The sequence below is a fragment of the Mytilus edulis genome, chromosome 7 (genome assembly GCF_963676685.1).
Source record: "Mytilus edulis chromosome 7, xbMytEdul2.2, whole genome shotgun sequence".
Classification (NCBI taxonomy): domain Eukaryota; kingdom Metazoa; phylum Mollusca; class Bivalvia; order Mytilida; family Mytilidae; genus Mytilus; species Mytilus edulis.
Window position 1 is genome coordinate 15370828 of NC_092350.1, and position 72089 is coordinate 15442916.

Consider the following 72089-nt stretch of genomic DNA (forward strand, 5'->3'; position numbering starts at 1 on the left):
CTACATAAAGACAAGGATTCGACAAATAAATTATTTAAGCAGATATGTAAATTGTCTTTAAAATATTATGTTAAAAAATTGTTTCTGTTATAAGTCCCCAAGTTCGAAGTATGCAATTCCTATAATAATTTGAAACGATTGGGACATTACTGAATTAGTCTCATCATCGAACGTGTACCCACCATGAGTAATACGACGAGTGTCACAAGTGGATCAATTGGTGGTTGGTTTCGTATTTTTCATTGTTCAGTTTTCTATGTAGCGTTTTGTAAAGTTGTTTGTCTATTCGTCAGCTTTCGTTTTATGCCAGCCATGAAGTTGCTCTTGTCTCTTGCCTTTTCAATTCTAATTGCTTTATTGGTATCTACGTTCTCATTTTTGAATTTTTATCTGCATTTAAGAAACTTATTGTGTAAGTTATACGAAAAGGAAGGATCACCTAAATTGTGATCAGCTCTGTTTCCTTATGTGAGTCGGACTCTTATATTTGCTATTTTGACCAGTTCATCTTCCAGTGTTCATAACGAAATGCTCAAGTCTCGTCAACCTACCTGGATATAGACGTGGAAAAGTTGTTTTGATTCATATGACAAGGATTGTCAATTGTTTAACTGCAGAGATGACGTTATATTGTGGGAAGAAAACACAAACAACATTTTGTTTGTTTTTTATTTCATCCGATTCACTTCTAATCCATACTTTCATAGTCAACACTTGTATTATAGTCTATTACATAATATTCTTTTTTATAGAAACAGCATAAAGAGGGAAAAAAGATACCAGAGGAACAATCAAACTCAGAAATCGAAATAAACTGACAACGCAATGCCTAAAAATGAAAAAGACAAACAATAGTACACATGACACAACATAGTAGTCTATAGAATAAGCAACACGAACCCCACCAAAAACTTGGGGTGCTCCGGAAGGGTAAGCAGATCCTGCTCCACATGTGGCACCCATCGTGTTGCTAAAACTTCATGTTTTAACCGCTTGATTATTTCACTTCAATAGCCCTGAACTCGATTACATTTGAAAGAGGATAGTGGTATCAAAAACTGTTTATTTTCTTGGCTGACTATTTTGATTATTGAATAACAAATGCATTAACCATCCTTTGGCAGCATAACTACTTAGATTACTTGTGTATACCGTTGCGGACTGTGTCAGACAATAGGTTAAGCGCGAGCCAGATGAGCAAAATTTCACAATTGAACTGAAATCTACGATGAACAACAAGTTCACGTGTTTTGGTCCATTTGCAAAACCTGCGGTTGTGGATAGTTTGTCACCTTCTCTTCAGGACAAATACGCACTACTCTCAGTTTGGATTGACAAAAAGAAAGAAAGATGAAAACCTGCCATCTGTTTACTGGATACTAAACTAAACAACAACACAAAACTACTGAAGAACGAAATATAGCTGGTTTGTCAAGAGGTTTGACTAATCATCTTTTTAATGTTCCCCTATTTTTCAACAGTGAACCAGCAGTGTACATATATATAGAATCCCTAATAAACCCAAACCTCTGCCATTATTTTGCAGTAATATCAAACCCTTTTATTCTTCTAAGCTTTGCACTTCTATTCCATATGCTCAAATGTGATATCATCGTCTCATTAAACAGAGCTTGTACTAAAACACAGGAAAGGCAGCTAAAAATTGCTTGTTGGTTGGCCTAGAGAAATTTTACTACGTGAGAAACCATTCCCACAACAAATACACATACAGCACCGGGATTTTTCAAAAGTTTGATAGCTTCATGTTTGAATGGGTTGGTACTCCAGAGGCTACTGAACGATCTGTTGTTTGCACTTTCAGATATATAGATGATATTTTGTAACTGAATAACTCACATTTAATGGCCTTTTTCAGCATCGTTTAGTAGATACTTATCCCAGATTATACATGACGCCCGTGCATGTCCCTTTATACGGACATTATTGACAGGGGTGTTCACCTTACACACAAACTACTCTTACATAAATACGAAGCAGACAAATGGATCAGCACTGCGTACATATTTTGATGAACATTAAGAATTGTTTGACAAATATAACATGTCAGTATCTCAACTCACTATCGACATTTTTCACGATCTTAGATCTTACCATGCATCGTCTGAACATTGATTTTTCGATGTTACCCTATTTCCGACTGTAATAATCTAACCGAGCAGAGCAGGAGATGCTTACCCTGTCGAAACAGACGATTCGCTTCTTTTGGAGTTCATGTTATTCCATCAGTTTTAGAGTTTGTTTAATTTGCTATTTTTAATTGATTTACGCGATTTGAGCATCAATAAACTAGCTGTGGCAACACTAAGGGGACATTTATTCAAAGAACGAATGTACAATGTAAAAGGAACAATAAAAGGTCGAGACATTATCTATACAGTTTTAAGGTACTGCAAAAGTATATACGTATATGATCGATGACTGTTATAGATTTACAAACAAAAAGCAAACAATCTTCAAATTTTATTATCATAGGGTAGCAATACTCATTATTAAAGCCTTTTCATATCATTGCTTTCACAATTTAGTACAGTTACATACAATTTTATAAGTTACTTTCTTTCATGTTATATATTCTAACAATATCTTTGTGACACATTTTTGAATAATACTCTTATATTTCAAGTTTTGTTTTAAACACTTGCAGAAAAGCTATTTTCAAAAGGCAAAATTTATAAAGGATCCCATTGTTTTAGGACAGAGGTTAGATTTCAAAAATATAAATGTATGCCTCTTTTTTTTTACAATCGTATTGATGCGTTTACAATTGAATAGAGGAAATCTATTGCATCATCCACCTAAATGAATCAGATTCCTTGATTTTTTTTCCGTATTTTTTTGTTGGTGTAAAATCATTTGAATATCATTACTCCTGGTATATTCCGAATTATCATCAACACAACAGGTGCCACACATGGAGCAGGTACTTTTAATTTTTACCTTTCCAGAACACTTGCGTTCGATCCTTGATATCAGCGATGATCGTGCTGCCAAATGTTGTTTTTGTGTGAAATGTTTTTTTGTGATTTTGTTTTCTTTCGTTAATTTGTCATTTTTTGCCATTTAGTTAAACATATTATTTTGGCATCTTCGACTATTTTATTTAGTAAAACGGAAATCGACGGTTTGTCACACGAGATATAGCCAAGTAACGTGTTAAGATATATAACGTACAAATGATTTGAAACGAAACCATGACATGCTTTTTTTCTATCTGTTTTTTAACTTGACTTTATGGTTTCATCATCTGTAGGTTATATATATTCTGACAGTAAGCTACAACAACAATAATAATAGAGAAATAAAGATAAACCCTAACTATTTTTTAAAATTACACTTCCCCCGAAATAAATCTGTGTATATGATTTAAAACGTGTAGCGTTAAAACATTTAGATTCAAGTCAGCTTGCTCAAAAGTTTCATCAAAACAAAAGTATTTGTATTCAAACGTTACGAATAGTTTTGACAATACATTCTTCTATATTTGTAAGCTGTGGTACCGGTTGATGTTGAAAATTTATAAGGCAGTAGAAATAAAAAGATTTGTCAAAGGTTTACAAACAAAACTAAGGAAACAATAAGAAACGATCAAACTTTTCTGTGGGCCACTGAACCTTTCAATAAAGGATCGTTCGATGTTCTCATATGATATTTACACTGAAAAAGCGTTACTGGTTTAGTTGTTTCACTTCAATATTGATACAATAAAGTTTGATGCAATATATTTGAATTTTGTTTCTTTAATATGAACGTTTTCCCCAAGGAGATTTGGTCCACTGTTGGCGTTTGAAAGTTGGATTTTTGGTGAAATATCCTTCGTAAGACTGTTGTTGCTCGAAGTTTTCCATGGCCTTTGTAGTTGGATTTGCAGATACGGTTGTTCGTTTCTTTCCCCATCGAGCCTCCCACATCTGGTGTCGTTTAACTTCATTGTGGTCATAAACTGGTAGATCCTGCGATGAGTCCAATGAAGGTCCAAACGATGGCATGGCTATTCCACTATGACGAGAATTCCTTTTCCCATAGGCAATCCAACGGTCACGTTTCCCATAAGCTACTGACCAAGAATATTTTCCTCTCTTTTGAGTGCCAAGTTCACTTAAATGAGATGGGTATTTGTTCTGTCTGTGATCTTCATTTGTGTCTTTGTCCCGAAAATATTCATCTAATAGTTCGTACATTCGTAATTGCCCATCTTTTTGGCTGTTAATATTGCTAATTGGGACGGCGTATACACCTACAAAAGAAATGACATATTTAAAACAGGCTCAAACAAAACAGGTTTGTTATCCTTTGCGTAAGTATCTTATTAATACAAATATTTACAACAAAAAGTAAAGTATGTGTATCGCTGTTTCACTTCCTCATCAACGTATGCCGCACATTTTTAAGTAACACTTAAAAGTGCCTAATGAGACAACACCAATAAACGTAAAAAAGTTAAAACTAACTAAATTATATGATATGTCACCATTGAGTGCAAAAATGAAAAGTTTTTTTCTTTCATTTTCGGAAAAAATGTTCCGTGCCATAGTTCCATCACAGACTATTTGCAAGTCAATAATTTCACACTAAAACTGAAGGTCAATAGTTTTTTGAGAATATTAAATGGCAGTTAAAAGTTTTAAAGACTATTAACCGCAAGACATTAGTTGCAAAAACCATTAACCAAGTTATTTGACTTAAATAACTCCATTGACTCTTCGTGTTACTTGGACTTTTTAATTTCAAAGGTAGAACACTTAAATAAGCAGTTTAGTAAAGAGCTACGGAGCCTGTTAGTACTTAACGTATTGCTAGTCGAGCCGCTTTATAAATCTAGATAGCCAAAACTGAATGAATGCTTTCTGGGGGATCCAAACATATTACTAAAGACGTCCTTTAAGAGGATAGTTTAGTAACATATAGTTCAACAAAAATGTATATCTAAGACATTGCTGTTATAATTTCTGCTACAATATTGAATTGTATCCTGCAGATGGGTTTGTTTATGTGTTACATACTTGTTTTTCGTTCAGTTTTGTACATATATATGAGTTCGTTTGAATTGTATTGCATTGTCATTTCGGGCCCTTTTATAGCTGATTATGTTGTATTGGCTTTGTTTATTGTTAAAGGCCGTACGGTGACATATAGTTGTTAATTTCTGAGTCATTTTAGTCTCTTGTGAAGAGTTGTCTCATTGGCAATCGTACCACATCTTCCTTTTTATATGTAGAGCTAAAAGTTTTTTTCCGTTTGCATCCGTCTTAAAATATCGTGGTCATTTTCCGAATATGATATTAAATTCATAAATTACTTTGTAGAAGAAAACTTGAAAAAACGTCTATATGAAAATTAGTTTTAAATAGCTCTAAAACATAACTAATGTATGGTATGGGTTTCTCGTCGTCTGCGCGTGAAGATCCTGGTGTATTGTAATAAAATTATAATTAACAACATTCATTCTCAGACAACAAATCACATAAGGACGCTTGACTTTAAATAGTATAAAACTAGATACATACATCCAGAAGGAAAAAGCCTTTTTTGGTGTGTTTTGGGGTTTAGTAAAACACTTACAGGATGACTAGTGTCTGTAAGTGTAAAACTGCTCATGTAATGTTATTCCAGAATTTTTATAATGTTTTTGTAGCTTAAACATATTTTACTAAGAGAGCAAAACATAATTAATTAAATTTAAAAAAAAAATGATAATAATAGTCCTCTCGCAATTCTGTCAGGAGAAAGAGACAGATAATGCACACTTCTTAAATTCACAAAATATTTTTGAACTGTCAAATTGGTTTGAGTTTACATTAATCAGTTTTTGATTTTTTAGCTATTTATATAATACCATTAAACTTTATGTTAACTTGATATACACTTTCCGGCATTTTGTTCATAAAAGATAATTGATATAACAAAATAGAGGGTGAAAATTAATTGTTTTATTTTAAATTGTTTCAGTTCTAAACTAATAACAAATAGCTTTTGCAAGTAAAATATCTATTTTACTATCGATTTGGAATTGGATTCGAAACTCTAAGCTGAATTAGTTCACATAAATCATCCTCATTATTGTTTTTGTGTCTCCCAGGGCAGGCAATGGGACATCGCTTAGCAGAAAATACTATTATCAATCGTATCACGTGATCGCACAACATTTCCGTTATCTTAACGACAATACGTCAGATAGATTTACGGCAATCTATTACGACAGTAGATATGTATCAACGTTTCAAGGAAACAGCTTTTATTTCGATTTATCACTGTTATTATTCTTTGTTCGATACACTTTTATAGTCATGCGTCTGATAATGCAAAAAGTCAGGTATAAGATTGTTTGTCTTCAATATTGTATATACTAGTATCTGTTCATGTTATACTTCATTTTGTTCTATTTGAAAAAAAAACATGAACTATCAGATAAACTTTAGAAAACTAATTAAACTTTAAACCTTTTCCTCAATATATTAACACTTAACTCGTCTAGGAGTTCAACGACTTCATATCAGCTCTGCATAATACAGCATATATAGTATAGATTCTTATTGTTATGCTTTGAAAAAATGTTTTTTTTTGTCGTGAGTTCCAAGTTTCCAGAAACACTTTTTATGATCACAGAATCCAAGTGACATGTTCTGTATTCCTTTTTTATTACTTAATTTCATTTTATTGCCGACAAAAGGTTTACTTTTTCGACATGCCACTACTAAGAAACAAATATTTGAAATATGATTCCAATGTTTCTGAACACGTTACATGTTTCATGTTGTACAATGTAAACGTATAAACGTTATTAAGATATTAATTAATTATCTTAAAAGTTAATCCAAAATTGTTTCCATTAAAAAAAATATGGTTTAATTTACAAGACTAAAAGGGGTCTTGTGCATCCTTTGAAGGATTCTTAATCATGGAGAGATCAATTAATATTCCAGATATCAAATTTTGAATTAAGAAAAACAATACAATGCAGAAGAAATTGCTATATCTTTAAACCAACAAGGTAATTGAAAATTCTTTTTTGAATTGCACCATCGATTCAAGTTGTTGATAGTAACTATTTGTAAGTAAAGTTAAAGGTATACTGCCTTAAATACTAAACCACATGTAATCACCACTGTCGATAGTACTAAGTGAAATGAAGGTAAGTATAACACGGGATATAAGACTAGGTTTAATCCATTATTTGAGCGTTTGGATTTGCATTCTATTTACTTATTTTACCTAATAATTAGTTGGTTATATAAACGGTATTGTTTTAATCTGAACAATAATATAAAAGCGTGGGAGATAAACATGAACGGAATTACATATACATATCATTAAAAATGGTTATTAATAGGAGAGTTAAGAAGAAAAAACATCGCTTTCGGCTATCAACACAGGAATAATGACGCAGATGACGCTTCAAGATCGAATTAATAATTACAATGTAATTTGTGATTATGTAGCGATAGATTTGATTCATTGCTAAAAGCCTTTAATACATTCTACATATATGACGAATCGACGATAAAGACATATGAATAGAAAAATAGTGATAAATTAACTTTCAATAACTAATATATTTTTAATCTAAATATTATCTACACCTTAACAAAGATCAAGAAACGCGTCTCATTCTAGGACCTTTATATTTGATACGACTGAAACAGACGCAACACGATACTCTTCATTAAATTTCTGAATATATGAAGTTTTTTTTTTGTGGGTTCTAAACAGGTTCGTTAAAAAAATTCTTGAAAACGTTGTTGGTTTTTTGAAGTTTTTATGCCATTTCACGGTTTGTGTCAAATACAGCAAAATCAATATAAGATCATAAATGTTTTCCTACATGTACAATATTTCCCTAAATTTATTTATATATGTATTAAGTATACAACACGCTCAATGGTACACATGTAAATTGTTTTTGTTCAATCAAACTAGATTAACTTCACTATTTTGAATTTAATCGTTTCAAAGTATAAGACTAGCATAACAATGTTGCTTTGAAATTTTATTTTGAGTGATTTGAATTATTGTCTAATTGACGTATACCCACACTTCCGTTTATTCATATTTTTGATTTTTCTGTGTTGCTTCGGCGTCGTGAAAATTTTGAATACCCCCTTTTATACTTGCATGTGTCACTTTCATATATCATTGGGATTGTTTGTTTAAAAGTAAAGGCGTTCATATATAACTAAAAAGTATATCTCACAATTGTTTTCAATTATGAATGATATAAACCTGAATATAATTGGCTTACAACGGAATCATTTCGTTGATTAGGCTGTATAAGTCACTTATGTTACAGGATTTGTCAATTTCAGTGTCTATAATAGTCTAAAAGCTGACGGTTTAATGCTATTGCAATGATCCGAACGGTTTTCTAGAGTTTTTTTGTACACAGAACAAACTTGTGTCATTAGTTTGAAGTCTAGTCAAACAAATGAAAATGATATGGCATTTTAACACGATCAGATAGCAATAAAAGTTTTATATCCAAAAGGTCACCGCAACTATAAAAAACAATGCGAATAAAGCACGCTGCAAATTAATTGTCAATGTTTCGTTTTGTACTGTATCAAACATAATATTGTTATTGTAGAAACTAAACATAAGCTTAAAATATAGATACCAGTGTTTCAAACGGTTGTTAGATTTTGTATTTGCGCCAGACCCGAGTTTCGTCTACAAAAGACTTATCAGTGATGCTCGAACAAAGGCCAATGTAAGAACGAAGTTAAAAGGCATTGAGGACTAAACATTCCTAAATGTATTGCCAAATACAGCTAATGTAGTCTATTACTGAGGGAGAGATACACATAAGCATAATATTTGACAAGTTTGACAATAGTATATTATTTGTTCATATTCTTAAGACATACTGAATGTTAAACGGAGTGAATCAATCTTCAAATAACCTGACTTGAGAAACAAGTTTTCAAAACACATCATCATCAGTTAATAAAATTTGAACCTACAGATATATTTTTGATTTTTACAATCGTTTCATTGTATAGAATTCCTATCATTCTAATTATGATCAGTATACTTATCATATTATACAAGTCTTTTGGATTGGTAAGGAAAGAATCGGTTGATAAAGTACATCTTTAAAGAGCAAGTCATGAATAATTCAACAGAATGAGGGGGGCGTTTTAATCACACGATTCTTCAAAGTCAATTGCATCCTCGACAAGGAAACGCAACAAAAAAAAACAGAACTTTACTTGGAAGTGTACTCTTGTCTATCATTAAAATCATTAAAACAAAGTGATACATACAAATTTACCTACGTTTGACTTCTAATTTGTTACTAATTAGACATAATACAGTCTTCAAGTCTTTTAGAAGAATCATGGATACATAAAAAATTGTATTACTTTTTAATATTGACTTATATTTATGCAATAAATTCCATTTGTTTTAAACATCGCTGCACACTTGGTGCAATGGTTACTACTTAACATGCAAGATGGAGTGGTTTGCCGTGTCAACGCAATGTATTAAACCTATTTTATGCAACCAACAGCTCAAACACTGAAATACTATTTCCGGTTTCCAGACCTCACTAGATGTAATAGCACTAGTGGTTATTCTATATAAGTAGCATTTAATGAAATTTCTTAAAGCTAGCGAAGAGGGGCGAACAATCCTAGAAGGCGGTCAAACTCAATGCTGGAATGTTGCTACATAGAAATGGAAAGGAGTAGGTTCAGTAAGACCCCTTTTTGGCCCAAAAATATAGCAGTTTTACAAAATTATGAAAATGTAATCTTTTAGATATTTACTGGAAAGTAAAATGCTTCTGCTACATAAATATGGGCTGTTTTTGACAATACAATGTACATATATCGGGTACTAGCATCATTAAGTCATGCTAAATTACTGAAATCTTCACAATTTTAGCATTTTAGTTAAATTTTAGACGGTTTCCGTCTTACATGAAAGTGGCCGCATTCGTGTTCATTCATAATATTGAAATGTAAGTTGTATTTGGTGATAATACATAACATATATAAAGGTTGAGGATGAACACGGATGCGGCCACTTTCATTTTTGACAAAAACCATCTGAAAAGAGACGTTTTTTGGCATATTTGATGGTTTTTTCATATTTAAGCTTAAATTGGAGCGTTTTTAATGACTAAATCAGTTAAAATCTTTCCCAAAAACTTATTGAATCAATTGAAATAGACACTCAAGTGTTTAAAAAATGTCCAAATCTTTCGCTAGATGAACTTGAAATTTGAGGCCAAAATCGGTCCTTACCGGACCTACTCCTTTCGCAGTTAGGAAGCTTAAATCATCTCATTTGGCGTAAAGTTTTGTTTTCAACCGATCCTCATTGTCAATGTCTAGATTTATCTGATCTTTCTTACTAAGAAGTTCCTATATGAATAAAGAAGGGCAACATTCGTATACCGCTGTTCGAAACTCATAAATCGATAGAAAAAAAAACAATTCCTGGTTACAAACTAAAACTGAGGAAAATGCATTAAATATAAGAGGAGAAGAACGACACAACAGAAACACAACATTATAATGTAACACACACAGAAACGAACTAAGCATTAGACAAAATCCGAAGACAGCCTCATAATAATAAAGACACTCCAAAAATAGTGTGCTCATAAGATATCATAATCTCCAAGCCTTAAGAGATACATAAAATCTTCAATTATTCTGTATTAGCGAGACATCAATAATTAAAGAAACAAATACACCGTAAACATTACTCGACATAAAATTTAAACTGACATCCCTGTTTTGAATTGAGTGCCACTGGCATCGGGTGGACCCTATTGTAAGTCTGATATCTTCGGATGAGATTTTATTTACTTCACACAGTAATTGGTATAACGATGCAATAGCAGATTCGGAAAGTTTAACATGGCTGTAAGTTAGCAAGTCACAACGATTTCAATTCTTTATAAAGATATGGTATTAATTGGATAAATCATAAATTGAAAGTTAGAAAATCTGAACCTACTTATTTTGCTAACATTAATTCCTCGTTAGTCTAGACTAACATTTTTTTTTCATTTTTAAATGTTTGTGGTTTACGCATATTTTCACGCGAGTTACATTATCCATGAGTAACATCAGTTTATTGATATAATAGCAATAAATATAATATTGCAGATAAAAGCAAAATTATGTTTTATCCAGAAAAACAAATTTCAATACTATCAATTAAAAAAGCCCACTTTTGTTCATAGCTACATTGTATATGGAAGCAATTAATTTAATGACTTAAAATATGGAGGCATATAATAGAATGGTCATGTGGTCGCGATTGCCACTGAATACGATCAAGTATTTGTATTTTATGGTACTCTATTTTATTATCTATAATAAAGGAGGCATTAGGTGAATATCTGTGTTTGCATTGGCTTGTTGATAGAATAATAATATACAGTACACATTTCACATACTATATTCAAGCTCAGATTACTACAAGGTGTCTCAAAAGTGTCATTTAATGGAAATAGCTAAACATTTGGTAATTTTACAATCAATGGTAATTAATATACTTTATAATCGAGTCAAAGCTGCTCCGTATTGATTCACTGGTATACAAGTTTTTTTTTCTGAACAAAACTTATTATTATTGTAATGTCTGTCACTGGGCACAGTAAAACAGTTGTTTTCGCTACTTTTTGTTATCCAATAGGCATACATGTATGTGGTGGTATTTGTTAACGTTAATATTGAATATTTTAGTTCCAGCATGTATCGTTTAGTGCAAGAAGTTACAAGTGGAAAGAAGTAAAGAAAAAAAACCCACACAAAAGAACGATAGGAAACCTAATTCTTTTTTTGTTTGTTAGGCTAATGTCTTATCCTCATTGGAGAAAACAATATTTAAAAAAAAACTTTGTTGCATTATGACATTTGTCGTTTGGATTCATACTTGAATTGCAATAAATAAATGGGCTAAGAATCAAAGAACGAATTGAACCAATCTGGTTGTGCAATCTGATAAATGTTGCACTTTTCAACATTATTAATATATGACCATGGCAATATATCATAAGAAATGAACAGAACATAGGATAAAAGGGGTATATTTATATTGATGATGAAATGAAAACATTCATAAATCAGGTTAATTGTAGTTGTCATTAAATTGTATCTTGTCAAAAAACAACATAACATTCACATGTTTCCGTTTTGAACAGTTTTGATGTTTTATCAATCAAAATATGGCGCCATTTGTCCATTTTTATCTGGACAATAATACATAGAGAAGCTTACAATATGTTTATGACATCAGATTATTTTATGACCGATTTCAAAATGTTTTAAAATTGAATTGTAGTGTTTTCCCCCGTATCGTGTCATCACAAGTTTAAAGTAAATGATTTGACGAAAGCAGTTACATTCAGGAAATAATCTATGATGTCAATTCTTGATTTATAAGTTATATGTTGACAACAAATTATCCGAACAGACCACGTGATACGCGCGAAGAAGATGAATTCTTCTAAATATTACAATTACATTAAACAGTCGTTATTTAATTAAAACATATAAAAAATATATGAAAACGTTACATACGGTATGTTTTAAATGTATGTTTCCTTTCTTTTTACGGTGAGTAACGAAAAAAGGAAATCATGATAATACAACTTCCTTATTTTTTTTGTTAGAAAAAAAGTGTTTTAATCAACTTTGAGAAAAACCCGAATTAAAATGAAATATATGCTGGCTTTTTAATGTAATTTAAATCAAAATTTTCAATAATATTCCACTTACAAACAAGTTCTTATAGCATGTACATTGGGTTTACGTGTCGGGCTAAGAATGAATTAACGTGTTTCTTCAGCTTTCCAGTTTCTAGCTTTAAGCGTTCGAGATAAAAAAATAAATGTGGGAAGGCGTTACGGATCGGACACATAACATTATTAGGTGTAATTTGCATTTCGTCAAATAACACAAATAATTTGTGGTGTAGTACCTTTATTTCAATATGTAGGACTCTAAAGTGCGATGGTACTCTAAAGTGCGATGGTCACGCTAAAGTGCGATGGTCTACGCTAAAGTACGATGGTGTCTCACGCTAAAGTGCGATGGTTGTTTGTTCGCTAAAGTACGATGGTATATCACGCTAAAGTGCGATGGACCAAAAGGGTAAGATTCGAGGGATTAAAACATCGAGGTTAAAAAATAGTATTTTTGCAAAAGCTAATATGCTAACGTATAACATATGTGATATGCTTTATAATTTACCGGTAGTCTTAAATAATTGTTTCTAAATTTAGAAGACCGACCTCGTTATAATTTCTAAAAGGGTAATTTATTTGTCGCAACATATTGTATTTCATGTAAAATGATTTTGTAACAATTCGGAGCTTATTGCATATTTGGATAATTAGTGTAGATTGACGTTCACACTCATGTTACAACCTCCCATGCAGTCGTCATTGTAAATAACAAATACAAAATTCGTTCATTGTCGAAATATGCAACTTTGATTAGTATAAAATTTTAATTTGAATGCGAGAGAAAGGCAAAGTTGGCCGAGCTTTCTCCTTTTCCGTATTTTCCTACAAATTACAGAACATACTAATGTTTTAGAGCAAATAATTTATAATTCACGCATGCAAACATGTATCTCTATTTTACCGACGTTACTTTAATCAAAGTCGACAGCATTTTAACGAGGATCGCAAAGTAAACTGCCACATAAACAATGATTCAAATGTTTCCGTTTGCTTCAAATATAACTTGATCAGGATAAGTATGCGTATACTGTTTTATATTTATATAGTAAAATGGTCGACTGTAAGATGCAAGTCCCTTTTCCAGCACCATAAGAATAAACAATGTGCTTCATCCGACAAAGAACGGTTAAGTTTAAATCAATAACTAGTAAATCATGAACATTTGGTGTAAAAGTTGTTAATCAAATATTCATAATCTATCTTCCGGCATGTTCATTTTTGGTTTGTATGTACGACTGTTAACGTCATAATCCAACTACGTTTCGGACGTCTAACCTTTCGCGAACCATCGTACTTTAGCGTATGGAAGCATCGCACTTTAGCGTAGACCATCGCACTTTAGCGTGACCATCGTACTTTAGCGTCCCCATCGCACTTTAGAGTCCTACACATATAAACAGAAATTTTAAATACATTGTACATGAATCGATATACGAAGGTAACAGATTGTGAATGTTGATAGTAGCTCTGTTATTAATTTAAAATAATGAAAATAATTAATATCTTCTGAATGGAGCAAGAAGATGTACTGTCCAAATTAGTGTTTTAAAGTTGATTTTTTTCATTTGGTCATAGGTTCGACGATAAAAGATTAAAACTATTTTCCTATTGATAATTTTGAAAAAAAATTAGATCAGTATCCGTTTTAGAAAAATGTGGAAACATCTTGACAGCTTCTGATACTCATCATTACAAAAGTTTGAAAATGAGTCTTCATTTCCGTTATTCGTTATTCAACATTCAGCATTGACACATTTATTCAAAGCCAATAAACTAATATTGGGTACATTCAAATGAACACAGCGTTAATGTTTTCTCGATTATCTAAAGTACAAAATATTGAACAAGAAGTTTTTTGAGAAATATGAGATAAACAAGAGAAAATAATAGCCAATAATACTTATTAACCCAGAGAAAAATAAAATATTAATTTACAAAACTCTGTCTGAATATGAGAAAATCATGACTAACAATACAAAACCTAACCAGGAACAATAGAAACACATAAAGACGGTTAAGGTATATTTCAACATTTAAAACAATATGTGTTTTCAAATAGCCTGACTTTTGTTTGGAATGACTATTTTATATCTTTGAAAGCTTTACAGTTGCCTACACTTATCCAATGATCATCTGTGTTGTAGATGAAAATACCATTTCTTTCGACATTGTTACAATTAATAACAGATTTCTTTGAAGCCGTTCCACCTTTAACATGTCGCGGTAATGGAAAATTCTTTAAATGGTCTCTTAACTCATAGATCAAACCGATGTTTGAATATATTGTTTATGTTTTATGTACCAATAAATTGGCAAGAGCTGTAAAAATGACGACAAACATTAGTTTCGTTATTTACTGCGGGATAGTTGTCTTACGACTAGTTCGCAGTGAATTTATTTTATCACTAATGTCTTTGATCGTAATAAACTGATATTTAAATTTTCTACCCTTTAACGTGTTAATTGATATGAAATTGTTTTTGGTTTTGTATTTGTTGAAGTACAGACAAATGACGTCGTTTTGCAATAAATATAATGTTTTGGCTGGAAAGAAATATGGACATTACTTCTATTTTACATTTTGGGTCAATGGAAGTGCTCAGTAACATATTCCATAGTAATTGAAATACAATTTTTACTAGTTTACTCCCACACTTTGGCAATCCTAATGGCAATGTTAAAATAACTTCATATACGAAACAATTGTTTTCATGATATAAATATTTCGTATACGAAACAATTGTTTTCATTATATAGATATGTAATGTACCTTTACAATCTATATTAAGATCGGTCTATTCTTTTAGAATGGTAAAAAAAAGGCTTTTGAAAAAAAGACAGAAGGACGAAATTGGCTTATTTGCGTTTAACAGTTATCAAAAGCGTACGTTAGTTATTTGGTATATGCAAATTTATTTAAACGTGAAATATCAGTTCTGTTTCGACGCCAATGCAATGATTCTGTCATATTTTAAGAATGCTTTGACAGGTATATTTGTTTGTTAAAAGGTACAATTGCATGTATTTCAAATTATGTATGCATCTACAATGTGTAACGTTTCATTCATTCATTTCTAGTCATAAATGTGGAAAGAAGTATAATCAGATTTACAATAAAAAGTAAATAAAACAACTTTAAACTACAAAACCATACGGCGACCTTTAATTGCTAATACTCATGTCATTTGAACTCTGGTGGATAATTATGGCGTAACACTATATCCATTAATTTTTGTATTCACTTCAAAAAGTGCAGTTCTAATCGATTGCAGCAAATACAAGTAAACAGAACTGGAGCTATTGCTCTTCAACTTGGTATTTGTTTGACTTTATAACTATTTTGATCTTAGCGTCACTGCTGAGTCTTATATAGACGCAACGCGTGTCTGACTTATTAAATTATAACTATTTTATCCCTTTTAACTCAGTATATCATTATTTTAATCCTTATCTACAGTACTGACGAAATGCATTTGATAGTTTATTATGTTATTAGCTCTGTTACATATTAATATCACTTAATGTCAGTAAAATCATATGCACGTTCTCAAAACACAACAAAATGCTAGTTATAAGTTCAGATTTTTCATTAATAAAAAAACATTTCAAATCCTATAGTTTGTAACTAAAGATATGGAACGCGTACGTATCTATAATATTAAAAATCAATTTTATTTAAAAAAAAATGATAATATAATCCAAATATGAATAGTAATATTTAACCGTAAAAAACAAATTCAAGAAGTACGAATAAATCAAAGATTTTGTCCTCTAAAACTTGTCAAAAAGCAGCGGTACTTCCGTGCAATGTTGAATTCTAAAACTTAGATCATTATTAAAACTGTATTATTTCAGACGTTATGTAAATGAATATACCGTTTGCAAATTTCACACAGAGCTGCTTTCTCAAATTTATTTATTGGTATACGCTTTATAGAACATCTTTCCCATCGATAGCATATATACTTTTATATCCGTTTGATGTCGTTTATATCCATTGATTATGCTGTAATTTTTTGAAGATTTTATTTCATTTAAAAGTTAATAGTACAATATATTGGTAACACGATATCATTGAAGATTTTATTTCGTAGTTGTCACGGCTATTTAAAGGAGGAGGGTGAATGCAACAACATTTTCTAGTAACGAGGGGTTCAATAGAGATGAAAATATAAGCATTTATATATCAACTTTCAAAATGTAAAGTTCTCTTCAAAATGTGACCAAAATGAAACTTTGATTTTACAGTAAAATGCGACCAAGTGCTTTTTCCAGTGTTTAAGACATAAGATTTAGAACGGACGAACCAGGTTTTGATCTACATTTATTGTTTTATGAAGTGGTAAATAATTATGCAAAAGACACATTCAACAAGGGTAATGATGTTGTTATAAGTCCTAAAACCTTCCTTCAATACCACCATATTTTTTGGTGGGGTTCGTGTTATTTATTCTTTAGTTTTCTATGTTGTTTCATGAGTACTATTGTTTGTCTGTTTTTTTTCATTTTTAGCCTTGACGTTGTCAGTTTATTTTCGATTTATGAGTTTGACTGTCCCTTTGGTATCTTTCGTCCCTCTTTTAGCCAAACATTTTACTTATTGACAGAGTTACATATATGCGTAGGTTCCTTTTTGTTTAAAATATTTACTACTCTCTTGTATGTTTTTCAAACCGAACCCAAATTATGGTTCTTTACCATATAACAGATGAGTTGAGTTACACCATTATTAACATTTATTTCAAGATAATAATGAATGTACAATGTTCTACACAAGTAGAAAGTCAAATAACAAAAAAACTGAACTCCGAGGAAAATTCAAAACAGAAAGTCTTTCTCAGATGGTAAAATTAAAAGCTGAAACACATCAAACGAATGGACAACAGGGAAGTGCTATCTAGATTACAATTGATTTATATCGTTTTGACATTGAATATGTTTTAAATTTTATTTTTCTTCTATGGATGATTTGCCTTTGCAGGTATATTGGTCGCCGTCTATTTATACATGTGTCTACGTCTTTTAAACGGTCATCTTAAAATATCTCGACCACATACTTAGGATTCACGGCGACATGGATTTATTTAACAGTGCTATATCAGCATTATTTAATGACGTAATGGACTACAAAAAATCACAATGAGGTACATAGAACACAATTTAGGGCATACACGTATCTATTTCCGATATACAGTCTCTGAAGAATACCAAGCCGGATGTATTGGTAATTTAATCTTAAGACAAACACATTAAGTGTCTCAGAGTTTGAGTCGTAGGATGTCAATTTCGTATTGAAAGTTAAATTAACTTCCACACTTTATGTTTGTCTTTTTGAAGATACAGTCCATAACGTTCACAACACCTACGTCAACATCACATACGAAAATTGACTAAAGCCAGGTAACAATTTACAATTTCGACTTGTTGAAACCATTTAGTTTTGAATTGTTTAGAAAAAAAAACATTCTATCTAAGCCATGTTCCCGTTACAAAATATGCAGTATATCTATATTACAGCAAATATTTATGTTAACCTTTGCATCAATAGCATAAACATATGTCACAGCAATTCTATATGGAGACAAAATATTCGTCCATTTGTTGAATTGCAATTTGTCCATATTCGGTATATTATAATCTTGTATTTTTAAAGGACCTCTATATATAAAACATTGGTATGTTATATTAATAATAATATGCCCATAAATATAACTTACATTTTAAAAATACCAGCTCCAATACAAATTAATAAAGGGAAAGTCCACAAAACAGACGCTATTAATCAGGAAGGACAAAGAACTTAGAGTTTCAACCCACATTTTGTCTTTTTCTGTTAATATACCACTTTCAGGGTATGTCTTTCACTTGAAAAAAGTCGTCAATTAATAGCGCATTTATGACGTTTTTTACCAGATAAAAAAGATTGCCAGTAACCCTTTACCGTTTAAGTTCATCAAGCGTCTTCGTGATCGTCATTATCCAGGATAAACTAGAAAAAAAAACATTATGTTCTGTGATAATTACTCACAATTGCCGAATGACAGCAGTGCCGATTATCAATTATAAGAATTTTATTTGCCAAATAATCCTTGCGATATAGCAACCAATTGCTTAACATTGGTTGGTTGTGCAAATGCCCCTATTATTTCAATAATCGTAACTTTTTAACGGACATGTAACCATTTGATAGTTGTCTATAGTAGTTTGCCACTCTCTATAACTACTACAGTCTATAGTTGCTTTTTAACTTCACAACAGTGGTCAGTCATCAAATTGTTGAATAAAAATGAATATAAAATTATTAGGTATTTTTAATCTTTGTAGTTTGTGCTCTGCAATGCCAATTTATGGTTTCAAGTTATCGACAGGTTTTTACTTCGTTTGTTGAAGTTTTCCCCTTCCTAAAATGTAGCCTAAAGTCGATACACATCTGGTTATAAAAGGATATTATGTATAACCCACATAACAGTGACCTTTTATCAATTATCAAAATACATTATATTAATAAATAGTTTTACTAAGTACTTGAATAAATCATGGCCTATTTATAAATTACGAACAAGCTACAACATGATTGAGAATCATGATACGAGGCTTAACATTACAATGTACACTGAAGATAGCACAAACAAGTATCCAAATAGAAAAAAAAACGAGCAATCCGAAACGTCAAAATAAACAAAATAACATGAAATATCACTCAATTTATAATGATAGGACTTTAATAAAATAATAACAAATAATTACTTCAAATATACTTATCAGAATCATCATTGTTGTAGGACTTAAAATGTAAATGATGTTAGTTACTTAAATAAGACATACATCTTATCTTAAATTATGTAGTTTTGTTCAGAACTTGTAAAAACACAAATATCAAACATACCGAACACCGCGGACCATTCTAAACGGATAGTCCCTAAGCAAATGGAAAAATTAAAAGCCTCACCAATCAAACGAATTGATAACAAATATTATATTCCTAACTTAGATCATTCATTTTCCTGTGTAGAAAATTGTGGATTAAACATGAAAATAATAGTATTGCCTATATTCCCTGTTCATGCTGTTTGAAGCGTCATTTCAGATATTCGTTTCTAAATATTTCGTCAGTCAGTCCCTTTAAATATCCAAATCCATATATCATGTTCTATAGAATGATTGTGATGGTTGTCTGAATATAGTTTGCAACACTAGTGGTATGGTGCCATGCTGTTGTGACAATATTTACAGAAATGCATCTCTAAGCAATAATTATTATGTACCATTGTAACATTTTACATTAGAAATAGACTATTGGCGTCTTTATATTTCTATTTGGCATGATTTCTTCAGCTCATCTTTAAAAAATCTTTCAAACAGGGAGATGAAGACCCTCGGATTATCTAAACTAATGTGTCTCCTTCTTAAACATATAAATACTATTGCCTGCCTTGACGAGTTGGTAAATCAGGCAATGTCGACCTTAGATTGATTTGGCCATCTTTTATGGGTTTTTCCAATAAAGTTCTTTGACTGATCCGGTACTTTATTTCCTAGGTTTTTAAATATTCGGCTTGGGTGTTCGTGATGAAGGTAAGTCAGGAATAGTGCTTCGAACGAATTATTTTACGAGTTGTTTTAATACTTTGGTACAATCCCTGGGTCGAAGCTATATATATATAGACTGACGCCATTAATGACCTAAAGATAAAAGACGGATAGAAAACTGTATTCTACAAAGCATTTCATAACATGACTAAGCAATATAGTTGATGAAATCAAGTATGTAAATCGTTTTCTGTAATTTCGTTAATTTGCAAATTAAGTCATATCAATACAGGAAAAGTGCAAAATTTATTTTAAATGTATTACAATTAACATAAGTGTTGTTCACTAATTATGTAAGGCTTGAACAATAAATCGATTCAAAATACAACTTAAGATGAATTCTAAGGTAGAATGTGGTACTATTTGAATTACTTGAAGGCAAAAAACAAAGAAACAAAAAGATGTGGTGTAAAAATCAATTGCGTGTTTATATACCATTGATTGATCGATTGTTGGTGTTTAATGCCACTTCAATTAATATTTGCTATATTGTGACAATCAATATTTATAGGCCGAGAGCTGGATGCACGGAGAAAACAACGACTTTCAGCATGATCACAAATAGTTTTAGTCCATAAGCATTGCAGAAGTAAAGCATCTGCCATTTGCCAGATTTGCCCTCACAACTGCAGTAATGCTAGTTAAGCGACACACTCCTTTTCATAAAACATCTTCATATTAAGCTTGACTTGAAATGTGTTTTTGTGATCAGTTTCTATGGCATTAATCTGTTGATAATTCTGGCCAGTTTCAATAAGGAATTGAAGGAACACAAACTCATATCCGATATAATAAGATATGTTTTAGGACAGTTACCATTTTAGGCGACAATAAACTAAGCATGGTAAAATATCAGGTTTATCTTGTTTTATATTTTAGTGTTAGAAATATGACAGTTGTTATCCATTCGTTTGATGTGTTTTAGCGTTTGATTTTGCCATTGGCTTTCCGTTTAGAATTTTCATAGGAGTTCGGTGTTTTTTATTTAACTTTTTGCTGATTACAATCACTTCAACTGTACTAGCTTGATTTTTTTATTAAAATATAAATTAGGAATACATTTTGTCTTCAAACATTGCTCTTATGACGCACCTTGTTTATGGTGGTCAACATATTTGTTACAAAACAATCAATACTGATAAATATGGAGTAAACATGGACATTGTTATGCTATTGAAAGAGTAATGCTTGTGACCATACAATTTTCGTTTGTCATCACGTTACCATTATTGCAATCTTCCTATCTATATCGTCGGCAGTCTCACACTAGCAAACTGAGTTTGATTTGATTGGGTTATTTTGACCTGAACAGCTCCCTTTCTGTCTTTCAATTAATCCTAATATTTAACTGCAGCGGTCAATTTAAAAGTGTTTAAATAAGTCGCTTGCAGTCAGTTGAGATCTGTTCATTATATATTCAAACTGTTCTATATTTATTATTTACCTGTACACAAAAACATCATATTGCATTGTGATCATTAACATCAACTGTAAACATAAGTTTTGTTTTCATGACGAAACTAAAGATGACTTTAGCCTAACTGAGCACAACATTCGGAAGTGGTCGTTTTCATTAATCCTAATAACATTCTCGATTTGAGTTTCCAGATGTTTTGATTCAATGTCTATTAAGATGTCCGTCGGATGTGCTATATCATGATCTTTAAATATTTGATTAATAAAATAGAGAAAGGAAATGGGGAATGTGTCAAAGCGACAACAGCCCGACCATAGAACAGACAACAGCCGAATGGGTCTTCAATGCAGCGAGAATTCCCGCACCCGTAGTTGTCCTTCAGCTGGCCCCTAAATATATGTATACCAGTACAGTGATAATGGACGTCATACTAAACTCCGAATTATACACAAGAAACCAAAATTAAAAATGACACAAGGCTAACAAAGGCCAGAGGCTCCTGACTTGGGACAGGCGCAAAATTGCGGTCGGGTTAAACATGTTAATGAGATCTCAACCCTCCCCCTATACCTCTAGCCAATGTAGAAAAGTAAACGCATAATAATACGCACATTAAAATTCAGTTCAAGAGAAGTTCGAGTCCGAAAAAAACATGTCTTTTATCATAAATAACAACATACTACTAGCAATTAACTGACATGCCAGCTCCAGACCTCAATTAAACTGATTGAAAGATTATGTCTTCATCATATGAATATCAGGCACAATCCCTTCCGTTAGGGGTTTAGTATCATACTATCATAAAATATATAAGAAGAACATAACCCGTGTCATGCCAATAACTGTTTTTTTTTTAAATAAATGTGTTTAGTTCCGATGCAAAAACCCTATAAGTGAATCAATATTAACATATTAAAGCCAAAATATGAAATCTTTAATGACCTGACAACAGTATCGTAACTATATCCCTTCTTAATAAGTCTGTTTAAAGGTTTTGTAAGCTTTTGAGGTGAATAATGACATTTTGGTGCTTTGTAAAGAATATTACCATAAAAGATTGGATGTGAAATACCTGAACGTATAAGATGTCTGCATGTTGAGTTATATTTACGAATTATTTCCTTATACCGGTGATAAAATTTAATGAATGTTCTGACCAGTTTGTGAAATCGAAAACCCTGGTGTAATAATTTTTCAGTAATACATAAATTTGTCTCGATAAAATCTAATACGTTGTTACATACACGAGCGAATCGTACAAGTTGAGATATATAAACACCATAAGATGGTGACAAGGGAACATCACCATCTAAAAATGGATAATTAACGATAGGAAATGAAAAATCATCTCTTTTATCATATTTTTTTGTATGAAGCGTCCCGTTAATGATATAGATATCAAGATCGAGGAAAGGGCAGTGGTCATTGTTAGTATTAGCTGTATTTAAAGTAAGTTCAACAGGATAAATTTCTTTAGTATACATACTGAAGACGTCATTATTGAGAGCCTATATATCATCCAAATATCTAAAAGTATTGTTAAATTTTTGTATCAAATGTTGTTTCGATGGGTCTTTGTTTATTTTAATCATAAATTGTAACTCATAACAATACAAAAAAAGGTCCGCAATAAGTGGTGCACAGTTAGTCCCCATTGGAATTCCAACAACGTGATGATATACGGAATCTCCAAAGCAAACAAAAATGTTATCAAGTAAACATTCAAGCGCATATATAGTATCAAAGCATGTCCAATTGACATAGTTCTTTTGTTCATTGCTACTAAAAAATGACCTAGTATTATTTTACCAATGGGTCGACAACTACTAAACAAGGATATTTCCACTACCTTGAAAGCACTAGCCGAGTAGCCGAGGAGTAATCACTCATTTCATGTGCTGAAATTATACCATCTTTGATGCAATCGTGTTTTTTTAAAAATTATACTTACCACAAAAGGTTCAACTCATTTGAATGCTTTTTTTGTACTCCTAGGAACCTATGACCTTAGCAGAGATGATTATGTTTTTTTGAAATAATTGGTTTCTACGCTAGCTCTTTAAAATTGTTATTGATTTGTCCTTTAGAAGAGATGATCTACTGATTAGACTTATGTAGAGAAAACTCACGACTAAATTATAATGCTGATATATTTGATGACTTTTTTTTAACAATTTGGTCGACACCTCTGGTAATCTATGTTTCGTTACCTCGGATAGTACAGCAAAGTACAAAAAAAAAAAATTCAAGTGCAGATATGCTATTTAATTGATATAAATGTTTTTAAGCGCGACTGATGACTCTTTTGTAAATAACAGACGCTTACAACATGCTAAATCAAAAGCCTGGCATCTTTAATAAATGCTATTTCCTTGTGTTTCTTTGACTTTTCTTATTTTTTCTTCGTTTTTAAGGTGGTTTTAGATGTTTTATCAATTTTAATATCTCTTACTATTCACATATAGTTTGAAAACTTTGGCAATTAAACAAAGGAAACGCTTTCATAAAAAAGCACACACAGCCATGAAATTTTTTCTCTATGGTAGTAACCTGAAGATACACTCACGATAGATTTCAAGATTAGAATGAAGACGTTAGGTGCGTTTTCAATGTACAAAAAATCATAAGTAGTCAATTGTTAAAATGAAATTGTTTTGCTCAATATTCTTCCCAACTTTGAAGTGCACTTCGTTTAAAAAACCAAATCTTTAAATATTCATTTCATTTACTCTTGATTACGACAAAGACAAACACTCCCAAATATCATCAGTAAAATTAAATAAAAACTTAATTAGTTTCCAGAGAAAAAAAAACTCTCTTCCGTAAAATCCAATGTGTTTAAAATACAACACACTAAGCATATCATTTTTGTTTATCTTGGACGATTACCTCGAACATAACGAAAAGAATGTAGACAATAAAATATCATGAAGTATAAGATATACAGACATAATAATATATTTATGTTTCTCTGGATGTGGAGTTTGATATCTACTGGAGTTTTTCATAGAAATTTACAACTACTATAAAACTGCAAACTGTATAATTATTAATTAAAAATGACATTTATACCAACATAAAATGAAATGGTCATGCTTTCTATAGGCTAACTCCGTAGCATGGAATACATTTGATCATATTAATTGATTTGGTAATCTTCCATGTAATTTTATTGACCATTTAGCTTATCGAATTAAACCTCAAATATAATGTCTCAGTGGTTGAATAAACAATTATGTTGCGAGTTGTAGAATCATTCAAGGTCCATTGGTTTACTATTAGTCTTGATATAATCATAGCATAATATTACAAGGTATCTGCCAGCATTGTAATCAATTAATCATTTTACCTTAACATGAATAAAAAATCAGAGAGAGAAAAGAGTGCCTGAAGCAAGAGAGAGAGAGAGAGAGAGAGAGAGAGAGAGAGAGAGAGAGAGAGAGAGAGAGAGAGAGAGAGAGAGAGAGAGAGAGAGGGAGAGAGAGAATTTAATTTTTTTTTCTTCATGTATGTTAAAGGGGCACTAGCTACGAGATATATAAACAATCTAAAGTTTGATTTTTTTGGTTCAATCAATAATGAAAGTGAAATAGTGAAATAACAATTAGCTTTTTGCAGCCAAAAAGGTTCAATTTTGTCAAAGAGGGACGAAAGATACCAAAGGGACAGTCAAACGCATAAATCTAAAACAAACTGACAAATTACCCTAAGAAACATTGATAATTAGTTATTCACTTGCAAGTGAATACGTCGACCTCTTTAAATCCGTATTCATGTGAACTTCAATTTAACCCCCTAGCTAGAGATTGAAAACGCATGCATGGTAGGTGTACTGGTTATTTAAACAATTATTCAACAATGAAAAAAAATCATTCTTATACGGTTAAAAACAATGAGAAACATATATTTTGTATCTATAAAATAAAATCAAACAGACCTATAAAAATCCAATTGCACGTGTTGGTTTAATATATTCTTATCTGTTTTTATGTTTACATCGCTTATATGGTCATCTGAGGTCAAATCGATAGTTAATTAGATGGCGTCTTGGCTAAAATTCACCCGAAACAATTTGAAACCTTTATATTATCTACCCCATGCTCTGTAAACTGTTTATTTTAGACTTTTGATAGTTTGGATAAATGTTTTATATTGTTTAAAATCAAATATGAGAATTTGAGTATTGTCGACCATGAATTTGACAGCTAGTGCCCCTTAAATGTTTGATGCATACGAACTCTGACTATGAATATCATAGTTTTGACCCCCCCTCCCCCCAAAAAAGTTACTTATTAGGTCTCTATGTTACTTCTATTTTTTTTTAATATAAAATACTCAATGGAGTAAGAATGAGTAGTGTAAAGCCTCCCATTCAAAACAAAAAAATAAGACATGTGCTTTAAACCTGTTTCATTGTACCATGTGACTTTAATCATTTAAATAAATCTGGTCATATGATTACTGAGATTTCTGTATGCATGATTTTGTATTTTTCATTGCATACAGAAAGCTCAGTAATCACATGACCAGGGATATTTAAAGGAGTAAAGTCACATGGTACAATGAAACATTGCTTGCATGTCCCCCTGTGTATTGATCATAAAATATTTGGCTCTGTTTAATCATAGCGGTTTTAGTTGTGTTTTTTTTTTATTTTCTTTAAATTCTATAGTTTTTGTTTAGAGCGAACCATTTTCGGTTATTCAGAAAAATGTCTTGCGTTTTTGAAATCGGTACATGTTTAATTCGACAATCAAACTAAAAGATCATAATTAAGGTATACGATTTTGACGTGTACAAGATGAACTACCATGATGTGCACTTTTCTACTTAATGTCCGTTTTCATCTATAAAGGGACAGAATACACGATTAACGTAAACAGGTTAAAGACAACAGACAGTTCTTACACATATGGACAAGTTTATCAGATCAAGACTTGTTATTAATTCGTGAATGATGAACTTCTAATGAAACAAGCAAGGCAAACTATCTATTATCAATGTATTCTTGTCGTTCATCGGCAGATCAAATGCACAGTAGACTTTGTTAGCGATCGGCAATTATGGAAATTTCAGTGGCCATTTTGTAATGTAAGATTTCACCCAAAGGAAATCTGCAAATGGTTCTGTGATCAACATTGACTTTTGTTATTTAATGATATTATGAATAATTTGATACAATTTACTGATGTAGCAAATAGAAAATAAAAGACGCATCTTATGTGTTAAATTACCAATCTGATATGTTTAATTAGGAAGGAAAACAATGGTCCAAAATTAGCTAGTTAAATCAACTTCTAGTAAAAGAAAAGTTAACTTCAATGTGTAAAAATGTTTAGTTTTGATAAATCCAGGTTATCAATTGATTTGTTGGACATAAGAGGAAAAACTAAAACTGTTCATTATAACATATTACTACAAAAACATTATTAACAAGACACGTTTTTGAGTTGCTGCATACAGTCGTGACTGTCGCTTCAACAAATCGAGTAAAGTAATTATTTAAAAGAATTATTCAGTTCATTGAGTCAAATAGTTAAATATCAATACCATACATAATAAAACTTTTCATTTCTTTCAAAACTATATTTTGCATCAAAGTTTGGCATATTGATATTTAAATCTAACATAATGATTTTAAACAAAACGACTTACGAATAAACAATAACAACAACTAAACAACCATTAGTGTTGATGTTTGATTTAAGTGCTATATCTTTAAAGAGGTACTCGAACGTTAATAAACAAAATAAAGTACATTTGAACCAACTATATGTACTAAAAGGGGAAGGGGCTTCATTCCGAGTGGTCTAAGAAGTCGAACTACTATATCACTAGCCTGTCATTGATGGGGTTATGAGTTCCAACCTCGCACGTGACTGGTGTTGCATTCGACTACAAGCATATTAGACTAAGATTTTCAGGTTTATTTAATCAAAGGTCGATGAATTTCTCCGGGTACAATAGTGCTAAAGTGGCGTTAAACACCAATCAATCAATCTACTGTTTTAACTACGGCTTAGCTAAAAGCTGCCACCAAACATAATACGCTCCTCACTTTGTAACGACCCACAACACAATAAACATTGTTTTTGTATAACTAACTGCATACACATATTATATAGTTGACTATTTGTGTTAAGTACATGTATGGAATTTTTGTGGATTTTGTTGTACATGCCTTATTTTTGAAACTGACAAGAGTTTGACATAACTATTTTATATGGAAATGTGTCAAGTACATTTTGGAGAATTGTATATATTATTGTTAACTATCTTATTGACTTGAACAGAACAGTACTTGACGCGTGTAACAGTATCGAAAATTTTCGAAAATTTGTTTTAAACAGCAAAAACACATTATCAGAATTTGAAAGTTGATTTTAAATTGTTAAAATAGCCGATTCATTTTACTCAATTGCAGTGTTATTAATCAAATACAGACAGATGCTATTTCATTTTTCATTAATTTGGTTCCAAGTCTGAAGTTGAACGTCCATGAAATACTTGTTAAAAGTACCTTGAGTTTGATTAACAAAACAGCGCTACAATGTATAACAGTTTTTGTTTTAAATTACTTATGTCGACCCACCTTCCGGGCTTATTATTAAACTGATAGATATTCTTTCATGCTAAAATTACAAAGAACATATACACATCTGATTCTCCTAAAAACAGAATTTAATTAATTAAATTTATAATTAGCTTAGAAAGTTTTCCACAGAATAAATATAAAGAAATGTTTTTTAAATGTCAATGAAACAGCAAAAAAAATATGAGACATATAGATTTTTTTTTCTAGAATAGAAAATGTGAAAACAAATGAGAACTTTGAAATCATAGTAGAAATAACAGGAGATAACATTCTTTGAACCAACGGGAATTGCGTCGTTTATTTCTGTATTTTTTATGCAATTTATATGCAAGCAATTATTAATTAAAGGTATGCCAATGTTGTTGCAAACACTCCTATCGTTGATTGATACATTTTAAAGGGATAGTCAATCTCTAAAAAGATGACTCTATCAATTTTACTTGTTGATAAACTATCGCCTCTGTTTTAGCTCCGGCATAAACACAGCTGATGATTTCAGTAACTAACAAACAGTAATCAAACTGTACTACGTGTACACTTTTCGAACAGTAGTTGCATGCAAGTATCAGACCAGCTTCTTTGCCCCTTACCAGTCAATCTGAATTATCTATTAAAAGCACTGACTGAGTCAAAATTAAAACTCCATAAAAAAATCACTAGCAATAGAAACATTATTCATCCAAACTGTAACACCAAACGTAAGACCATACATTTCAGAACACAAAACTAACATTAAAATGCAGATATACAACACCCGGAATCAAGACAAAGCTTTTAAAACGAACTTAAAATTAAATGGTAGAAACACCACAACTTGGCCAAATAAACGTTTACAAACCGATAAGATATAATTAATTCTGGTAAGGATGCAACACGAGATTTTCTTAATTATAGAGATTTTGCTTCATCATTGTTCTCGACATAATTTATAATATGTGCAAAAAAAAATGTATACTATCTTCATCAGCAAAGTTAAATATATAATAACAATGTATAATGTCTTCCACAACAATGTAAAATGTTTTAACAACTTTTGAACTTTAGGTGTATGCTTAAGGGACAAATGTAAAATTGAATGGATCTTTTTATATAGATTGTACAAAATCTTTGATAATAAGATTCCTTTTATAGCTATAATTTCTTTCGATTTTTGACTCTACGAATGAAAAAAATCAGGATAAATTATACTGCAGAGGATAAAGACTGTAAACAAGTCATGGCTACCTGTAATGTACTTAGATTTATCTTCATTGTTTTGCACTTGTAATATGGCCTGACAATTGGACAAGCTTGCATCTAACTTTATCGGGGATAACAACCCACAAAACATCGAAGATCATCGAATAAAAGCTGTACATGTACAACTTACTGTTATTTTCGATCTAAGACAATCTCAAAATTATAGAATTATGAAAAAAAGCAAGGAAGTAGTGACACAAGTGTTTATGTTTCTACACATATCTAAAACTTTGGGTGGTTTATTCTGTCATCACTTATGTTAGCTTTTTTTTTGCCATCACTAATGTTGACTTATTTTTGTAAACTAAGTATCGTCTCATTCGCGTTTTTGAACTTGGGGGATTTTCCTGCTTATTTATATTCACTATTATGAATCATTATCTTTACACATTAAAATGATTAAAAGGACATATACGTGTGTCTCGTTTCTCGTTTGTTTATATAAATTAGACCGTTGGTTTTCCCGTTAGAATGGTTTTACACTAGTAATTTTGGGGCCCTTTATAGCTTGTTGTTAGGTGTGAGACAAGGCTCCGTGTTGAAGGCCGTACATTGACCTGTAATGGTTTTCTTTCATAAATTGTTATTTGCATAGAGAGTTGTCTCATTGGCACTCACACCACATCTAACTATATCTATATATGACGTATAGGTCACCATATTAGCACAAACTCCCAATATTTCCAGAGACTAGCAAGCATAAACGGTATATGATGCATGTTTTTTTTATTGTAATATTACTTGTTTCTGGCTTATATCTAGCTTTCAGTAACTGGGAGTACTCCAAATCTAATTTGACCTGTTGATTCAATTTACAATGCATTTTTGTTATATAATGTTTACTTTATACAGCTCGTCTCGCTACTTTTAAAATCTTCAACCTTGATGGATTTAGTGTTTAGAATGATTGAAAATTTTCGTACTATGAACAACAAGATTATTTTTTTTGTAATATTTAGTTCCATTGTATAGCTTACTACCGAGCGTGCGAGGACTGTATAGCCAGTCAAGGTCGTTAAAAACTCCAATCATAATCATATAACTTACTACAATTTTTTTTATATGTGTACGTTATTTACTTTGGTCGAATTTCGTCTAAGAATATATTTGTCTTTCTGATGTTGTTTTAAATCTAAACCTCTTGTATTTTTAATTTTGTATTTACATAATGTCCTAGATCAAACTTATTCGTTCAGTATATGTTCACATTTTTTTGTTTTTATGTGTTTTGATTGAGTTGAGCCTTTTCAACTGATATTTTATAGTATGTCTACTATGTAATGTTGTTAAACTATTGTTTTAGGTTGGTGAATGTTGACACCTATTATAACGTTTTAACCAGCAGCATTCGTTTGCACCAGTCCTTAGTCAGATCCCTGATGTTCAGTGGTTGTTGTTTGTATGTGTGGTTGATAAGTGTTTCTCGTTTTATCGTTCTTTTAATATCAATGAGATCTTTGGTATTCCTGTCTAAATGGTCTTAAAATAGTAATTTGGGGCTCTTTATATATTGCTGTTCGGTGTCAGCTACTGCTCCGTGTTATTGGAAATCAATACAAATGATAAAGTTGTGTTTTAGTTTTTAGACTCAAATAGTTAGGTCTTCTGGAATCTTAGTCGACAATATTTGTCGAATGCACAAAAGGCGGGAAATATTGAAACTATTACTTTATAATCATTCTCAAACGTTTTCTGGTCCTCAAGATTAAACGGATATTACAAACACTTTGTACTTTGTTGGTGTCAATTAGAATAATAAATTGTATATAAAACTGATATGAAAAAAGCGAACAGTTTATTTGGAAATAAAACAATACTGACCGGTTTAACTCTAACTTTGGTTACATTAACTAGATATTTTCCAAAACTTTTTTTGTGAGGTTTCGTTTAGATCCCAATGAGTCTACACCTTTTTGAACATTTAAATTGCCTTCAGTGTACAATGTATAAATACTCATCAGGTGAAGAAACAAACATTCAGAAACGTTTGCCTCTGTGATTGTGAAAAAAACCTGGATATCATTAAAGCTTGAACAATAATTGCATATTATCGTTTAACTCATTAATTGTTTGCACCAACACAAAGCATACTTTGAATGATTTTTATTAGTTCTGTTGCATTTAAGTTTTATATCGAAATCAGATAAATATGAGATATATGTGAATAAGTGGAGATATCCAGACCATAACAATGCTCCCCATAGTTGCCTTTGATAATAATAACAAAGAATTAACATGCATACGCTTTGTAAAATGAACAAGGTTTTCCATATCGCTTGTTGTTTTATTTTGTTTATATTATTGAAATCGTTCACTGTTTAGCAACTGAAGTAAGTCGTAAAAACTTAAAAGTTGGTAGTAAAGACGGTATAGTTAGTCGTCAAGGCTGTACAGCTAGTTGTATACAATTATAGTTAATTGTATAAACTGTATAGTACGTCGTTTAAACTGTATAGTTAGTCGTTTTAACTGTATAGTAAGTCATTTATACTGAACAGCTAGTCGTATACAATTATAGTTCTTTGTATAAACTGTATAGTAAGTCGTTTAAACTGTATAGTTAGTCGTTTAAACTGTATAGTAAGTTGTCTATACTGTATACAGCTGGGGATTTTTATAAAGTTGCGGTGACTGACCTAAGAGGGGGGCTCCAGTCATGTGTCATTGATTCCATATATAATCAATCAAAGTTTTCCCTTAAAAGACTCCCCCAGCCTTGCATCCTAATGGTATAGTAAATCGCATAAACAGTAAAGTAAGTCGTATACACTGTATAGTAAGTCGTTTAAACTATACAGGAAGTCGTTTAGACTGTATAGTAAGTCGTTTAGACTGTATAGTTAGTCGTATAAACTTTATAGTAAGTCGTGCCTGATGTGAATGTTCTCTAAAACCTTTATTCTTAGTCACAGAGAACAACATTATCTATGTCATGTTATGCTTAAATAAAAACAAATATTATTCCTTCACACAATATGTCATTTCTAAAATTACAAATGCAATGCAAGAATAGAAAATATACACATGGAAACATGCATGAATCCATAAAAATATTTGGAGGAAAAGATCAATTTATCAAAACTAATAGGAAAAGCTATTATTACCATTTTAATTACCTATTTTGCTAAAAAAAAAAAAAATAATGATTGAATTTTTCATACTAAACTGATGGACAGAGTTTAATCTAAACTTTATATCAAAATAAATGTGATATATTTATTTTTTAGATATTTCAATGTTTGTTTTTGGGAATAAAACTATGATTCTAAAAAAATAGTATTGTTACATTTGATGAACTTACCCAGAAAAGTAAAACAAGTTACAAAATATAGCAACGTTGTTTTTATTGTTGCTTGCTCATCGTCAAGTATTAAATATTTCATGAAAATATTACAAAAGGCTCAATTGGGAAACTTCCTTAATGCATTGTGAACACAATTATTCAATTTTTTAAACTTTTTTTCAATAAAGTTGAGAAAAACGAACCAAACAATGTAACTATTGTCGATGACACCCTAAAATCTAAATCTCAATTTGATGGCTTTCCATGTTAACATTCAATAAATATTCAAAAAGAAGTTTAGTAACAAATAAAACAGGATCATGTGAAATTACATCTAGTCAATCTTTCACTTATCAAATTCAAACTAAAAGACAGATGTCTCAATTTATGGTATTAAATGATTATGTAAATTAATGAGTGGTACATTAGTCAATAACGTTAATTACATTTATGAAAATAATTCAGTATTTTAGTGATATTGCAGTATTTTATTCTCTTCATCTTGAATGACAAAATGTCATCGCCCATTTCCTCAGTCAAGAAGACTCCGTATCAAATATGTCTTATTTGTTAATAAAATTTATTAATTCTTAAATGTGTGTGATGCAATGCTAACTACATGATAAAGGATTAATTGTTAAGGAAGAAATTAAACATGTACATGTATTCGGCAACCTTTTCTGTACATTGTATGGAATATTTGACAAAGGACGTATAGCACTACTGAATATTCATAACGGGAAGTGCCCCTCTATGAGAACTACCATAAAAAATATTGTGGTTCTCTTATATTGTTTTACATTATAGAAACTTTCAATGTTCAAATGGATTATTTGTTAAACAAAGAATTATTTGTTTAACAAAGAATTATTAAAATAACTTCATTTAGATACAATCATCTTAACTTTTCTGGTATTGTCTTATAACAAAACACGATTGAGTTTTACATGAAATTTGAAATTATCACTTTATATAAGTCTAATAAAAACAAAATATTTCATAGCATTAGAAAGTATATGAAATTTGACCAATTTGTCTGTAGTGTATAAATATACAAATACTTTAGTTCTGAAACTTTGTTTTCTTAAATAGATAATAAGCAAAACCACTGAAAATATTTTCTATTTCTATATGTTTTTCTAACAGTTACTCGTTTGCACATAATTTAAATATGAATACCGCAAATATGCATGTAATAACTTACCTTTAATAATTAAGGCCACTACGTGTAAAATTGCCAGGTTGATAAGCATTGCTACCCGTATCTCTTTTGTATTCTGTGTGTTAACTGGATTTCCCCTGGTTATTATATCGATGATGTGAAGCTAGTTAAGTAAACGTGTGTAGGTCTTCGTTGCTAATGACATCATCCAATACAGGTGCCCGTTACGGGATTGGGTTGTGGATTTCACACCGGATTTCTCACAGGTGTTTTATTCTAACGTTTGTTTCACTTTGACAAAAAATAAGTATGCACAAATTAAATTAACAGGATACTTTTCCAAGAATCGAATACTGTTATAGATCGTAAATATAATAATTCAAAAGTTTACAGTTAGGTTTTCTTTTTAAAAAAGAAGATAAAGGAGTTGAAACGAAGCTTTACAAATCTTGAAATTAATGAAAGTGATCTGTAAGCAACTGTGCGTTATTTATTCGCTTTGCAAAGGAAGTAATGAGAAAGATAAACGCATTGCCATTATAGGGCGTATTAAACAATTAACCAACCCCAAGTGGTTTCTTAACTAGCTTGATATTATATTTGTAACAGAACGTAATCACTTTAGTTTCATCTACCAATAGAAAACAATCTACTGATCAGCTGATGAGAACAATGTGTAGTAGTATTCAGTAGTCAGATCGTTGTGACATAAGAAGTGCTTTTTTCAAACCATTTTTCTTCTCTAATAAGTCCACTGAATTGTTAGTGCTGTCAATGATAAAAATGTTATATACTTGTTATGGAATATATAAGGTGAAATATTTCTACTTATATTAAAGGAACCGTATGTGTGTACATTACTGAAGATGTGCAATCAATCATTAAAACAATTTTCTGCTAAAAAGCGCATGTGCTTATGTTATAAAACTTCTTTAAAATGATCTTCTTCAATTACAAAAACACACGAAACACGATATAAGATTTCATGCAATTTAGAATTTATATGTTTGAGAGAACCATATACAATAAATTTGCTACGAATATGGAAATACTGTTACATTGTATCACCCACTACATGTACGGTATGCATGATTTAAAAAGGAAACATTCTATATAATATAGTTTGTATATTTGAATTTGTATAAAAATAAATTTACATCTTATCAAATGAAGATAACTTGAAGTTTTGTTGTTGTTTTATGGAGTTTCAAAATATCTGCTAACATCGGTAGTCAAATCAAAAACAATATTTAAGCTTCCTTTTATTGCATGTCACTACAAAGAAGTAGTTTTTCCCAATTTAAAATATAGCTAGGATATGTATCTTACTTAACGTAATGAGAACTGCAGTCCATAATTCTTTGATAAAAAAGGTGTAACGATGAAATACAATGTAGTGAAAAAATATTTCGAAGACAATATGTGTTTGTGTGTGAAACTAAAAATGCACATAGTCTTTCCAGAGCTTACAATAAAATACATTTTCGATCATTTACAAACGTTTCTTACAACATGAGCTGAATTTTAGTTATAAACAAATGATTAAGCAACATTTCATCTTAACCTAGATTTAAGATATAAAGGAAGCTTTAAGGTTTAAAAACGATTTTAAAAAATATGCAAATGATAGATCAAAAACTGCTATTATCGTCTACACGAATTAGAAAGCATAGATACGAGTAGTTTCAGCGGAAATGTCCGCGTATACATATCAAGTATGTCTTTTAAGAGACGAAGTTTCTGTCAAAAAATGAGTTTAACTGACTCTTATTAAATGGGACAACATGTAAACAATTTACAATATGAACAATAAAAAACAAAAACATAGTGGCTTTACATTGCTGTTCCTCATTTTGAGGATCATATAAAACTTCATAGATAAACGTCAAATGACAGAGAAAAATAATTATTACTTTTATGAATGTCTCATGACGTTTACATCACCAAGTATATCTGATTAATGTTTATACAATTATCAGTAATACATTGTCTATCTGACAGTGGATCGACACCGATTTCTATAATTCAATATATAACTGGTTATTGTCTTCTATTTGTACATACTTTTGGTAATGTATACCACCAAATGTGTTTAATCAACGCTACAAGTAGGTTATCAATAATTACTTTTACATGTGTATTTATTTGGAATTAAATAAATATTGTATATCATATTTTGAGGGTCAACAGTTCTAAAAGCACCTAATATCGTTGGTTTATATTTGTGTTGTGTCGATTTGACATATACATTTCCATATTTCTTTTATCAGTCAGGGACATTACTTAAGCAAGTAACTTATACCTAATAAATTACCTATACAAGTAATGTTGAAAACGAGGCTATTTTAAATATTACTTATCTAAGTAATGTTTCTAAATATTATTTTTTATAGGTGTCCAATTATACAGATTTTACTAGCTTTAACAAATTTTCACAGTCATCCGGTTATTTTTCCCATGAAATATAAAATCTAACCCTTCTGAAACACTAATTGCCTTTCTGACGCACTTATCTTTCATATCGACGCTTCTGGGTCATAGATTGGTCTCTTGGGACTATTAAAATACCGTTTTCCTTGAAAATCTTGAAGGTAGACAGATATAAATAGATAGAAACTTGTGATTTGATTAAGACTTAAAGTTATTTATAATTTGTAACCAAAAACAATTACATATGTTCCTTAAATAAGTGTTATTACTGATTATTTCAAGGATGTATAAAATAACTTATTCAAGTAATATTTTTGTCGTTATTCATAAAGTAACCCTTTACCTCAATACTCCTCTCAAATTTAATAAATTCTTAATTTTATGATGTAAAATGATGTAAACATTCATGAAAACTACATTAAGTCCATGCTTCTATTGAAATTCAAAATAACTCTATTGAGTAATTTTATAATTTTTAATAACAAAAATTACCTATATCAGTAACTAAAAAAATAACTTGTTTAAGTAACCCCTGACTGTTTATAAACACATTTTATGAAGGTTAAAAATCAAATAATATCTTTTTTTTTTCATTCATAAAAGTAGTGAAGTTTATATGAAAACGCTTTCATTAAAGAGTAGAATAGATTCAATATATACAGTCCGCCAAAAGTTAAGCACCACCGAAATATAACTGGCAATATTTTTTTAACTATTGCAAAAAAAATATTAATGTTTGGTGTTATGAATTACCTTTAACATACACTAAAAATAATCATTACGACCAAAAAGATTGCACTCCGATAAAGCAGTCAACCAACCTTTTATCAAAGGTCATATGTGCGTTTATAAATACACTGTTTCTCCAGGTGGTTGTGTAAGTGTTCGTACATTGGTCAGTCGACTTTATAGAGGCAAACGAAGAGCACGTCATGGTGTATAGAGACCTGTACCTTCAAGCAGGCACTCTACCGTCAGGTTTAAATGGGATAATGAACATCTATGCTTGAACATAAGAACCTGACAAAACACTCATTGGTCAGATGGGAGTCAGTTTCCTTTACTGCCAGAAGACGCCATAATACGAATTGCGCAGGGGGAAAAAACGGCCTATGACCAAAAACAATATTTGCACAAGGACTGCATGCATTGCTGGTTGTGTTCCAGTACGGGGTTGCTTCTTTTACCGTTATAAGCTGGGTATGCATATTCTGCAGGGTAACATGAAGGGACAGACATACAGAGATTTGGTGCCTTAACATATTGTAGTCCGTCATTTTAGTAATCCCCCACTTGCGTCAACATTGTCAAGACACTTGTACCTGAATGACAACGCTATACCACGCAGGGCAAGAATTTTAACCGAGTCCAAAGAGCAACCAGCCATTGATACTAATTTTTGGCCTTCCTTGACTCCATGCATGAACCCTATCAAACATGTCTGCCATTGTCGGAAATCTCAATCGCAGAGATTCACCTTTACAAAAGTTTGTCGATTTAAAAGTGGCATTTGTTGTTTAATGCAACAGATTTCCTCAACTAAAGTTTTGAAGGCTTGTACCGAGAAAGATAGGTCGTGTTATGAAACTGTACCGGAAATGAGGTTGTTTCACATGCTATTGACTCAAATATTGACATTAAATTTGCCAAACATACCAAAGATTATGTGTAGACAATTTTAATGGTATTGGGTGATTAATTGTTGTAAAAAAATAAAATCACAGTGAAACTTAAATTCCTTTTCTTAATTGTGTAATTTACACTATTTCTATAAACGAAAAACCTATATGCATAGAACCTTCATAAGTGACCAAAATTATATTTGTGGTTTGTTTATGGTATACATTAGCAAAATTGCTTTATGATTGTTTTCTATTTTTCGAGGAACAATTGATTTTTTAAATTTGAAAAAAAATCGATGCAATAAAAGTAGGTGGTGCTTAACTTTTGGCGGACTGTATATAACATATCAATGTAACAACCAGATTCGGAAGAAAGTTTTATAGGACATTTTGTCATTGGTTTGACCTCACAATCGATGTGATGAGTCGTATCAAGAGAAAACACTCCTCAAGCGAATTATATAAACGTCTTTGATGAGTTTATCCCAATGTAATGTTGTTATATAGCAGGAAGGAATCCAAGTATCTTTTTTCATATTTTTTTTCACAATTAATCAAGAATAAACGAGGTGTAATTGTACAAAATCATTCATAAATAATAAATAGCAGATCCAGAATATTAACAAAATGTAATTTATTGGAGGAACATTGACATTTAATTATACTTTATACGTAATGTGATCTACATATATTAGTACATATATTTGTGACTGTTCTTTCAACGAAGACTACTTGCTTTTAAGTAATAAGACACGAGTTTTGTTTAAGTTATGATAAATAAAGTTATAACGCTATAGAAAAAAATCAACAAATGCATGTATATGTACTGAGTCCTCTATATAAATACATGTATAAGGACACGTTGTATAATTGCCTATGAGACATCTATTCACCAAAGTTCACATGACGAAGTTAAAAGCAATATTTATTATGAACTAATATCATATAGTCGACAACAATATATTTCATTAGTGATTGTTTTTCGAAATCTTTTGCTGTTAATTAACTTTTGAGTTTTGTTGCCGTCATTAGTTAACACAGAATCAGCGAGCACGTTAAAAAAAGATAGAGAAGAGAGCGATGTTTATTTGTTTAAAATTGTCCATACGTTTCCATTTGTTATATGCACTTGATCATATCATAATTTGATGTCTTGTCTATCCATTGCACTTGTGTTATGCATCTGATGGATTCCGCTTGAAAGTTTCCGTGTTATAGGTCATAAGCATGCGAAAAAAGCTATCATAGAATTAGAGTAAGGGAAGACAATAATTCAATTGCAGCCTATATATGAATAATTCCAATGGATAAACAATTTTCTGTCAGAAGATTATCCATGTACACATGTTTTGATGTAAACATAAGCTATTCAATGTTATGAAACATGTTAAACTATTTTTAAATTTGAAGTATCATATGGCTTTCATTAAGATGAAGTACACATTTAAAAATAATAGTGATATATATATATCTCCTTATTCAATCTCCAACTAAAACTAAAGCACATTAAACAATTTTTTTTAGTGAATCATCGTTCATTGACGCGCGTTACGTCTACAACGGATTTATAGGAATAGTCCCAAATCAATACCGACGTAACACACAGGTAGTAACGTTGTCATATCGAGGTGCTTTTAGTACAGTGATTGTGTCTTGGCTTTAGTCTAGATGGTCATGGTTTGGTAAGGTATTGCATTCGTTCGTTATTACTAAGCATACACAAAGCAAATTGGATGTTTTATTCAATGTTTTACATCACACTTTCATCGACAGTGTTTAAACTTTGGTTGTTGAAATAAGCGCACGTGGAGCACCCTTTTAAATTTGAATACAGTAATTATAACCTAAATAACTTAAGGGAATATGTTATTAATGGATTATGCATCAATTACAAAACACAGCTACTGTATTCATTTACTTAATTATGTTTGTTGATTATAAAGTTTTTTTTTATCATTTCTTTACTCCAATTCCAACTAATAAAATGAGTACAAAGTATGCAAATATCATATTGTCTAATAAATAATCTTATCTCATTTTTAAATATGATTTTTTGTTCTTATCAACAAAGCAGCTATGATGTATACTGTATTACTTTCTCATTAAGTTTAGTTTACTATGTCAACTTAACACTAATTCTATTCCTCTGTGTTATATCAATCATCGTGTCATGCAATGAAAGAGAAGATTTTACACTAATTACAAAATGAATGGATATAGAATAACAAAAACGTGCATGTGAAATGAATGAAATTATTGATGTTGTGATTAAAATAGTGTGTTAATTTGAAATGTGATATGCCATTGAAATAAAATTGAGAATTAGAATGGGGAACGTGTCAAAGAGACAAAAACCCGACCAGAGAGCAGATAACAGCCGAAAGCCATCAATGGGTCTTCAATGCAGCGGGAAACTCCCGCACCCGAAGGCATGGTTTGGCTGGCCCCTACACAAAAATGTATACTAATTCAGTGATAGTGGACGTCATACTAAACACTGTAATATACCCTAGAAACTTAAATAAAAAAAAAACCAACAATAAGCACAGTAAAACTCAGTTCAAAGAAAATCCGAGTTCGATGTCAGAATAGGTAACAAAGAAAATTAAACAAAATGATAATGATACATAAATTAACAGAGGACTACTAGCAGTTACTGACATGCCAGCTCCAGACCTCAAACTGATTGAAAGATTATGTCTTCATTATTTGAATATCAAGAACTATCCCTTCCGTTAGGGGTTTAGATTTATACCATCATAAAATATATGAGAAGAACATAATCCGTATCATGCCAACAACTGGGTTAAGAATAAATGTGTTTATTTTGGTGTAAAGACCCTATAAGGAAATCAATATTAAAACCAACATATGCAATCTTTAATGACCTGACAACAGTATCGTAACTACAAAAATGTAAATCACTTCTTAATAAGTTATGTTTTGATAGCTAAAATTGTGGAGAATGTGCCTTCACCTAATGGAGTCCTTTTTGGTTTGTTTCGTGGAGTTGTTTGTCTCTCGTATTTCCTGTCATTTCTATTTCATCGACATATTGGGGTTTAATGGTCCTTTGGTATCTTCCATCTCTTGTTTTTACTTGTGACTATATTTTGTTCTTATCATCATCTGTTGCAGTCAAATCAAATGTTCATTTTAAGCAATTCATTATTTATTGTTTTGCCCATCAAAAATAAAGTACCTGAAACGATCTGAAAACAGACGGAACCTTAATCAGTGGCAAAAACGTGTCTGAGCAGATCAGAATTTACTGCAATGGAAATGAATATGACATTACATTAAATAATTTTATTTTACTAGTTTTTCAGACTTTTTTTAGAACCACCTTGTCATATTGAATAAAGGCTTTAATTTAAAACTTATTCATTTCTTTACTGATGACTGCACTTACAATAAAGGTAACTGAAATATTTTATTAAAGTAACAAGTATTGGCTTTAAACTATTTAAACTGTCAATAACTGCGAATCCTCGCATATCTGTAGTTAGTGTATTTATTGTTTGTGGGAGGTACACCTACCGTCCACGTCTATTCTGTGTTTTTTAAAGATGCATTTCTATTTGTTCGATCCGATGAGTTAAGCCTTTTTCAAATGATTTACACAGTTTACACAGTTATTTTCTTATGTTGTACTTTTACTCCCACCTTGTCAGAATGGGCGAGGGATGGCGCCTTCATACGGGAATAAACCCACTGCATTATTTATGTGCATGTTCAAAGTTAGGATCCCGTAGAGGGTGGTAGTCGTTAGTTGCTGTTATGTTATTAGTTTTGCGGTATAGACTCTACGAATTATTGCAAGCCGAACACTGACCTAAAAATGCTAATTTCTGTTTCATTTGACCTCTAGTGGAGGGTTGACTCATTGGCAAACATATCAAATCTTCTTTTTATAATTACATTAGTTGAAGAGAGTAACTTGTTTGGCTGGTATTAATATTTCAAATACCATAACAGAGATAAGTACTGCATGTTGTCACATCCTTGTTAGTAGAGAATAGACACCAAGATCTGTATTTTAATAAGATTGTGTTCTTCACTTATTTCACTAGAATAAAAAGAAATTGTCATTAAAAACAAACGTCTATAACAAAGAATTGTTAGAATGAGAATAGCGAGTCTTGTTGATTTAGTTATTCTTTGGACATTTTCCCGTCGGCAAATTATAGTGATATTCAATGACCTTTCAGATGTTTCAGTGTATATGGTTTTGGACAATTAAATAGTATAAATATCGGAAAAAATAAGATATAAACAGAACTGAATTGTTTGTCTGTACTAATCAGTAATGTACTACTACATCTTATATGTTTGAACGTTTACTAATTACTGAAACGCATTTATCAATGTTTCTGCCATTAATAATATTAAGTCACAGATTTTATTGCGCCAGATGCGTATTTTGACTGTTCATATGTCTTCGTTGATCCCAAAGGTTAGTGGTGGAAAATCCAAAACTTAACACAAAATGAAGAGCTGATAATACGAAAAAAAGGAAATAAAAGGTAAAGCCGAAGCTTTAGAGCCAGGGCTTTTTTAAGAGGGAAACATAAAAAGAAATTTGTTAAGATCCATCAAAATTTGCTTGCAGTCAAAAACTTTTTTTTTTATGTATAATACATATGTTTGTATGTAATCCGAATGGTCACATAAGAAAGGCAACTAAATATGTTGATGTCATGTGATGGTGAAATAAAAGATTATTTGAACCTCACTGTAAACATCAAATCAAATTCTTTTAATTTCCTTCTACTAGAACACACCCATGCCCTCGCGTGTCAATAACTGAATTAAAGTACCCAAGCCTTTATCTTTAGCCTGACTTGTTAGTACTCGTATCGTAAAGTGTTGTTGATTATTAGGTTTTCTTTGCTTTCAAAATCTTTCTTTTCTTACCACCACCAGAAACTACATGTACATAATATTTTTAGTTGTCAACGATTGAATGCAGTAGTGTCAATCCTGTTCATGTGAGAAAAAAAGTAAAATCACAAAAATACTCAACTCCGAAGAAAATTCAAAACGGAAAGTCCTTAATCAAATAGCAAAATCAAATGATCAAACACATCAAACGAATAGACAACAACTGTCAAAGTCCTGACTTGGTATAGAAAATGGTGGATTGAAACTGATTATGATCCGTATATATATATGGTATAAATATAATTATATACCGTTTGGTGGTGCGCCTGACATAGGTGGGAAGTTCAAATTAGGCAACAGGTAACAGGTACTGTTAGTATCTGTAACGGGTTTGACTTGGAACTTGATAATCATTAGTATTATTGGATATGAGGAATATAAATGGGTCTGAATGGTTAATTTTTATTGTCCTATATTTTAGTTATTTAGTTGAAATCTTTGATTAATCGTTACGTCATGCCGGCTAACAAATTATACCTCGTTATTTTAGTATATTAGATCGTTATATTTATCAAAAGTACCAGGATTATAATGAAATACGCCAGACGCGCGTTTCGTCTACATAAAACTCATCAGTGACGATCAAATCAGAATAGTTATAACGCCAACACAAGTACAAAGTTGAAGAGCATTGAGGACCCATAATTTAAAAAAAAAAGTTGTGCCAAATACGGCTAAGGTAATCTATTCCTTGAATATAAAAAAACCTTAGTTTTTCGGAAAAATTCAATGTGCCAGATAATGAGCATATATGTATAATCTAACACGCATCAACCTCGGTTTAACAAATATGCGACAAACTTACATGTGCATGTATTCTTTTGTACAATAACTTAAGTAATAACAATATTTCCTTCAAATGAAATATAATGTGACTAACAAAATGCGTATATCAGAGAAATTAATCATAACCCTTCACGACCCAAGTCAAACGCATGAAGTTGTTATCTTTCATACAAATCATTTAAAATCGCTCTTCTTTTGATATATTTTGTAAAAAAGATGGATATAATTAGGGATCAACAATGAAGTAAATTCTTCAATTATATAAATATTTATCCCAAATGATAATGCAAAATATAATAGCCAAAGTATAGATTCACATCACAGTACTTCACCTATGTTTTAATCTAAATTGTCGAATACGAAAATACAAATCAAAGTATTAACAAAAAGGCACCAGATATTCTTCCGGACATCCAGAAGAATAGCTAAATTTTGAAGGACTGGGAGAATCATTTTTTTTGCTACATTCTGGTTAAAGATCCAAGATAAAAAGTTCTGGAAAATATTAACAATGAAAAAAAGTAAATAAAAGTAAAAACAGAACGACAGTAGGATAACTTGCACTCGTACCATTTTGTGTTCTTCTAATGGCTTATATCACATCTCTTTTTATTTATTCTAATTATAACTTTGGATTCGCTGACATATCTTCTTAACCTTTTTCGATGTTATTGATACTGTTACTAGTATATTGTTGTTTTTCTTTGATTCACTTTTTTTTCTATCAGGTTCCTTTTCTTATTTAGATGTGCAGCATCTCAGCAGATAAACCCGTCTTTAATGAAAAAAGGTATATACGCCAGATATAAATACTTACTGGAAATGTGTTGTGAGGATTAAAGTTACAAATTTGCAACTACAGCATCTGTGTTTGTTATAGAAAAAAAGTGTATGCACATATTCTATGCTTTCCTATGGTCCCTTTTAAACAAACTGTACAGTCATGTATTACAGTTTATTTCCAAACTCAGTACAGAACCGTCTGCATTCTATTTCATTGGTGAATTCAACAATTCTTACCGCTGTCTTAATGATATTTTTATTTAAATGATTAAATATTTTCTTAAAATACAATCGACTTTACCCAAACGAATCTACTTAACATTGATTAAAAATATTAACAGCTAGAATTGTCCTTTCATAGATTGAGATGTTTCAATTGTACATGGGAAACTCTACACAAAAATAGACGATTTGTTTGTTCCATCTTGTCAATTATTCCTTTTTTTAGACGGTACATTTACTTTTGCACAATTTCACAGTGTAAATATATCCCGATTTGCTTGAGATGTACGTGTCTAAGTTTTGGGATATATGCACATGGGGCCTCAGTGGTCGAGTGCTCTAAGTAGTCAAACTGCTGTTTCACTAGCATAACACGCCGATGTTGTGAATTTTGAGTTCCAATTAGACAGGCACTAACATGCCAACAGTGCTGAATGTGGTGTTTAACACCAATCAATCAATCAATGAACGAAATCTATGTATTACTGGCAAATGATTTAGTCTAGAATTTCGTTACCAAAATCAATTAAAAGTTTTTCATAAATACAAAGCCCGTAATTCAGTGATTGTCGTTTATTGCGGTATATCACATTTGTTTAACGTTTAGTGGTATGTGTATACATCAGTCTGATATAGTTTGATCATTTGAATTGTTTCACACTTGTAATTTAGGGGACTTTGTCAGCAGGTTTGGTTATTGAGTTTGCTCATTGTTGAATGACGATCGTTGAGTATAGGGTTGCTAATCTTCTACGTCATTTGGTCTCTGCCAGAGAATTGTCTCATTGACATCATACAACATCGTCTTATTTGTATACAGTTTATAATTATACTTTTACTAACATATGTATGCATATAAAAGAAATGTTCATTTCAGCAAATATAAAAGTACCGATTACCCGTTGATAAATTATTAAAAAGCATAAAAGTCTTGAGCGTGAGAAAAAGACAGATGAAAAGACTTGGTCATATTTCTTCTTAATGAAGTGTAAATTTCATCAACTTGAACAAGATGTAAACATTTCATTGGAATATCAACGATAGATCCTTTGTTTCAAGTAAACATCAAGGTTTTGATCATTTCCCTAATGATATAATCAATAGATAATAAACAGGTTTAAAAATATTAAAATAAATAATCTCACATTTTGTTATGAAACTAGACAAATGGGTATGACGTTCTATTTTGTGGTGTATTTAACGAATAATCATAAAACCGATTTTTGAGTCGCAGTTTAATATCTATATACATGTTATTCACGGTGTCAAAGCAGCTTTAAAAAGTAACATCAAGATTACAATCGGTACATTGTTTTTTTAGTGGGTGGGGGAGTACTACCGTTTCATTTTTTCTTATAGAAAAAAAAATCGATCGATTATGCGTCTGATTTTACGTACAAGGATGTCCTACCTCAAAGTTGTTATTAGACTAAAAAATCCGGGGTCAAAGGTCAGTAATATGTAAATGGTGTATTGAACTGTATGTAGTGTTTAAATGACAAAATGTTTCAAAAAGAGCCACGTTTAGCAGTTGTAGTACATACCAAGCTGAATTAATCTGGGCACCCTCCCCTCTGTTTTAAATCATCGCTTTTATGTTTGAAGCGTTATTAGCAATATGCTATTTTGATTTTGGTAAAACAATTCTTAAAACTAATGTTAAGATATTACTGTAATATTGTAGAAAATAAACAATTTTGATACATTTATCGATAAAAAATATGTACTAGTCTCATATCGCTACTAATTATAGGTCGTTGTTATAAAATTAGCAGAACCAGTTTAGCTTCACCAGATACATTTTGGCAATTTATGTCTCCTGATTGATGCCTGGGGTCACAACATTTGAAATTCCAAAACCTAAAACACACGTTGAAGGGTTAATCAAACAAACATAGTTCTGAAGTATAAAACACCTGGAGATGGATTCGGAGTTGAGCGAGGGGAGATAATTTCCCTAATTCAAAATGATTTCAAAAATTGTAAAACAGCAAACTATTGGTACTTTATTAAAAATGTTCCTCCAAACATTTTACCCTAGACACGAATTGTCTAAATGAATTGATTATCTCCTTAAATTTTCTGAACGAACTTTTTCTCTGCCTGAATTTCTGTTTTGTTTTACACTTAAAGTTTATGAATGAACTTGTGTAAAATCACAAGCATTGTTTTAAAATATACCTGATTGTTCTTGAATCAAATTCTAGATATCTTATAACATTTTGCAAAGTAAAACATTACTTTACATCGGTACCAGCGTCACCTTTTTCTGATAATTTTGATCGTTTAAATGTGAACGTTCCTTTTGACAACGGCATTAAAAACTTCCGTTCTACGGCTTATCTACGTCCAATTGAAAACATACATGAACCATGTCTTAATATTGAAACTGTACTAAAATATAATCAGTATCTGATTTTGTACATACTGTTTCGCCTTTGTAGTGACAAAAGGTCTCAGAGTTTATTCTGAACAAATTATTTTGTCATAAATTATTTTACCTAAACATATAGGCAGCAACTGTATACCGCTGTTCAATGATCATGGTAAGATTAAGCAAACTTAAATCTGGGTAACAAACTAAAATCGGGGAAACCCACTGAAAACAACGTATAAGAGGGAAACAACGGAACAACAGAAACAATGTACTGCAACAAAAGCAATCACTAACATACATAGAAGAAACTGTAGTTAACAACTGTTATATTTTTGACTTGGTACATTTGAAGAAAAAACAATGTGGTTTTATGGCTTTCCAACACTTCCTACAAATAATGTTTAAAATAACCGCTAAAATGTTAACACTTCGTGACAGGAATACAAGCCAAACAAACACAAGAACACGCAGCACAGAGAAATACATAAATATATAATATAAAAGTAGAACATGTCAACCTCGGAACATCAACGAACAACTCCCATGAATTTACGACAGCACACCCGGACACCACAGACGATATACAAACTGCCTGTCCGTCATATTAATGGACAAACACCACAACTAGTGATGTATATTTTGTCACATTTCTATTATCAAAGGTAAATTTCTAACAATGAAATAGATTTGTTTTATTTATAGCTATAGACACGTGCAAGACTATGAAACTGGAATAAGGTTTGCATTTATGTTATGTTATGTATTTTCTAACCATGACAAGAGTATTAAAATGGAATTATGTTTAAAAAAGGTAATGTTTGTTTTTGTCTTTAACCATGTCTGTTTTTCTTCTAAATCTAAACTGTTTATAAACAAATAAGGCAATATCATTTAAGACCAAATACTATATACACATGAAAACAAATACAAAAAACGAATACCATGTAGACGAACCATAAACAACTTGACAATACTGTGACAAATAAGACACATGTGAACTGTACTGAAAATACAAAATTCAAACCACAAACAAAATAAACCATTAACAACTCAGCTCAAAATGATAATGTTATCATTTAAAAAAAAATGAAGTTTCAATATAAGATAATGCTTTTTTTTTATTTTGAATATATGATTCCTTTTACATTGCCAATCAAGTTTGCTTCAGAAAACTAAATAATTATTGAATGTCCGTAATAGTTGCCGAATACGGGTAAATTCCTAATGAATTCATAAAAGATACCAAAATTGAATTATGCACACCAGACGCGCGTTTCGTCTACCAAAAAAAAAAAAAAAATTCACCAGTGACGCTCGACGCAAAAATGCGTATAAGTAGAAGCCTTCAGAGTGTATACTATCTTAGGTATAATTATATAGTTCAGTATAAAGTGATATATTTCATTTGCATACTTTGTGGCTCAAGTGAAATTTCTTATATTCATACACGTAATTCAAACATCAAATGTTATATTTTGATAAACACCGAAACCCTTTCTTAATAAATTTTAAACGTTTGTCTGTTGATATTAAAAGCAATCGCTATACAAAGGAGGATACTATCAATGTATGCACTTAACTGTAAATACATTGTCCGACTTATATCAAATAAGTGGCAGGTAACATAAAGAGATATAACTACTTATTTCTAACAAACATTTGGTATTTTTAATCTGAAACATTTAAAAGAGACATTTCAGAATTATAAATGGCAATAACTATTGGTGATTTCACAGAACGTTAAGCACTTAGCCATTGGATTAGGTTTACTCCGATACAATGCGGAAATTGATTTTAATCTCTGTGGGATTGTTATCTTACCCGTGTCAAACGAAATTAATCGGTAATAAGACACCCACCTGTATAACATTAAACAGAAGTGCCTATTGACTTGTCCCTTTCTAGATATTTCGTTCAAATCAGATCAAAACAAATAATAATACTCAACTCATAAAGCAAACTAGTAGCCATCTAAAGCGAGTGCAATACAATGTTCCATCCTAGTGGACATAATATGTTATTAGGATAAAGCTAATTTCAATGAATTCCTTGAAAGTTTCAACCGACTTTTACTCAAGTAATACATTCAGTGTTTTTACGAGAATTATATATAATTGCCTTTTTGTGGGGTATAGATTTTGAAACGTAAATTCTACGATAAAGAGGACAGATACTAAAACTTAATATAACATAACAAAAGGCATCATATATACTAGGCTGAACATTGTGTACGCCATACGTGCGATTCGTCAACAAAAAAACTCATAAGTGACATTTTATTAACAGTTCAAATATATAATCTTAAATTAATCCTAATTCTATCTTATTCATTCTTATGTGACGTCATTTTTCATTTTTTGATGCTCTGTTTTACTAATTCAAATGACGTCATTTTTTCGTCATTTTTCAGTTTCAAATAGGACGTCACTCGGCGTAGAGGTTTAAACGTATTCGGATGTGTCTACTTTTGTGTTTCAAATGTCTGGTTATGTAAATGTATTTAAGTTGTTTCCTGTAATTAGTTAATACTTCAGCTTTATCATGTACATCTTTTGTATATTCATTTTATTAAATTTACTGTTTGCAAAAGTATAAATTACTCTAAATTATAGGGATTTTCTGGTAACTTAACAGAAAACCCTTGCCGTTTTTGGCACAACCTTTTTGATCTTTTGGTCCTCGATGCTGTTCAACTTTGTACTCGTTTCGGCTTTCAAACTTTTGTATCTGTGCGTCACACATAGGTCTTGTGTGGACAAAATACACTTATGGCGTATTAAAATTTTTGAACTTGTTGCCTTTTGTTGGCTGTTGTTCGTGTGATTCTTTGTCAATTGTGTTCTCCAATTTATTTATATTGTAGTCCTGTGTTGTCATGTTGATGTTATATTTCACATGGCCATAAAAGTGCGAGGTTTGGCATGCCACAAAACCAGGTTCAACCCACCATTTTTTCCTTTAAAAATGCCCTGTACCAAGTCAGGAATATGGTCATTGTTATATTATAGTTCGTTTCTGTGTGTATTACATTATAACGTTGTGTCGTTTGTTTTCTCTTATTTTTGAGTGTAAATTCACATTGCGATAAGACGTGTCACGGTACTTGTCTATCCCAAATTCATGTATTTGGTTTTGATGTTATATATATATGTTATATTTGTTATTCTCGTGGGATTTTGTCTATGTGTGTTACATTTTAGTGTTATGTCGTTGTTCTCCTCTTATATTTAATGCGTTTCCCTCGGTTTTAGTTTGTTATCCCGATTTTGTTTTTTGTCCATGGATTTATGAGTTTTGAACAGCGGTATACTACTGTTGCCTTTATTTATTAAAGTGGAAAGGGCTAAAAAAAAAAATTAAAAGCTGAAAAAAAAAATTGAGGACCAAACAATAATCTAAATTGTTTACCAATTGAAAACACACCTTAAAATATACATACAATGTATCAGAACAAAAAGACAAACAACAATAAGAATACAACACACACCGATTGCACAACGCGTGCTCTAACTAAAACAAGAGTCTGTTAAATAAAATTGCACATCTTATCGTTAGTTAAATGACTGTGATATTTTGATTTGATATTTACAAATGTGCCAAATATACATAAAGACATCTGTGCCTTGTAGAAGAAAAACATCAAGTTTACTTTTTCACAGAAAATAACCATATTTCTTGTCAATACAAAGAAGTACCGAACTCAGCTATTAATCAATGTCTAAAATCTGTAGGTTGCTCCAAATGTTTTATGACTATTATGGGTTTTATACCATTATTCAATCCTTATTTTGCTCTTAAAATAGAGTACATATTCTTAGTATTACATGTATTTAATACCTGTCGACATTTAAAATAAGACATATATCATACTTTTATTTCGAGTGATATATTCATTGTTCACATCGTCATTAGTACGTTTTATTTATCTCAATGATAACAATCATACAATTCACATAATACGTATGACAAATGTAAATTGAGCTAATGTGTAGGGAGAAGGATCTGTTTAATAATACTATTTAGTATACTTCTCAAGGTTATAACTATCTTTTTGACATATAAGTATAAAGCAGTGTCTCAATAGAAGTCGTGTAACAAATCTTACATAATCTATTATGTGTAATAATATCATACTAACTTCCCTATTTTGTCAATAAAATTGGAGCTGATATACGATATTTACAAATATATGTTTTGTATACATATATAGTTTACAGGTATATAACAAATACAAAGCAAGTATACATATAAATCATTAAACGTGAAATTTCCATGAATTTATAAATAATGTTGCTACATTTCCAAGAAAAAAACCCGAGCAATCTTTTTTGATTGTACAAAAAAAGTGTACACAATTTAATAAAATTCTACATAATACTAAAATTCCCCATGGTATACTCTCTCTTTTTTGTTATTATAACTTATCTTTGCCAAGGCAGACAATTCATGTTCATTATTACTTGACTATGATAATGACTTCTTCCTTTTTTAAATTGCACGAAAACAATTTTGCACTTGCCGATCGTATTCTCTCTTTTGTCACCTGTCACCAGTTACTTCAAAAACTATATTGCAGTTTCATACCATTAGCTGTTATTGCATAAGTGCACTTTTAATCGAACATTTTTCTTTTTTGACTATATGCGAATAAATCTAAATTGTTCATCTTAGACATGGCTTTCGGCTATACTAGGAGTTGATACCAATATGTTTTGAACAAATAGTTCATATAATGCTAATACGGTGAATGCGAAGAACTATGTTTTAACCAAAAAATATTGAAAGTGATAGATAGTTTATAAATAGTCATTACAACATATCTACGTCCTTGTCTTAAATCTCATTCGTATTAATTTATGTTATGCATATGACATAAACAAAAAACAACTCTTGTATGATCTTAATATATGATATTATAACGCGCGTCTGGCGAATTAAATTATAATCATAGTACCTTTGATAACTATATAGGGGCTGGTCAGGAGAAAAGATAAAGTTAAAAACAAAAACAACGATTTTGGTGTAAAAACAATTTCATTTCACTAAAATTAATATTGCATACAAACATTAAATTGTTCAATTGAATGTAACGGTATTCTTTTGTCCAACCAAAGATGAGCCACCTCGTGTCTTTTTTTTAATTATGTGATTCATTGGACCTTATTGTAGTGAGTAAACTCGTTTACTGGTTAATAGGCGGACATTTCACGTTGAATGCCATTCTTTTATCTAGGAAGTATATTATGCTCTGCAACACGATGCTAATCATTCTTTAGACCTGAAAAACAGTTTATTCATATTGTGCCATACTTCATATCGGAATCTTTTTCTTCGAAAGCAAAGATGATTGTTTTTAGGGTATCTTATATATGCATGTACACCTTAAAGACTAACAACGCATCTTCATCACTACGATTATACTTCAATATACGCTTCAAATGATTAAATGCCGATTGCAATTAGTGTAAAATTATAGTCTTTAAATGGTTCGATACGTTTCTAGAAAACTTTAGAGAGAGAAAAAACAATCGCCGTAACTATTCACGTCTAAAAGTTCTATTTAGAAATCACACCTTAAAAAAAAAGAAAAAAATAATTCGTTATATGTTTCTTATCTGCGTCAGTATATTGTAAACTGCCTTCGTTAAAAGTTGTTCGAGTTTCTTCAGACTATAAGACTCGATGATTAATGTTGGAGCGTGTAGTTGTTCCGTTTGATCTTAACCTTTTAAACAACACATGAACATTTTACGACAGTCTTCACCACTAATAAACCAAAGTATGAATAATTATGGGAGGTGTTTCAGAAAAGAAATATATTTACAATCTATAAATCTGTAAAACTATTGTTCGATTTAGACATCAATAGGATAGATCAAAGATAAGGTAACATGCATTAAAAGGAACCTGCAATGTAATTTGTCCATCCCAAATGATGTAAAACTATACACCATTGCTTTTCACCCCGAATGATGTTTTGTTTGTGAATTGAATATGAGATAATGGAAATGTAGTGCTTCATTAATCGATGAAAAATTAAAGAGTGATAAATGACTCATTACTACTGTCGTTGGTAATATCTATTTTAAACTTAGCAAAGATGTTTTACTCCATTTCAATTTTTGTTAACAATGATTGAAACAGTAAAATATAAATAGTCTAAGGAGCACCCAATGACCATGACCGAATCTATTAATACTAGAATATATCTTTATTTTTGCTCTGGTCCTAATTGATTGATGTCTGATTGGCAATCCTACCACCTCTCATTCTTTTTAGATAGGCATGACGCGTATCATGTCAAAAAACTTTATCATTTAGTATTTTAAGTACATATGTACAGCTATACTAAGTTATATTAATATACGTCTCAAACCTACAAATTAAAATTTTCAAAGATCCATGTTAAAAAGCAAGACGTGCATTTCAAGTATTAAACAAGCTAAAAATAAACATACCGAATTCGAAGAAAAATTGAAAACAGAAAGTCCATGATCAAATGACTAAACTAAAAGCTCAAACGAATGGAAAACAACTGTCCGATTATTAACTTGGTACAGGCATTTTCTTATGTAGAAAATGGAGGATTAAACCTGGTTTTATAGCTGCCTAGTAAATTTACTCTCCTCTACGTGAACCATGTATCATACCAGTTTTATAAATCCTATTTCAGACAAAGGGATATGATGAGTTTTATTCAGTAAAAAAAAATGGATCAAGCTCTGAGGTCCCGATTTCCTGGTGACGAAAAATTAAAAACAGATTTGTAGTATTTTATGTCTGTTAGCTATTAAGTAAATGTAAGATTAAGTTTACAGGTTTTAGTTCAGGCATTTGACAATGAGCCGTACTTTGACCTATAGTTGATAACGTCTGTGTCATTTTGGTCTCTTTGTGGGAATTGTTTCATTGGCAATCATACCACATCTTCATTTTGTTTTATATAAAGTGAAACGTAACAAACGAAACTTATGTTTACTTTTTATTTAAAATAATTTGATTCAGTTACAGTGTTACGATGGGAAATGTTCAAGATATATGAATTTCAACTTGAGCAAAAAACAAATAATACGTTTATGCTTTCGAATCGCTTTTCTGGTTTTACTTTCACCTTTAACGCTAAAAATCTTACATATAGATCTACATACATGTTTGGAATGGTGGGACATGTTTTACCAATGGCAATGGGACACCTGTAGATTTCAATTGTGAATGGTTATAAATGCAGATATGATTCAAGGACACAATCAGAACGTCTGAGCCAGTGACAACTCTACAATAGATTGATTTATCGGATCACCAGGCCAAGGTGGTCGTGGGGTCTAGCGGGACGGCTACAGTGCAGGCGATTTGGTGTCATGATATTTCAGTAGGATTGGTTCCGAATCCTGAAAGTATTTAGCCTATTCATGGGTGTAATGTTTTATTATATTAGGTTGTAAACACCAAATATGAAATATATATTTTATGATTTTAGTGCATTATATTATATAATAAATATCCCCCAAGAAAGTGTTTACTTGATTACTTATAGATTAACATTCTTCAAGAATGCAAACAGAATAATGAGCGTCTGTCGAGACGTAAAATATTATTGTGTTATTTTACCATGCCAAAATCAGTTTCGACTTATGTACCTGGTAATTCCTTTGGTATCTTTAGCATCTCCCTTTCAGTAGTAATTTTAATAATCGGTATCGAGAACAAATAGGGGAAAAAAATAAAAAGGAAAATGAAATATTATTTGCAATTGTACTACATTAGCAAAATCTTCTCATTTAATGTTTTAATGTCAACAGATAACGTGACATATGCATTGCTTTTAATTGGTGTTTAATATGTGATGAAAATGGGAAAATTGTGTACAAAATATTGCACAAGTTGAATGCAAATTATAGCAAATTGATCAATTGAATATTTAATCGTAGTTTGGTACTTGTCAATACCATCCTCATTATATCTCACAAGTTTTATATAAGTGATTATAAATTAGTTTTATATAAAAAATGAATTTTGGTAGGAAACAGTGCGTCGGCCGATCAGATTAAATCCAGAACATATACCTTCCGGTGTAAGTAATAGAGGCCTACGTGTTTACTTGTGACCAAGTTAATAGGTTGTTCATTTTTAATAATTTGTATGTTAAATAGAAGATTTATGTCATTTTTCCGTTTTGCTTCCTCATAACTGAAAATGATCTCGACGTTTTGCAATATTTATCATATTATAATATTATTTCTATAAGATAAACGACTGATATAATGTGTAAGATTTTTTTGCGACTTAAATTGATCAACATAGCTGCTGTTTCTAAATGTGTCATATGTCTGACATTTTGTATGTGTTTTAGAGAATAGTTATGGATAAAAATGTGTAAACTACTTAAAAAATATGAATAAACTGTATGTTGAATTCCGGGTTGTGAACAGTGATTCCCGTAAGAGTTTAAAAGGAGAAGGTTCACGAAGGGTTAACATTGGACGTAAACTGTTTTTATGTGTTTTAAATTGGGCCAGAATATTTCAAATTAAACATAGAAAAACTTTTGATAAAACAAGTTAGACAAAAATATATATTTTTGGCACCTTCCTTTAAAATTGATGAATATATGGCCCGCAAAATAAACATGATTGGTTTTTAGAGTAAATTTTGGTAAAACAAATCCACAATTTTAATTGTTTTGGCATAATTAACATTGGTCGCTATCCACGATATAAAAACGTTTTATATTGATGAATTTTATATCAAAACTGGAATATTTTGGTTACAACACATTTGGATTGGTGTTGGCGGCCTTGGTGCTTCTAAAGCTTTTATGTCTGAAAATTGCACAAAATTATCATATTATGTTTGACATAGGTCTAAAATGGGCTTACTTTGGAGAATATCATGTACTTTATTTAAAAGAACTGATTTCTTTACAAAGAAAACTGTAGAAATATACCAATTTACGAACCAAACTTTTTTTTGGTGGTTTATGATAAAGTTGATATTTTAGGCAATTTTGGGACAGCAGTGAACGAGTAACTTGATAAATCATTTACTAAACATCAAAGCATCAAGGTAGCAACGGGATAATACAGGAGAGTTATAACGCCATCTTTAAATTCATTGAAAATCAATGTTCCACTTTTCCTAATTACATAGAACCGTACCTTTATAGTTGAAAAATGTCCTACTTACTATGACACGCAGAATTTAATTTGCTTTTGTATTGCTTATTATCGTTTTGTTTTGAACATCCAAATCAGTGACACATTTTTCTAAGTTATTGGAATAAAATTGTTTTGAAATGTAAGTAGATATAAAAAGGTGTGGTATGAGAGCCACTGCTCATTCCAAATCGCAATATGTATACGTAAACCATTATTGGTCAAATTACGGTTAAACTATAAAGAGTCCCATAAATGACTAATGTTTAACAATTCAAGCAGATAAACCAACGACGGAATATTTAACAAAAAAGAAACCCTTATGAAACAAATCAATAAATGCTGCCACTGAACATATGGTTCCTTACTATAGACAGGTGCAAACAAATGCAGCAGGTTTAAGCATTTTAATAGGTACTAACTTTCACCCTTACTTGAAACATTAGTGTAACATGACAACATAGCAAAAGACAATATATAATATCAATTGAAATCAGAAGTGTCTGTTATAGGAAGTAATGTATTGTGTTCATTAGTTTCTTACTATATGTATTCCAATTCTTACTGTTTTTAATTCGCAATATAAGAGAAAAGCGAGATAACCAATACGTTCTGACATTTTTCAAAGAGAAATGTTACAAATATTCTGAATTGTTAATGACATCCAACTACCGAACTTCATAAACACAGCAGGAGTTATAAAAATTACATTGTTCGAAACTAAAATGGTTAAAAAATCATATATTTACAGTCAAAATATGGATGCGGTAAACACAAAAGGAATATTCAAAATCATTAGTCGAAAAAATGAACTGACAACGACTTTGCAAAAAACGAAACACTACCAACAAGACAAATACTAATCTACAAAACACAACAAAGAATCAAGATATATTTTTGTATAGCTGATTTTTTTATTGGTATATGGCGGGAATAGTATTAAACAAACAATCGGCGTAGTGCAGGACAAAAAAGCCAAAGACGTCTATGGTTATCTATGCCGAGCAAAAGAAAATCATTAGTATGTCGAATATTTCATACTTTTGCCAACAGTTAATTTATAAAATTAACAATATAATTGATATTTATTCCAACATCTGCAGACTACTGGGTTGGTACCCTGAAATAAAATTTAACAGACAAAAAATAAAATTTCACTTTGGAAGAAACCCAAATAACACGTCTAGAGTGAACACTCTATTTGGACACTGTAGCTATAAATGTAATGCATCACAATCATCAAAACATTATCTTGAAACTAAATTTCTGTACTTCAAATCTTTGAAAAAACGCTTGATATTTACCAGAAGACACAAGGTGAGTGCTAAAATCATTTATGGAACCTCACTGCATTTATTTATTACAATTGTTAATGCGTATGAATGGGACAAATAACTAGTTCTCACTGACCGATCTAAGTAACACTAAGGTTAATGGAATAAAATTTTAAAAAACCACCACAATCGTAGGTATTAAGATTTCATAATTTTTTGAGGATAAATTGATGACAGTTATCAAACCAGAGTAATTTTGAAAAAAAGCAGAATGAATCACTTCTTCCACGAAACAATCAAATTTTCAGAAGCTGTATTGGAATTATAAAACTTAGTAATTAAGATCATATAACCAATGCTTCAAAGTTTCAAGGTTAAAAACAAATTTATACATGTAACATAATGTCACTAAGTAGTAAAATTCGTGTTTCAATACTAAACTTCATCCAAATCAATAATTTATATTTCATGTCAACAGTATTTTCCAATAAAATTCAAGAGTTATATATAATAACATGTATCAGATGTTTTTCCTAAAACATTAGACAATCAATACAGTAATACATAGATGCATTTTAATTTTAGCCGTTTATCTTAATTCTTATTAAATGCTTTTAATTAAATTCATAAGAAACAAATTATTTAAACAAACAAACAGGCTTTATTATTTTGAACACAAGACACTCTTTTCGTCTATAAATAATAATATTTTAGTGATTTGAATGTCTGGTTGATTGATAGATATTTGGTAAACTTGAGAATGGAAACAGTTAAGAGATACCAACCCAACCAAAGAGCAGAAAACAGTCGGATGCCACCAATGGGTCTTAAATAAAACGAGAAAATCCCACACCAAAGGCATGCAACAGATGGCCCCTAAAAAATGTGTACTAGTTCAATTATAATGAACTTCATGCTTAACTCCAAAATATAAAAGATAACTAAATTTCTTTATTTTTACTTTATGTTGCATCAGCGCTAAAACCCTATTTCGTGGCAACATCAAGATATTTCAAATATTCAAACAAACGACAGTTTTAAAACAAAGAAAACATGTCTGCCTATATACGAAAAATTTTGTTATGAGCAATATGAACCATGAGGTCATGACAAAACTAAAATTATATTTTTTTAACATATATACAAAATCTTTGTATTTTTAAATATATGCACGGTATACATTGAGGTCGAATTTGCAAATCAAATTATACTCGTCTGTTATTAGAATATATCAGATATGGCATCTCTTAATCTTATCTTTCTCCCAACAGGCATGGTATGAATATCTTATGTTCTAATATATGATTTATATATGTCAGGGTATCTTAACTTAAGGTATTGGATGATTCAGCATTTTTTTTGCTCTACACACGTGTTTTCAAGAATCACAACATGACCTGCCACCAATAGAATTTTTTTTTCTAAAATATTCAAAACTTTCATTCCTTAAACAATTTCTTTAAGAAAAACATATTTGTCCATTATGATTTTTTGTATTGTATGTAGGAATCATAGCGAGGCAGAATATATAGTAAGTTTTTATTTGTTAGCAGAGACAATAAAATACACAACAAATATTACCTTAGTTTCTGTAGTATAGAAAAATATAACAGGAGGTAAATTGACACTTAAGACAGCAGCTGATGACACTCTGTTTCCTTCCTAGATACAAACAATTGAACGGTCAAGTTAGTTATAGATTATTTCAGAACTATGTTGAACTAAAAGAGGGTTTGTATTGACGAGAAGAATATATTAATTTTGATTATATGAGTTCCCATGAGAGGCATTTACAAATTTATAACGGAGCAACATATTTCAAATTATTGGTATTCTGGTACATGTATGCTTTTAAACGAATTCATATAGAGGGAACTGCATATGCCGGCATTCAAATATATAGATAGACTCATCAAAATAAATAAAAATATTTCATCTTTCTGAAACACAAAAAGCATTTTACTTTAATTTATATATCTAGTGTATGACAGGCTTTAAAACATTTCCAGCCGGACAGGTAAGTCTGTATTCAGAGTAGTTTTTGAGGTGTAAATACAGCAATTTTTGTCCGTAAGTTATGATGAACCTTAACAAACACTACAAAAACCAAGACCAAGATATTTCATATGCAAATCGATATCTCTCCGTATCGTTCGTTTTGACCTAACTACATCCGTAGGGGGTCAGTAGTTAACCGTATAACGAATTTATCGGACGCTGGATTTTATTTTGCGGCGTTTTGTTGAAAAATAAACAATGAAACGCAACAACATTATATAAATAACAAATAGCTGAGAGGGTGATAGAGCAGATTGGTTCCCCGAGAAAACATTGTCAACCGCGGCGAAGCCAAGGTTGACATTGCCTTTTCGAGGGTTGCCAATCTGCTCTATCACCCTCTCAGCTATGTGTTATTTAATTTATTATACTGATTGTCCTATCATTATTGGCTGTTACAGATTACTTTTATTTAAAAAGTATTTTCTATGACTTCACGTTCATAACAACGTTACGGGCATTAGAAAAAAACAACAAAAGTCAAGCAAGATGTTTTATTTTATTTATTCTAACAGTCGATAATAAAATCTGAGCCAAAACGTAGAACTTAAGAATTGTATTCAATTCCTTGATGTAAATTCAATTCATTGTTCTTTGAATTATCGATTTCTGATTGGTCTAGACGAGAGGGTAACATTAAAAAAAAATGTCACCCGCTCAGCCATGTGATAGATTAAATTGACACCCTCGTCTGAGCCAATCAAAATATTGCATTTTAACGTGAAGTATAATAATAATAGATGACGTCGCCATTAACGCGTCATGAACCCCATATGCAACTTACTAATCCCATACGGTCTCATAGGGGGTCACCACGTGACGGCGTTTAACCAATTATAACGTGATAATTCATCTGTGGTCCGATAAAACTCTTTAACGGTTTCGGTACTTATACATCTTTGGTTTTCAAATGTTTGGCTTTGAGTGTTCCTGATAAAGGTAAATCCAGTAAAGTGCTTCGGACGCAAGATTTGTTAAACGTGTTGTTTTAAATTTTCTTTATCACTGGTGCGATACCTCTGCTAGTGGACTATTGTCCCCGATGGTATTATCAGGTCATTAGCCAGTACTTCGGTACTGACCTAATTTTATAAACTTTTCTAAAATTGTCTGTTTATAAATTTTGATATGATTAAGAAACAAAGGTTTCAACTCTCTCAGGCAAAGTTGGCTTTAGTTGAATTTGGCTAGTTAATTTTTTTTTTAATATAGCTCTTCAACGGTTTTGGTGCTTAAACATCTTCGGATTTCAAATGTTTGGCTTAGAGCGTTCCAGATGATGGTAAATCCAGAAAAGCGATTCGGATGCAAGAAATTATTAAACGTGTTGTTTTAAATTTTTACATCACTTTGTCGATACCTCTGCTGTCGGACTATTAGTCCCCGAGGGTGTCATCAGCTCAGTAGTCAGTACTTCGGTACTGACATGATTAAACAAACATTACTCAAATAGTCTGTTTATAAATTTTGAAATTATCAAGAAACTAAGGTTTTAACTCCCTCAGGCAAAGTTGGCTTTTTTGCTCTTCAACTGTTTCGGTACTTATACATCTTTGAATTTCGAATGTTTGACTTTGAGTGTTCTTGATGAAGGTAAAAAGTAAAAACACAAAAATATTGAAAATTCAAAATGGAAAGTCCCAAATCAAATTGCAAAATCAAACGTTCAAACACATCAAACGAATGGATAACAAAATCATTCCTGACTTGGTACAGACATTTTCGTATATAGAAAATGGTGGATTGAACATGGTTTTATAGCTAGCTAAACCTCTCACTTGTATGACTGTCGCATCAAATTCCATTACATTGTCAACGATGCGTGAACAAACAGACACAATGGGTAAAAATGTCAAAAATAGGGGTACAGTCAACACTATGTTATCATCTTAATCACTTTAAAAACATCAAATGCAACGACAATGAACGAAGAAGCACAAAAAGGCATACCTCAAATTTAACATCCTCATTTTACTTATATATTAAACGATTTTATTTATCTATGTAAAATCCACCCATAAAGGATGGAAGGTTTTCAGTACTGGTGTAAAATTGCGCGTTTGAAATTTGCAGAAGTAGACATAAAATAATTTTGTCGTTCAAAGTATGACGGCATACATAAATACAGAGTCAAATAAAGTAGATATAACAAAAAACAGACTTAACAGTAAAAGTAATAATAATAAATAAAATAATTGTCTGGTTCAAAGTATGACGGGATACAGAAGTACAGAGTCACGGCAAAGGTATGTCACTAAAACAGACTGAACAGAAAAAGTAGTATTAATAAATAAAATACTGTTTTCATTCAAAGTATGACAATATACATAAGTAAAAGAAATATAAATAATTATATAAATTTTGTCGTTCTAAGTATGATGGTATACAAAAGCACAGAGTCACGTCAAATGAGTATCTAAAAAAAACGGACTTAACAGTAAAAGTAATATTAATAAAGACAAATAAAAACTACTATAACAGGTTATTAAGATGATAACCAACATCAGTACGCAAAATCTATACTTCAAGAACATCTTGCATTATTTGAAAATTTGATACGGAATATTTATCAACAAGTTCTAGGTACCTTCCGATGAACTTTTGTTTAGAAAAAGGACGATATGTTCTTTGAAATAACCCTGATTCATCAACTTTCTGCTCAGACACTGGTGACGTAAATCCAGAAAAGCGCTTCGGACGCAAGATTTATTAAACGAAATATAACGTGTTGTTTCAAATGCTTTACATCATTATGGTCAATACCTCTGCTGGTGGACTATTAATCCCTAAACTTTACTAAAATCGTCTGTTATAAATTGTGAAGCTACTAAGAAACTAAGTTTTCAGCTCCCTCAGGCAGGGATGGCTTTATTTAAATTTGGCTATTGATTTTAGGTATTTTTGACATATAGCTCTTCAACGGTTTCGGTACTTATACATCTTCGGATTTCAAATGGTTGGCTTTGAGAGTTTTTGATGAAGGTAAATCCAAAAAAGCGCTTCGGACACAAGAAATTATTAAACGTGTTGTTTTCAAATTTTTGCTACTTAACTGTATATAACAACTTTTAAAATCTATTGAAAACTACTTAATTGACTGTTGGCAATTGGTCTGAATTAGTATTGGCAATACACAACGTAGAAAGTGTACAGATCTATACTCTATTTCACCATAATCTAGCTGAGATTGATTTAGTAATCCGTATTTAAATGATGAAGTGTTTCGATCAAGTCGGTGCTCCGTATTCAACTTGTGACATATCTAAACCGTTTAGACAGTATAATGTAACATTTTTCTATCAAAGTTATGATAACAAAAAATATAGTTCCGTCGGTTTTCCTTAAAAGTGATTTGGACCGTTCTCTGATTTTAATTCCCACCTCAAAAACATCTATAGACCGTTCTGCATCACTATCGTTTCTATAAAACCGGATAGTGTCTTGGTAAAGTGTTCTTTTATGTTATTATTACCTCGCGTTAGAAAACTGTTTTAAAGACTAAGATAAGTCGTTATAACGACTTGGAAACTTGTTGAAACCACATCACTATTTTTAGATGTGTTTACAGAAGATAAGGAAGTTACATACCTTCTATATATGTGCCTGAAGATTCCATCTCACAGAATCCCTCACAGTGTGATAACCTGTAAAACAAAACAAAAAGAAAGAGAGACGAAACATACCAAAGGGACTTTCAAATTTTGGTCGAAAATAATTGGCAAAGTCATGATAAAAAACAAAATAGACCAACAGACAAGCAATAGCACACAAAATTAAACAAAGAGATCTGAATACAACAAGAACCCAGCCGAAAAACGTGAGTAATCTCATTGGCTTCAGAAAACTTATTTGATCATATCCACACGAGACATGCGTCGTATTAATATTAGTATAAAAATAAAGGAGTAGGTCCGGTAAGGGCCGATTTCGGCCTCAAATTTTAGGTTCATCTAACGAAAGTTTCTGGACACTTTTTAAACACTTAGGTGTCTATTTCAATTGATTTTTAATTAGTTTTTCTGAAAGATTATAACTGATTTAGTCATTACAAATACTCCAATTCAAGCTTAAATATGAAAAGTATCTCAAATATGCCAAGAGACCTCACTTTTCAGATAGTTTTTGTCAAAAATGAAAGTCGCCACATCCGTGTTCATCCTCAACCTTTATATATGTAATGTATTATCAACAAATACAATTTACGTTTCAATATTATGAATGAACACGAATGCGGCCACTTTCATTTGAGACGGAAACCGTTTAAAATTTAACTAAAATGCTAAAATTGTGGAGCTTTCAGTAATTTAGCATGACTTAATAATGCTAGTACCCGATAGATGTACATTGTATTGCCAAAACAGGCAACATTAAGGTAGCAGAAGCATTCTACTTTCCAATAAAAAGCTAAAAGATTACAATTTCACAATTTTGGTTAAACTGCTATATTTTGGGGCCAAAAAGAGGTTTTACCGAACCTACTCCTTTTAAACATGAATCAAGTAATTAACATAAAGCAGATGCGAATAAATAAGTAAGACATCATTCTATAAATTCTATACCATCAGTATTTCGTACCCTGTTACCTGACCGAATGTAAAAGATTTGAAATTGAAACTGTTTATCTGACAAATGATGGACGTGACATTAACCGGCATAACACACCAAACATTCACAAATAAAAAGCACAAAAACCTCACTGATAACTCATTTATAAATAAAGTGATATCAACTTTTTAAACACAGATATTTGAATAAAGGAAACAACTCACATATTGAATATCATCTGCAAATTAAGAATATGTGTAATACCACCAATCCATGCCAAGTATTTATTAATCTAAATCAAAGATAAATTTCCACTTTTCACTTGTGCAAATAAAACAAAGACTAATGAAGAAAAACAATGACGGTATCACATCAACAAGTGTCCTTTTAGATCTAGAACAAACCATTACAAATTGTCAACTTTACAATTCTATGTAGCAACGTTCATGCATATACAAAATGTACTTTTATAGATGTAGGATATTTAAAAGCATTTATTTTCTATCAGGATTTCTCTGATACGGGTATGGTGATAAACCAATAAAACCAAACATTCCTAATTGAGAAATCAAGGTTATAACCTTGAAAAGCTTATAATAATCAATGCGAGTATATATACACCGTTATATAGTATCTATTCCACTGATTATCACGGATATGTTGCAATTGTCCGAACAACAATCTCGACTCCTATTCAACGAATGTGGGTCGGTAGCCAATTATTTTTCTCACGAAAACATGTTTCTAGTAGGCTTAGACACCGACTTTTTATATCGATGAACAAACATAATCATTATTGTAACCGTAAAATTTATGAAGCGTTGATTTGACTCGTTTTTTCTCTTGTGTTCAGAGCAAACTTATGTTGATGAAGGCTGTATGGTGTGAACATGCAAAGCGTAAAATAATAGTGGATATTTCAACGTCATACTATAGCGGAGAATATACCTTTTGTTGAGAAATAGGATGTTGACAATTTGAAAGTTTGAAATCATCAAGTTTGTAACATATTCTTATTTATTTTCTCTGAATTTCATGACTTTCGAACAGCGGTATACAAATGTTGTATTATTTAGTATTTAAAATAAAATTGAGAATGGAAATGGGGAATGTGTCAAAGAGACAACAACCCGACCATATAGAAAAACAATAATAACAGCAAAAGGCCACCAACAATGTAGCGAGAAATTCCCGCACACGGTTGCGTCCTTCAGCTGGCCCCTAAACAAATATATACTAGTTCAGTGATAATGAACGCCATACTTATTTCCAAATTGTACACAATAAACTAAAATTTTAAAAATAAAAGACTAACAAAGGCCAGAGGCTCCTGACTTTGAATGACTACAATAATTACTGTCAAAGACCATCATATGTTTATTCATCTAACTAATAAAATGATTGATCTGTAATATGCAACATACGAATAGGTATAAACTCTTTTAAATGATTGAAAGGAGAAAAGTAAAATCAGAAAAAAACTGAAATTAGAAGAAAGTTTAAAAAGGAAAGTTCCTAATCGTATGGTAAAATGAAAAGCTCATCTTATTTTTTCCAAACGATGAGATATACTGTCAATCTGAAAAAAACTTGAAAAATGGAGATGAACAATACTGATAATATTATATACTAGATTCACCTCAAAACTAGAAATATCAGAAAGGTATGTTGGTAAACGATAGCTAATATAATTTATTAGACTGTCTTTCTCTTTTATATCATTTAGTTCAATAATATGTTATTTTGATATGTAACATTTCTTTTTCATTTTGTCATAACTATTACTTAGAGTTCAGTCATTTATCATTTACGAGGCACAAGATGTCAAATTTCTGATCACCGATTTTACTAATATTTCTTATATTTTATGTATAACAAACTGAAACGTAAAATATAATTAAAAAACAAAAGTCTAAAATCAATAATTTATGATAGTTTGTATCAACAAATAACTTACAAGTGAATAATTCATCAGAGATGTTTTAAGCTAATTTGATAAAACTGATCCAAATTGGCTGCTTAAAACGAACTAATATTTAACTTTCTCTCTTTAAATCAAAACCACATATCTTTTGTAGGATTGCTCATCAAATGAACTCAGGAATAAAAAAGGTGTTTTTCACTTTTCCGTTAGTTTATGATATTCGATTTTATAAGTTTGATAGACCTCCCCTCTTATAACTTATCTGTTAGTTCAGTATATTTGTCATTATATTAACGCGTTTACACCAAAAGTCCGAAACGTTTTGTTTTTTACCTTTACATTATCTAACAACTCTTATCAATGGATTATTTATTCATGTTCAGTAATGAAGTTTCATTTTACCGTAGTGAATATAAAACATGACTAAATATCTGCAAATGACTTAATATAAATTGCCCAGACTGTTACCGTTACATTTTACCATAACGACAAAAGTTCGTTTACCAATGAGACGGATGAGACAGAACAGTGTTTAAGATTTTCAAAATTAATTATTTAAATATGTTTATAGATATTGAAGCTTAGCCTTAAAAGTCAGTAAGATAACAATACTCCATAATACAACGTCTTGGTTTTTTTTTATCTAACGCATGCATCATTTAAGATATAATAAATGCTGAACAAATTCTTGCAGTTCGTGGATTGTGCTGCATGAACATGTCTGTTAAGATTGTTTTTGAAAATACTACAAGCTTAATGAAGTCCCACGTGTCAATTGATTTGTGATAACGTTTTGATTATGCATCAGTTTAATACACACATTCTTTAGAATTTAAACTCTTTAAACCAAGTACGATATATACATTCTTATGAATATAAACTCTTTACACCGAACACATTGTATCAGTACTAGACACACATTCTTTAGAATGTAAACTTCACACCAAATACGTCACTTCCGTTCTATACATACATTCTTAGGAATGTAAACACTTTACACCAACTACATTTCATCAGTACTTTTTTCTGCTGTCTGTCATTAATGTCTCTTGTTTATTGTAAAGCATCAAACCAGGCAGTTTTGTTTCCTTGTTTGAAATGAATTCAATTTTGAAATAGTGGGGTCTTTTATAGCTTACAATGAGTTGTGTATTTAGGTCACTGTTAAATACTTTAAAGAAACCTCGTTCATCAAATCATTGTCTGTTGGTTTCTGTTGTCTAATGAGTTCTTATACAACATACTCATTTAACATGTGTTAACAATTCCCGTAGTTTAACCTTATAAAAAGATACCTGTCAACAAGTGCAGAAAACAATGGATTACACGGAAACGTATGACATGAATACAAACGCATCGAATGATGTAAACAAAATATATCTAACGTATAAAAAGAAGATGTGGTATTATTGCCAAAGAGACAACTATCCACAAAAGACCACAATAACGCAGACATTAACAACTTTAGATCACCGAACGGCCTTCAACAATGAGCAAAGCCCATACCGCATAGTCAGCTATAAAAGGCCCCGATAAGAGAATGTAAAACAAGCCAAACGAGAAAACTAATGGCCTTATTTATGTAAAACAAAATGAACGAAAAACAAATATGTAACACATAATCATACGACAACTACTGAATTTACAGGCTCATGACTTAGGACAGGCACATACATAATAATGTGGCGGGGTTAAACATGTTAGCGGGATCCCAACCCTCTCCTAACCTGGGACAGTGATATAACAGTACAACATAAGAACGAACTATAAAAATCAGTTGAAAAAGGCTTAACTCATCAGATGGACAAAAATATAAGTAGACGTGGGCGGGTACTTATAAATCCCGACACAAAAAGACATAATGAACAGATCTGAGAGTACTCGCAGTTATCTGACAGCTAGTGTATACTATGGATTCATATATTTTCGTGGGTACCATTTTATGTTGATTCCATTTATGTTGATTTTGAAAAGTTGCATAATCATTATTATTTAATTTCATTGTTTTGGCAATGTAGACTACATACATTCCTTTAAAAAAAAACTGTATTTTTTTTTTACATATTCAAGTTCGAGGTCCCCCCTGTACCCCAAAATCCACGAAAAGTATCCAACGAATATTACAGCAGACTCCAAGGGGTGTGTAGGTAAATTCAATATCTTTGCTTAGCATGCTTGCTAGCTGAACCGCGAAGTCATTATTAGGAAAGGTAAATTATCCTTTTTTCGAACTAGTCTATTCCTAAAGACAGATACATTTGTAGATTGGTTCTTTGCTTAGCATGCTTGCTAGCTGAACCGCGAAGTCATTATTAGGAAAGGTAAATTATCCTTTTTTCGAACTAGTCTAGTCCTAAAGACAGATACATTTGTAGATTGGTTATCTGTCGGACTAGTCTATTCTTAAAGGAGGAGCGTTTACCTTACATAGTAGCGACTTTACGGTTCAGCTAGCAAGCAAGCTAACCAAAGATATTACTATCCCTTACACAGTTACTGGAATCGGCTGTAATAACTCCAGAGTATTCGCCAACTACTTAATGTTAAAAATCTCAACCAAAGGATTCCAATTTTAACAACAGTACATTAGAAAACAAATAAAACGCAAACATGAATAGTTATTACTAAAGTAATGTTCCAGAAAAGAAAACCACTGATGAACAAGATTATTCAGACTGTTATGACTATAAAACTATTGGTAAAGACATGAGGCAATAATCAGACAAACCAGCCTTATATATGATGTATAAAACAAGTAAGGAATTCACCAAGAGAAGCCATATCAGTTTCTTATATTTATTTTCACAAATTTTGAATTACTTTGTACAAACGACACAAAAAACATCTGCAGAATTTGTATACGGAGGACATCTTAAACTGCCACAGCTGGTACGTAGAGGATAAAACAAAGCGCCATTTTCACTTCCACTACTATTGTCTAATGTTTCTGCTTTTCTGTCCACACATGCGAAATCTTTCTTAGTATGAGTATAATGGTCACTCATCAGATAACCGTTATATTCTGAATTCCATCCCTTATAACAAGACTTTCGACCTACAAAAGTAATCATTTAAATAATAATTTGTTAATAGAAAAAAATGTTTTAAGTTAGGAGCTTCTGGTTTTTAATTTGTTTAGATTAAATCTATGCTTATGAACATTTAACAACTTAAAACCACAATGTGTATGTATCTATGTGTGTGTGTGTGAATAAGCACGACTATAAAATGTATGGGCAGTTATTATCTAAAACTGTTCATTGGCTTCTTGTTTTTGTTGTAAATTGGTAGACCAAATAGTTTATAAAAAGTATAACTTAAAAATATAATAATCTACGTCATATAAAGAACATTGTAGCATTTAATGATGAAAATAATTTTATTGTAATCATTTCGCTGTTTGTTATAACATTATAACTGTGTTAAGCTTATGGGGAAAATATTAAATCAAAATGATTCAAGCTGTACATTCAAAGGAAGAAGAAAAATTCTTAAGAATGGTTTTAAAAGTATGTATATATCATGCATATATCTCACTTATTAAATAGAATAACCGTATTATATCAGCTTTTCTTTGGTGACCTTTGGTTACGAGCATTCCGGATACGGTATATATGAAGTTGTTCTGAAAAGCTCTCAATAAAGTTCATTGTTTGGTTTGTGTATCAGACAAACCTGATTGGTATTTGCAAATAATTCTTAAATAAATTCAACTGTACACATCTCGTTGAATAACATACCTGGGATCATTATGACAATTGATCTTCGTTTTTGGTAACATACAGCACATGGGACTTCCTTGTTGTACATATTAGCAGACCACCCGGACGGCTTGTGGCCTGAAGAAACTTCATATTCACTTCCGTATATCTGGGGATTACCATATGGTTGATGTTCGCCATTCTCGGGATCATTTGGTAGACATAAATAATTCACACCACCTCCGCCATGTGTATATTGATTTCCACCAACTTGTCCTGAAAAGCATAACATAAATCAAAAAAATAATAAAGAACAATGTTGATAAAATCCAATAAAACAACTACGTGAAAGCCCATTACACACACTACTGTTTTTGGTTGTTCCGTTTTACCCCATAGGATAATATTAGTAATATTATAAAATTCAATATTGCTTTTGTAATTTATATCGCATATTTCATCTATGTTTGTTCTGTTAATATATCTTTCTTGCATTCTGAGGTGCACAAGACGCTTCAAAATTTTCGGTGTTTTTTTCTTTACGAAAACACATATGACGTCACCTTGTTTCGTTGTTATGCATAGACGATCAAAGCATTTCGCGTTATTTTCGTTTGATGAAATTTTACCACTAAATATATTAATCGAAATAGACTGATTTGTTTGTTGTTTTGCTTTTGTATTGTATTGTATATTGTATCTGAATAAAATTGAGAACGGAAATGGGGAATGTGTCAAAGAGACAACAAACCGACCAAATAAAAAAAACAACAGCAGAAGGTCACCAACAGGTCTTCAATGTAGCGAGATATTCCCGCACCCAGAGGCGCCCTTCAGCTGGCCCCTAAACAAATATATACTAGTTCAGTGATAATGAACGCCATACTAATTTCCAAATTGTACACAAGAAACTAAAATTAAAATAATACAAGACTAACAATAGCCAGAGGCGCCTGACTTGGGACAGGCGCAAAAATGCGGTGGGGTTAAACATATGTGTGAGATCTCAACCCTCCCCCTATACCTCTAACCAATGTAGAAAAGTTAACGCATAACAATACGCACATTTGAATTCAGTTCAAGAGAAGTCCGAGTCTGATGTCAGAAGATGTAACCAAAGAAAATAAACAAAATGACAATAATACATAAATAACAACAGACTACTAGCAGTTAACTGACATGCCAGCTCCAGATTTCAATTCAACTGACTGAAAGATTATGATTTCATCATATAAACATCAGGCACAATCCTTCCCGTTAGGGGTTTAGTATTCTACATCTGAATGTCCGCCTACGTAAACTTAAGACTTTGATGTCAACATTTTAGAATATTTGCTAGTATAACTAAGATGGGCGTAAAGCGGAAAAGCCATGCTCTAAAAGTATATATACTGTGATTAAAATGGTTGACGAAACACGATCGTCATATTACAATTATAAATTTTATACTTGATACCGATACGCTTATATAAAAATACTGTTAAATTACCTGTATACACAATGTCAACTCCTTCTGGACAACCTTTCTTCCCCCATCGAATATAAGTTACTCCTAACGATAAAGATAAAAGACGAATGTAAATTTATAATAAAACAAATCTAAAACAAATATGATTTGACATTTCTATAGGGCGTATCTAAAAGTAAATTTGGAAAATATTATTTTAATGTTTAAAGAAAGATAACACTTGTATTATTTGAATCAGAATACAACATAGTACTACAAATTGTATATATTGATGAATGAGTATTTTCATAACTACATTTATATCAAAATTGTTTTTGGGAAAACTGTACATTATGATTTGTTAACACAAATCAGTTAATTATTTTCACTCTTAGTAGTTGTCTTTAAATTATATAAACACTATATAACACGATATATAAAACTTGGCACATTTATAAAAACCTGTGTGGGTCGTTTTTCGTTCCTGCGGACACTCATCTTTCCTTGACGTGATAAGGTAATTTTTCATCATATCTAGCATTGATTGGTCTGATTCCGAAAGTACAGAGTCCCTGCAGTCATGACTAGGGAGAACCAACACAACACTTGCTATCAGCAAAGTCGCATACCGCATACTCATATTGATTCTGCAAATCATATAAAATCCAGATCATACGTTTTACATTCATTTACTTCTTGATTAATTATCAATCAAGATTCTTGAAAAGTAAGATAGCTGGCGTTCCTTAAAGAATTTTTTGTTGTTTGTTAAATTATCTTTGTTTGATAAATGGTGGTCAATGGTAAGTTCATA

The 72089-nt window shown here is 31.1% G+C and overlaps 2 protein-coding genes across 2 annotated transcripts in view; both read right to left on the reverse strand.

Annotated features, from left to right (window-relative positions):
- Positions 1–2468: 2468 nt before the first annotated feature.
- Positions 2469–34583, reverse strand: LOC139530037 (uncharacterized). The gene is made up of 2 exons (XM_071326075.1): positions 34053–34583; positions 2469–4255 (listed from the first exon to the last, which is right to left on the reverse strand). Exons 1-2 carry the CDS (start codon positions 34099–34101, stop codon positions 3759–3761), a joined length of 546 nt encoding a protein of 181 aa, XP_071182176.1. The 5' UTR covers positions 34102–34583; the 3' UTR covers positions 2469–3758.
- Positions 34584–68909: 34326 nt separating this feature from the next.
- LOC139530038 (short-chain collagen C4-like) overlaps positions 68910–72089 on the reverse strand; it is a 3433-nt gene continuing 253 nt past the window's right edge. The window contains exons 2-5 of the mRNA XM_071326076.1: positions 71738–71922; positions 71318–71380; positions 69868–70104; positions 68910–69182 (exon numbers count right to left, since the gene is read on the reverse strand). Coding sequence (XP_071182177.1) covers positions 68944–69182; positions 69868–70104; positions 71318–71380; positions 71738–71915 — 717 coding nt within the window. The 5' untranslated portion in view covers positions 71916–71922 and the 3' untranslated portion in view covers positions 68910–68943. The remainder of the gene's footprint in view (positions 69183–69867; positions 70105–71317; positions 71381–71737; positions 71923–72089) is intronic.

Excerpts from the sequence above, each read along its gene's own strand:
- LOC139530037 (XM_071326075.1), bottom strand. The coding sequence starts at position 34,101 with ATGCTTATCAACCTGGCAATTTTACACGTAGTGGCCTTAATTATTAAA. Across the intron at positions 4,256-34,052 it reads AGTGGCCTTAATTATTAAAG|GTGTATACGCCGTCCCAATT; the intron begins GTAAGTTATTAC and ends TTTCTTTTGTAG.